The sequence below is a fragment of the Solanum pennellii genome, chromosome 3 (assembly GCF_001406875.1).
Source record: "Solanum pennellii chromosome 3, SPENNV200".
In the NCBI taxonomy this organism is placed as follows: domain Eukaryota; kingdom Viridiplantae; phylum Streptophyta; class Magnoliopsida; order Solanales; family Solanaceae; genus Solanum; species Solanum pennellii.
In genome coordinates, this window is record NC_028639.1 from 32,001,382 (window position 1) to 32,073,470 (window position 72,089).

At 35.4% G+C, this 72,089-nt stretch overlaps 1 protein-coding gene across 2 annotated transcripts; it reads right to left on the reverse strand.

The window, feature by feature from the left end:
- Positions 1–4,864: 4,864 nt before the first annotated feature.
- On the reverse strand, positions 4,865–39,204 carry LOC107014694 (protein PHOTOPERIOD-INDEPENDENT EARLY FLOWERING 1). 2 transcript variants are annotated; one of them, XM_027915325.1, is made up of 22 exons: positions 39,077–39,204; positions 38,183–38,543; positions 30,034–30,129; positions 28,073–28,153; positions 27,871–27,978; positions 27,658–27,738; positions 27,479–27,567; positions 21,209–21,360; positions 21,057–21,118; positions 19,095–19,230; positions 18,445–18,516; positions 18,293–18,360; positions 18,070–18,204; positions 17,517–17,567; positions 17,264–17,332; positions 17,048–17,110; positions 13,906–16,972; positions 13,533–13,597; positions 13,309–13,373; positions 7,889–8,645; positions 6,353–6,873; positions 4,865–5,744 (listed from the first exon to the last, which is right to left on the reverse strand). In XM_027915325.1, the coding sequence occupies exons 2-22, from the start codon at positions 38,186–38,188 to the stop codon at positions 5,324–5,326; spliced, it is 6,165 nt and encodes a 2,054-aa protein (XP_027771126.1). In that variant the 5' UTR covers positions 38,189–38,543; positions 39,077–39,204; the 3' UTR covers positions 4,865–5,323. The 2 variants fall into 2 exon arrangements, with proteins under 2 accessions (XP_027771126.1, XP_027771127.1); XM_027915326.1 differs by lacking the exons at positions 21,209–21,360; positions 27,479–27,567; positions 27,658–27,738; ... (3 more) ...; positions 38,183–38,543; positions 39,077–39,204 and having other exon boundaries at positions 19,095–19,226.
- Positions 39,205–72,089: the final 32,885 nt, after the last annotated feature.

The following is a 72,089-nucleotide window of genomic DNA, read 5'->3' on the forward strand; positions in this document are numbered from 1 at the left end:
TGAAAGTTTTATTTTTTAAATAAATAAGATGTAAATTTTATTTTAAAACTAAATATGATGAAAGTTTTATTTAAAGTTAAATAAGATGGAAGTTTTATTTTTCAGCTAAATATGATGAAAATTTTATTTTAAGTTAAATAATATGAAATTTTAATTTTAAAAACACACGACACAATCATGATAATGCATACACACAAAAAAATTAAGTTAAATAAACTGAAAATTTTATTTTTAAGAATGAATAACTAAAGCTTGCAAAGAAAATTTATTTTTAAATGAATAACTTATCACAGGATTAACAATTAGCCAGCCCTGGAATAAGTTATCCTCCTTGTTGGTGGAATAATCCTCGGATAACTTTTCCTATGAATAAGTATGTAAAATAACAAAAATATTCCCCTTAAAATCTCTCTATACACTACTTTTACATTCATGTATATTAACATAATTCTTAACAACATTTATAAAACATTCACAATAATACTTATTCGTTGTTTTTATGATAATAAAATTTTTCTATTCGAAAATTATATTTATAAACACAATTTTATTTATGAATATATGATAAGTTAAATTTATTTGCTTAAGTCTTATGTTTATTTATACTTTGATTCCTCTTAAAATGTTCATTTCATTACTAAATTACATATTTTTAATTGAATAGTTTATTACTCTTTTAAAAATTATATAATATATATATCAATTAAAATTTAGATAATTTTAATAATAAAATTGTGTTTACTTTAATAAACGTGAAATGAAAGTTTTAGTTTTAACTAAAATAAGATGTAAGTTTTATTTTAAACTAAATATTATGAAACTTTTATTTTTAAGCTAAAAAAGACGGAAGTTTTACTTTTAAGCTAAATAAGATGGAGCTTTTAATTTCAAGTTAAATAATATGAAAGTTTAATTTTAAAAACAAACGGCACAATCATCATAATGTATACACAAAAATATTTATGTTAAATAAAATGAAATTTTTGTTTTTAAAAATGAATAACTAAAGGTTGCAAAGAAAATGATCAAAAAAGGTGGAGGTATTTTTGTAAACAAACAACTTATTCCTTGAAATTATGCAATGAATGTAAGTTTGAATATGACAAACCAAACGAGCAATAAGAACGAATCCCAGCATAACTTATCGCATTATAATTTTTCTCAGCATAACTAATCTCAACATAACTTGTATTCAAACCAAATGACCTTTTAAAGATTGTTATAAGGTACTCTTATGTTCCAATTTGTTTGTTTGATTTTGATTTGACTCGAAATTTAAAAGGCAAAAACAGCTTTTGAATTTTACGATAAAGATATATAAAAGGCCAAATACATAAGCAGATCCCTATAATTGTTGGATTTTTTCCCTCAGGTACCTCAACTACGTCATTTTCATATTAAATCATTGAACCCCCACAATTTGTTCCGTTTAAACAAACACCGTTGTCTGATGTGGAATCAGATTTGTGAGGGGTATTGATAGAGGATACATATGTTGTTCCACAACTCATTAGTCCAATTGATAGTGAAAATGTTCGAGAATAATTGTGTTTTACTTAAGTCATTTGAACACATTAGAAAACAAATGAGACTAACACGGTTTGTCTTCATTCATTTAATCAAAATTATTACAATTCGAACATAATTGAAGACATTTACAATAGAAAAGCCGATCAAAATCAACCAACAGTGTTTTAAAGGAACAAATTATGTGTGGTTCAATGATCGATAGAAAAATGATGTAGTTGAGGTACTTGAGGGAAAAAACCCAACAAGTTTAGGAATCTGTTTATGTATTTGGCCTACATAAAATGTATCAAAATATTCTTTAAGCTTATGGTCTTAATAATGTCATACAAAAAATTGGAACTGAAAAATTATTAAAAAAGAAAAGAGACATCCTTTTTGAACAAAGCAAAGAAAAACAATTCGAAATGGAGAGAGTACCATTCTACAAGTTTCATTCATTTGAACATGGATTTACACAAGGAAAAATAACTTAAATACACAACTTTAATTTTTATATTCTCTAATTTTCCCTACTTTTTTTAAATATTACATAATTCCCTTTTTTTTATTTTAGTGTAAGTTTTTAGATACATTACATTCTCTCTCCTATAATACACATTTACCCATTTTAATGCCTATTTTTTCTCCATTAAAACACTCAACCTCTTAAATCAGTTTTTGAATTTTAAATTTTATCCATTTAAACACTCAACCTTTTAATTAGCTTTTTGATTTTGAATTATTAAATTTAATTAATTTTAAATAAAAGACCAAATTTTGAAATTTTGAATTTCAAAATTCAAAAAAATTGAAATTTAAAAAAGTAAAAATTTCAGTAAGCAGGACAACTTCCATTAACTTCTACCGTTTTGTTCTTACTCCATCAAGTTTCAGTTCTTTTTTTTCCTTAATCATCTTCATTCATCTTAACCCAACATATTTTATTCTTTTCTTCTTTTTATTCTCAATCCATCATCGTCTATTTCTTCCTAATCTGTAATTGTTTGAACCCAGCATCTTTTTATTATTAATCCATCATCAATTCATATATTCTTATCTTTTTTGTTTTTGTTAATTGTTCTATTACATCATAGTAATGGATCCGTTAATTAATAGAAGGATATATGATTCCGACGATGAAAATTGGAAAGAAAATAGGAAAAAGTCTTTGCATGATCCTATGAATCTTCAGAAGGATTCAAACAAAGACTCTGGCGAAACATCAAAATCAAAGGTTGTCAAAATACAACAAAAAAGGAAAAAAGAAGCAGCAAAAATTGTTGTTAGGCCTACATTGTCTCGGGTTAGTATTTTGGTACTTAAAAATGTTGTTTAAATTAGTAAAAATTTTAAGGAATCAAGTGTGCTTGCTGATACATTTGAATAAGTGTGTATAGTGTTTTAGATGGTGAATTGATTCATGAATTTGTTGTGTATCATAATATTTTATATGTATCATGAAGTTTTTGAAAATTATTATAATGTATCATTCAATAACTTTAGTAAATGCGTCTTCAACTGTGCTTGATGATACATATAGAATCTGTGTGTACAGTGTTTAGTCAATGCACTGATACATGTAGTAGATATGTATCACATGTTTATAATGTATCATTCAATAACTTTAGTAAATGCGTCTTCAACTGTGCTTGATGATACATATAAAATCTGTGTGTTTGTTGTTTTAGTCGATGTTTTTGATACATGTATTAGACATGTATCACATGTTATAATGTTTTATTTAATTCACTGATACATGTTGTAGACATGTATCACATGTTTTTCATGTAGTATGAAATTGTGAAAACTGAAACCATGTATCAGTAAGATATTAGTTGTTTTATTTAGTATTTATATTTTTATATCGTTTTAATTTGCTGTTTTATTTTCAAATTGCAGCCAATGAAGTACAAGATTAAAAAGATACCAACACATCCCATAAGGTTTGCTGTAAATTTTAACAACAATTTCAAATTGAATCGTTGTTGCAGATTCAATTTCGTTTTCTAATCTCAAAGCAGCAATTGCAGCCGAGTTGGATATTGATGTATCAAGGAAAGAAATTGAAATTCGATACATTGTAGAAGGTAACTCCTGTCCGATGAAACTTAAACGATATGAGTGTTAAACTATATTTTGAACTGGAAAAAAAAACGAGCCTGGATTTTCAGTGTATCCATTATGTATTGACACAATTGAAAAGAATAGTGGTACTGTACATAACTTTGATGGAACAAGTGGAGAAATAACGTGTGTAGAAGGCACAACAAATGATACACAGGCTTTGGCTATTCATCTTGAAAAATCTACTGTAACAACACTAAAATTTCTGTAGTTCCAAATTTTAACAGACTGTTTAAAAAATTTGTTTTCAAAATAGATGATATAATCTTTGATTTTCAAAATTTGAAATTAATATCCAATTAAGTGCTGATTTAATGCTGATTAATGATCTGTTACCACAAATTAAGCTGTTTTAGTAACAACATTAACTTTACCGTTTTTTCTCCCCTATTTTTTCTTAACAGTTTTAAATTACCATGTATCATTTACCATGTATCACTACAGTCTAAAGTATCACAGCTTAACAAATTTAAGGGATTTTTTGTAATTACTAAACTCGTCGGGACAGAATGTAATTATTGAATTACACTATGAGATTCCTTAAATTTATACTTTACACAAATAAGCAATGTTTAAGCCTTTGATTACATATATTTTGGGATGCATTTATCCCATAACAATATTTCTTCTGTCTTCCTTCTTTCTCACCACTCTATGTCTGATCATGTGTACAAAGTTGTGAACTCCATTGACAATCGTTAAGAAAAGAAAAGGTTTGAATTCAAAAATCAGCCATAGCAAATTGGTCAGTTCTTTGGATTGACTGTTGTTGCATAATTTAGAGTTTATACATCAATTTAATGTATTTGGTGAAAATTAGAGCTGATTTTAGTTGGATTTCCAAATTGAAACTCCAAAGAACCATAAATTGTACTATTGTCCTTGGTATGTTCAATAACCAATGGACATACAGCGCACACACGAGATAAAAGATACGTGCAGACAACATACATACAGAACACATACAACAATATAATTGTGTGATCTATATGCCAATTGTATGTTTTACCAGATAGCATATATTTTGTTAACAAAGTGTTGCTATTTTTGGTTTGTATTTTCTAAAACCCAATTAAAAGGTATAACTCCATTGTAGAGTCTAAATACACTCTATCCTCCCAAGATGTTGTAGTAGTATCCACGTAAAATCCCGCTCAATGGACGGTGTCTAGTTATTCGATACACAGATAGCAGTGTCATCTTTGACTATTTACCTAATCGGCCAGAGAGATAAAACTGCAGAAATAACTTTTCATTTCAATAACTAAACCACTACATATTTTTTTTGAAATCTAAAGAGGGGAAATGTGCCTACACAAATGAATTTGACTAGATTGAATCCTCCAAAATTTCCAAGCACAGATTTCCCACTAATGAAAAAATTAAGCAGCCTACTTACATGAATTGCTAACTTTTTACATCTCATATGTAGAGCATATCTCTACGGCTTTCACGTCCACCAAATACCTCTGACCATCAATGTCCATACATGAAAACAGCTGCCACGGCAAACCAATTGTCTCTTCATCGGCATCTTACAAACGAGATTTTTCCTTTCCTTATGCCCCCCCCCCCCCGAGAGCACCCTCATGATTCCAAGCCTTGGTGCCTGAAACGTTTCTTGCCTCCAATATGAGAGCAAATTGACACCTTAGACTCCAAGGTGATGTTATAGTTCACATTTTGCAAGCTACCCGATATCTGTGAACTCAGGAAACACCGACCAATCATCAAGTCCCAATATAAATTCGGGAACATATTCATGACGGAGTACATCCTCACTCCCTGCATTAAATATCGGATTTAGATCTAACAGGGTCCTATCTTCGAAATCATTTCCACTTTCTGTAAGGAATGAAAACCCCACATCAGCTGTTGGACAGGAATCATCAGACACAGATGGCGTTGGCGGAAACAATAGATCCTTGGTATGACCAACATCACTAGATTCCATTAAAATCTTTCTGGACTTAGATTTCGATACCTTCACCGAATCAGAGGGCTTATGCTTCCCCAAAAATTGTGATTTCAACGGAGTGCGTGACTTGGCATCCCCAATAGGAAAAGCAAGGGAAGCCCAATCCAAACGCACTTCACTACTTGATGCAGCCCTGAAAAAAATAGAAGCAGCATGTAAACACTGATTAATATGGATCGACGTGCACCCATTAAATTTTAAGTACTACCAACTTCGACAGTGCTTCCAAAATTAGATACTGTATACAAAGGATAAAGCATATATAACCGATAAAGCTCCGTTTGAATTTATCTTTTCAGATTCAAGTATTTAAGAGCATATCTATAGAAAGAGCTTGAAACAACATATCTGAATGTTACATTTGCTTTCAGCTTAACTTCCTGCCTTGGTTGGTTCTTAGAAGAAAAATGTGAATGAGAGTCTCGAAATGATGGAGAATTCAGAACAGCGATAAAAATAGAGTATGAGAATGTGAAAGACCTAGAATCTTTTCCAGATCATATATTTCTAACTAATATAATATAGAAGAAAATTAATAGCACAATGTCATTATAATGACTCACAAATTTAGGGATTGCATATACTTTTAGAAATTGAAAGGGATATCTCAGATAATTAAACCTAAGAACGAGGTCTGTTGTAGCTTCATTGACAGACTGAAACCATTTAATTAAGTTGCCATTTGATTCTGTTTCACATAACTGAAAGCATGTAACAAACTAGAGTTGCATCATTACATACCAGAATCGGTTTTCAGCCATAATCTGGGAAGACTTGAAATGATGATGCTCAGCTGTTGTCATTCTTGGAAACAATGAAGATTCAGGACCAAGTATTTTGACAGTTACGGGATGTAGCAAGGGAATTGTCTTATCATCTTTCTCTGCCCCAAATTCCAGTGTAATATCCAAATGCTCAGAAGGAAAAGAAGCTTCTTCTCTCTGGTCACAGATGCGGATTCTCTCATCACTCTGTGCACTCTGCTGATCAGAAAGAGCAATTGCTACTAACTTGGTGCATAAACTTGAATTAGAAAATCTCCTTATCGGTGGACTCATTGAGTGATTCATCGAAACACGGTTCATAATTGGTGAAAGTAAACTTCCAGAATGAAAGAATCCATTCTGGGAAGATGAGAACGTCTTTTTGAGGTTTTTCTGCACTTTCCACACGGAAGAAAGAAGGGCAAAGAAATGTGTTTGAACAAGTGGCTCGTGATCTGGAATCTCTGATGCAATATCCAACACCAGTCGAACATTTTCCTGAAAAGAAGACCAGAAAAGTTAGCCAAATATAAACATTACCCTTTTCTTTCCTGGGAAGGGCAATTTGACTAATAATTACACTGCTATGATAAAACATAATTCTTTCAAACTAAAGCAAGTTCTTTTACATCAGCTGATTGGCTTGGCCAGCTACAGAAGGTTGATGCGGCGAATTTCAGTAGGCTCCCAACCTTTCACTCAACCAATTCATCATTCAATTATCCAAGTATATAGCTCATACTGACCCATGAGAAATCTTGTCAAATAATTATAGAACATACATTTTTGTTTGATGTTGTTATATTTAGCCATACTAAAGAAGAAAAAATAAGTATTCTTAGTTGTGTTTGGTGATTACACAAATTACAAGAAAATAAACAAAAAAAAAAAAACTTGGTAAGATTTTAACCCAAGTAAACTTTGAGTGGGTCTTTAGCCCAACCCACACATTTGACACCCCTAATATCTAAACACGTATATCAATGTCCCCAAATCAGCACACCACATGAAAGGACGGAAAAATATGTGAAGTGATAATTTAAAGTTAAGCAATTGTGTTCAACTTAAACACAGTTAATTAAAACTTGGTAAGATTTTAACCCAAGTAAACTTTGAGTGGGTCTTTAGCCCAACCCACACATTTGACACCCCTAATATCTAAACACATGTATCAATGTCCCCAAATCAGCACACCACATGAAAGGACGGAAAAATATGTGAAGTGATAATTTAAAGTTAAGCAATTGTGTTCACTTAAACACAGTTTCGAGTGGACTTACAAAAGTTAACATCCGAAATAATTTATCAACCCCAGTAACTCTATCTCCAATGGTTTCATTCTTTGAAAGGTCCCTACCCTCGACAACAAGAATAAAGGGAGGAACTGGAAATTCTTCTTAGTTTCCTTAAGCCTATTGTTCTACTCTTTGATGAGTCTTTGTTTATTTCCTTCTTTTTAGAAATTTAATGATCTCCTCCAAAAGCAAGGGTGATGAAATAGATTCTAGCTTACCTCAGTCACTTTGAGAAGACCTTTTACAGAACCAGTATTGTTGGATCTATCATTTACATTGTCTGCGGCAGATAATACATATCTCTGTATGAGTTCCCTAAACCTCTCACAACAATGAAGAGGGTGACGATATCTTCCTCTATAAGCACCGCCAGCAGTCATTCCATACAAGATATCACTCACCAAACTCCAGTGAGGACCATACTCATGAACAGAAGCACAAAGTACTGCATCTTCTTGTTGCAACCATGAATCAGCTGATGGAAAATAATCTTTAGACCATGTTTTACCTTTCCTAATTGGCCTTTCTGATTTAATAGAAAAGACTCGTTTAACAGGCATTGGACTGATTAAGACTTTCCCTCCCATCTTGCTTCTGCTTATTGGTTTGAGTTCAATGTTCATCGTGCCAACATCATACTGTTTCAATTCTTTAGATTCAACCTGCCTCTTTCCATGATATGTTGAATGTATTACCAGAGAAGATACCTCAGAGGACTTCTTCATTTTTTTAGACTTCTTGGCGCCTTTCACATCCTCATCATATCTTGGAAGTTTACGCTTCTTCTCTTGAGCAGAATCCGGCGTCGTAACTGGCTCACTGGATAGATTATCATCATCTATGGGCATCAACTCTATCGAAGACTCTTCCTTCAAAGATTGACGTTCAGAAGCTAGACCTCCTTTTTTCAAAGATTTGAACTTTGTTTTCTTCGCCTTCTTCTTCGACTTGGTTTTTGGAACAGAAGATGTATGCCTGAAAAGCATATTGCAGTTGAAAATCAGTAAATAAAAAACCAAAAATATAAACATAGTCATTGTCAGTTAGCTTACTTTCAAAGGAGTAAAATAACCAAAGCAGAAGGAAAGCTTCTCTAACCTCTATTCCAACACATCAAAGGTGTAACAACAACAACAATAACAACATACCTAGTGTAATCCCAGTATCCCACAAGTGGGGTTTGGGGAGGGTAGAGTATATGAGACCATACTCCTACCTCATAGAGATAGAGAGATTGTTTCTGATAGACCCCTCGGCTTAAAATAACAATAAAAGATTACAAGAACATAAAGAACAACTGAGGTGAATGAGAGACACACAGCATATACAAATATTATTATCATTCACTCATCTTCTATATTTATTGCTTTAAAAGTGTGAACCAATAAACTTAAAAAATTGAATTACTTAAATACCCTTCTTAAAAATATAATATCCTATTTATTAAAAATGCACATAAACAGCCCCTAACCAAATGGATGTGTTCTTTTCGCAAAAAAAAATAATGTAACTTCTTAAAATTAATTTGTAAAGTGGCTATTCATAATAATCACAACCATAACCCTTTTAAAAATGAATCATTATTTCTGCTTCTGCAAGAGGTTTTTTGCAAGTTGTCCTTCTCTTCTCTTATAATATGTTGTTTTTCTTTTTGAAACTGGTAAGTTTGTATTCTTCGGCATTAAGGATATGTTGCTCACCACCAAAAAGTTGAACTACAGACTTCCTATCAGATCTATAATCTGATCAGTATCTTCTATACATAATTGTTTACACCAAAAGAGTAAAGATACAATACAATTCCATTTGACTTTATGAATGGGATTGGACCTATCTTCGAAACATCTGTCATTTCTCGCCCTCCATACTGACCACCATGTACATGAGGGAATCAATCTCCACCAACTCTTTTGGCTCGTACTTCCCCCTCTTCTGTCCAGCAGCTAACAAATGTATGCTCAGGCATGGCCCAGCTATAGCCAGTAATGTTGAGAAACAAATTCCACAACTGAGCAGTGTACTTGCAGTGAAAAAAAAGGTGCTCGTTTGTCTCCTCAGTCACCATACAAAGAAAAAACCTAGAAACCGATTGTCTCTTCTTCTTATGTAGCACTTCTTGGGTTAGGCAGGCCCTTTTGATAACCAACCAAGTGAAGCACATAACTTTGGTAGGAATGTTGCTTTTCCAGAAACAATTCCACTTGCATCGAGTACTTGTATTAGTCACCTGGAGACCTCTTGTGTAGGCACTCTTCACAGAAAATCTCCCGTTACCATTGTGTTTCCAAAGAGGTATATCAACCTCGGTACTGCTAATAGAAACTTGCCCTATTTTTCCCGGTAACAGGGCTACCCTCTCTATCTCCCAATCATATAAACACCTCCTAAAAGAGATATCCCACGCCTGTGTGGACCAGCACTCTTGGATTGTCACCTCAGGGTTTACACAAATAAGAAATAGGTCAGGGAAAGCCTCCTTTAAAGGATTACAATAAGTAGTACACAAGTACTTCATTTCCTTTTCTTTTTTTTGAAATGAAGTACTTCATTTCCTATTAAGTTGATAAGTTCTCAAATACCATGTGATATGTAAAAGTTCGCATATTCTCATAAACCTACTTAACTGAAGGTTGATTTTCATATTCTGAGTGCATATTCTTTGAAAAGTATTAGTACCAGATAATTTGCATCAAGCATTTTTTACACAATAATTGTTGAGAGAATTGATTGTCTATTAATATACATAAAATTAAAGGGAGCAAGAAAAGCATTGATGTAAATCTCTTTTATTTACTACTCCCTCCGTCCCATTTTTAGGTCATCCCTTTCTATAAATAGTTGGTCCATAATATTTGTCATTTCATAAAATCAATGCATATATTACCATATTGTTCCCTTTTTACCCTCATGAATTATTAGCCTTAAAAATATACATTTGACCAGCTCAGAAAAGTTAAGTAAAATGATTCATGTTCATTGGTTAAATTAATTAATCAAAATATTGATTCATATTTATTGATTGAAAACTTGAGTTTCCAAAAAATTAAATAAGGGTAGAAGGGTAAGTTACATCATTTCTTAATGCAAGTGAAAAGTAAAATAGGACGGAGGGAGTACTTTTTTTTCTTCAACGAAGGGATGCCTGAACCCCAACAGTCAGAACATTAATAGTCAAAACTGGCGTCCTTCTGTTGGTTCGTTACTTCAGTTATTCACATATATAAATCCACCATATATGCCAAGAAGAAGATCACCACCGAGGACCCCTCTTCCTCCAATAAATATAGTGTGATGCACGGTGTTCAGGAAAGCAAGATTTTCATCACTTAAAGCGATGAAGTGATGCATTGCGCGAGTCATTTACACTTCTCAAACTAGAAGTGATGAAGGTGAAGAGAAGTGGTCGTTTCAAATGCTGAAGCAGGGCGAAGCACAAGAAGTGGTGCTTAATTTTTTCAAAGTCTTAAAAAATCGATTAAAGGTTTAAAAAAAATAGAGCCACGTCCTTTTATTTCAAGAGACCCAATTTAGTTCGACTAATCTAGGTTTTCACGCATTCTTTCTTCAAGTAATTTCTCTTTCTTTCTCCTTCAAAATAAGTTCCGGAAGAAATCCAATATGTCTTTTTTTATCTCCTTGAGATCTTCCTTGATATTTCCACCAACCCGAAATTTCCAATGTCATTGTATCATTTGTGGGCGTTTGTCATTTTGTTGAAGACTAAACTATTTTTATCCCTCTGTTTCAACAATAGTAGCCATAATCTATCTTTAAGGGGTCGTTTGGTATGCAGAATGGGATAAGGAGGGATATCCCACAGGGACTATTTTACCCCACCTTTAATATGGGATAGTAGTACTTATGGAGAGATAAAATAATCTTATGATTAGCTAATACCTCACACCAAACATGGGTTAAGTTAATCCCAAATTTTCCCAGAATAAATTTACCATTTTCGGAAAAGAAAGAAAAAAATATTATCCCAGAATCATTATCCTTGTCCTACGTACCAAACGGCCCTTAAGTTACTTCTTCATAATTAGCAATATCCTCCAACCCTATTTCTTAACAAACCATATCAATCCATTCCTCTTTTCTTTCTTTTTTTTTTTGGGATAAGGTAAGTGGTATCAATAACAGCATGAAGAAGATGCAAGATTTACAAGATATGGCATTTGAGCTTTAAAAAAAAAATCTCTGGCTAACTATATAAACTATCTAAGCCAGAACTAATGAGTTAGTAAAATCCTGGAGTTGTTCCGCATTAACAGCAGGATACAAGTTGGACCAACTAAACAAATTCGCAATGCACCTACTCTTCAAAATGCCTAAAGCAGTTGACTTTCTATCAAAACATTTATTGTTCCTTTCAAACCAAATACACCAAAAAAATACAAGCAGATATCATAGTCCAGATCTTCTTGATGGCTTTATCAACTTTCCATAGGCTCCAACTCTGATATGCATGAGGGGTGTGGTCCAATTGATGCCAGAGAGACAAAAAAACATGCTCCATAATTCTTAGGCCACCTCACAATGAGGAAGGTGTCTGGGGGTTTCAGCCTCTTTTTTGCACATGTAGTTTCGTTTCGTTATGTTGTCTTGGGTGAGACATGCCTCATATAGAGCGGTCCGGGCAAAAAAAAAAACAACCTTAGGTGGTAGCTTGGTCCTCCAAATGAGTTCCGAGGGCCAGTTATCTATCACGGGATTTATGCAGCACAACTGTTGATACCCTTCCTTGACGGTATAAACTCCTTTCTGGTGTCCCCATCTGAGCTTATTAGTTGCCTGGAGATCAATGTGACAATGTTGTTGTCTAGCAAAGGGTCTACCGGATCATTCACTTCCCAATCGTGCATATTCCTTCTAAATCTAAGATCCCCAATTGATCCCTTCTCTATTAGCAGCAATAACAGAATAGGGATCTTGAGCAATTCTAAACAGATCTGGGAAATCCTCCTGAAGAGTGTTATTTCCAAGCCAATTGTCTGTCAAAAATTTTAGGAGTAAACCATTACCCAATTCAAAGTAAGCGTTCCAATCAAATGTATCATACAACATCCTAATACTCTTCCACCGTCCCACTCCGTAAGGAAGTGAGTAATATTTGTCCACCATTGATTCAACCTTCCATGCTCAGCCATAATAACCTCATTCCAGAGCCCTTCGTCTTCCAAGTTGTATCTCCAAAGCCACTTCACCATCATGCTTTTGTTGTGGACTGCAAGGTTCTCAACGCCAAGACTTCCTTGGCATTTTGGTTGTGTGACCTTCTCCCATTTGATGAGAAGAAATTTGTGTTTCTCCCTATTGCCTTTCCAGAGGAAGTCCCTTCTTATCTTGTCAATCCGTTCTATAACCTCAGTTGGCATTGGGAGCAGGGCCATGTAAAAAGTAGGTAAGCTGTCTAGAACGCTATTGATAAGTGTTAGTGTGCCACCCAGTGTTTAGGGAAGCAAGAAGCAGAAAAAAGCGACAAGGGCTCGCTTCACAGAAGCGAGAAGCGAAGCGTGCACTTTTTTTAAGTAAAGTGATATCTACTATAAAAATAAAAAATATTAAATAATTGAATAGAGGTAATATATTCTTAGATTAAAAGTAAATAGATAGTCAAAAGGAAACAGCAATCACTTACCCCATGGAGTTCTCATATTCCGCAAGCTCTTTCTCTTTGGCTTCAGCTTCCAGCTCCTCCTTCAACTGTCACAATATAAGGTTAGTTATTCTACATAACCTAGATCCAGTTATTTTATCCTTTATCCCTCTTTACCTATATTATCTTCCATCCCTTTAGCTTTTATAAGGGATAAAAGGAAAAGAAGGGTGGACAACGACCCAAAGTATCACAAAATTACCAACCTGATGCTTTGCCAAAGTCTCAACCTGTTGTCTGTATGCCTCAGTTGCATAATCAGTATCCCAACCTGACATTAATGGCAACGGAATTCATTAAAATACTATCTTAAGAGCGTTGATACAGTAAATTTAAAATGTTCGCAGCCTCAAATACCTAAGATCATTATTTGTTGAATTACCACTAAAACACTTCTGTTCCAAAACTCAATATAACCCAACTAAAGAACAGCATCTAAGACAAAATTTGATAAAATTCCACACATGTGATGAAGCTACAAACTATTTGTATAAAATTTTCTTATACAGTTAGCTAGCTCAATTATTTACTTGAAACAAATACACAGACGATCGTTATGAAAGGTTAAGATAAGCTTACTCTCGTAAACTAAAGGCTCTTCATCATCATCAATCTCTGCTTCCATATCTTCCTTCAACTTTTCAATTCTATCCAATTCCCATTCAGTTTCTTCAAAATGACCTTGTGACTCAATAGCTGTCTTGTCTATGATAGGGTCCCATAACTCCAGAAAACGTACAGCATACCGATCAATTGGACGTAGCTGACTCTCGAAAGACAAGATAGCTTGTCCGGCAGCAGCTGCTGCTGCTGCCATCTGTTTGACATCAGCCAGCATGTCAATGTCATCTTCTTTACCAGCAAAAGTAATTGCTTGTTCTTTTAATGGATTACTAACATTTGACGTTGCCACAAGTTCTTTACTCGATGTTGTAACTGGCACTTCATGATCAGCATGCTCATCAGCCTTCGTCTCATCATCATTACCAAGTTCATCATCTTCCAACCTGACAATTGCTTCTTCAGTGAACTCCTGATTGTCTACTGCCTCTTCCTCTTCAACTTTCTTCAGAGCCATGTAATCTGCCTCGTCTTCTACATTTTGCAAAGCAGCCTCAACGTCAGCATTAGAAAGCTGAACCTCAGTGACATTGCTGTTCTTCTCTACTTCAATATTCTTTAAGGAAACTGTTCTGTGGCCGGAGAACAATTCCATTGGATCCAGTTTCTTGAAGAATTCAGTGTTGTAACTTCCACTCTGTATAACCAAATCATCCAGAGCACGCTTCTGGTTTGCCTTTTTCAAAATATTCTCTTCAATGGTGCTCTCACTTATCAATCGATAAATGTGTACTTCACGGGTCTGGCCTATTCTATGACAGCGATCTTGAGCTTGTTGATCCATAGCTGGGTTCCAGTCACTATCATAAAAGATGACTGTGTCTGCACCCACCAAGTTGATGCCAACTCCACCACTACGGGTTGATAAAATAAACAGGAAAATCTTTGGATTCGTGTTGAAACGTTGCATCAAAGTTTGTCTCTCTTCTGGCGGAGTAGAACCATCCAAACGCATGTAAGTGTAACCATACAAATTAATGAAAGCTTCTAAAACATCAAGCATCTTTGTCATCTGGGTGAAAATTAATGCACGGTGACCTTCTGATTTTAAACGCCTCAATAAACCTGCAAGCTCCTGCAGCTTTCCACAGTCAAATTGTATAAGCCGCCTATCTGGAAAGTAGACTTGCCTTCTAACAATGGCTGGGCGAAAAGGAGTGAGAAGAGGAGAAAGAATCTCAGAACATGTCTCCTTAAAGGTTGGACTGAAAAATATGGCAGTTCCTGGTTTACTGCACCAGCAAGCAGGTGCTGGGGAACGTGCAGCAGGAATTGCAAACATGAATGTCTCAACCTGATCAACCATTTGTTGGAATCTCTCAACTGGTGTCAGTATTGATTCCGCAAGCCTAGCGGAGTACAAAAATGACAAGGGATTACTTTTTTGACAGTAAATGCCATGAACTGGATGTTTCACAGTAACAATCTCCCGAAGACTTGTAGAATACATAGGTTTCTGCTTACACTTCATGGAATTCCACCGTGCAATAGCTGCTGCTCTCTCCTTTGCTTCTCTCAGTCTCTCCTCAGCAAGTGCCTTTTGGATCTCCTCAAATATATTTGTTCCATGAAACTTCTTATTCCGTTTAAGTCCTTGAGAAGTTTCTTCATCATGAATCAGAGACACACGACCCTCAATCAAGCTTGATGGGGTAGCGATGGATTGGACATCATTACTCTCCCAAGACGTCATTGAAAAATCAAGATGTGTAAACAACAACCCCAAAGCACCAAGGTTGATAGTTGAAAATATACCAGGTGAAAGCATCGAGCAAATGGAAGAGCTCAAGTGCATATCAATACCACTCATATCAAAGGAGCTCACTATTGGACGTCCTTCAAATAAGTCAGGATGATTGCACACTTTACGAAGTTGCATTATTACACTTATCATCCCAAAAAAATTTGAACTAGCTAGAGTGGCTTGTGTCTCTGAACTAGCAATGAAGTCTTCATACAAATTACGCTGCCTCCTCGAGAGCTTACAATAAATTACGTGCTCATGTTTTGAAGGAAGCTGCTTCTCCACATCCCTTTTCAAACGGCGGAGAATAAAGGGACGAAGGACATTATGCAAGCGATCAACAACTTCCTTATTAACCTTTTCTTGTCCCTCAACCATTCCAGAAATAGGATTACAGAACCAATCTTTGAATTCTTGGTGAGACTGAAAAATATGAGGCATCAAGAAATGCATTAGAGACCACAGCTCCATGAGATCATTCTGCAATGGTGTACCAGTCAAAAGTATACGCCGTTTTGAGTTAAAGTTGAGAAGTGTCTGCCATCTCTGCGATTTCCAATTCTTTATTAGATGAGCTTCATCTAAAATTAGGTATTTCCACTTCTTACGCTTGAAAACTTTGGAGTCTTGTATAACGAGTCTGTAAGTTGTGATACATATATGAAATGAGTTTGGCTTCAACCAGCCTTGCCTTTTAATCTTTCGCTCTTTAGCACTGCCAAAATATGTCAAGATTTTGAAAGCAGGACACCATCTAAGAAACTCAGTCTCCCAGTTTAGCATGACACTAGTTGGGACAACAATAAGATGAGGACCCCATATTCCTTTTTCACATGCTAGGTGAGCAAGAAGAGCAATGGTCATGATAGTCTTCCCCAAACCCATTTCATCTGCTAGGATTCCATTAAGTTTCTTCTCATACATGGTCACAAGCCAATCCAAACCAATATGTTGATACTCACGAAGGGGAAATTTTAGAAGGAAGGGGAACTTAGTCCGCACTTTGGTTGTTGAGAAGGTGCTACCCGTTGGTTGTGCGGATCTGGCAGCAGCTGCTGCATCAGCAATTATATCCTCACTCTGCCTTTCTTCCCCTGTTTTATCCACACTTTCAACTTCCTTTTCTCCATTCTCAGCGACTGTAGTGGGCAGTACATCGCATGGTACATCGTTTACTCGAACGGGTTCAGATTCATTGTGTGCTGGATATTCCAGGAGTTCATCAGAAGCAGACGCATATGATTCAGAATCATCGCCAACATCTTCATCAGTATCAAAATCCTAACAAGAGAAATGTAACAGTGGTAAGAATTAAATGTAACATCAAGTCCCATAGAAGAGCAGAGCACCACATACCTCTTTATACCTAGCAAGGAGCTCATCTAAAGGAAGTTCGCTCTCCTTTTGCAACAGCGCAATCTGAAATTGAAAATGCACGTCATTGAGACAGCAAATGTAATATTCAACCATTTTGAAACTCTATTAGACATGACGGGAAAGCTGTGGACTGGGTCTATGTATAACCGAATGCATCAGAATTTCGGTAAGAAGGTCAAGAGACTGAGCTTTTACCTCATCAGCAGCGTCATTTGCCTCTGCATTTGCCAACTCCTCCTCCTCTAGCAAAGTTGTTTCATCATCCTACCAATACCACGCAAAGTAGTTAATTTAATGAGCCATTTCGAAGACTAGATTAGGTGACAGATGATATTACCTCAAATTCATCTTGAAAATAGAGGTACACTATAAATGAACTGTAAAAATGATGAAATTTTGCCTCAAAACAGGTTGACGTTCTGTAAACAAATGTATAATGTAAACTTACCATATTGTATCCCTTATCTTCACCAACAGCAAGGACATAATCATCATCATCCTAAATAAAATGGAGAAAATTCAGAGGAAGGTACAAAATACTGAAGATACTCATCGTGAAGCATACTAAGGAACCAAGGAGACAATTCTGATAGAAAAAGCACTGCATTCCATGAAAACGCGAGATGAAAATTTTGATTTTCTTCACAAATGATAGACACTTGAATTTTCCACTAAAATCTGGATCTTTGATGATCAAATGTTATCTATTGGGACAGCATTGAAAGAAGATCACATTGGTGCAGCTCCTCTATGACAAAGCAATAAATCATACTCGATGGTATTGGTCATGCATCAATTTAAAATCCCAAAAACAAATATATGCAGACATTTGTTATGCAAGGGATAATTTTTCTAATGATAAGTAATGCAAGCTGCAAAATAAATTGAACCAAGTTTTCTTGGATGTCAGCTAAAGAAATTACATCTATAAAGTCTAAACCACCACTGCAATTTTGATAATAAGCGGTTTCAATCAAAAGTTGTTAGACAAGCATCTTCACCTGTTCATCATTAAAGTCATCCAACAAATTAATTTGGCCGAACTCCTGATACTTCTTTCGAGGACTTCTTAGCTTGTCTTTCCCTAGGTCAGAACAATAATTATTTGGAACTGATAAGACCCCATTACTTTCAACCTGCATATACCAAAAAGCAGATATATCACCTCGACCACTTACCTAATTATAGTAGTCAAAGCAGTAACCATAAACACATACAACTTACAGAACGACGACCAGAAATTGCAGGTGAACTGTCTTTGTCGGTTTCAGTAGCAACATCAACATCTCTACCTGTACAACATGATTACTTCAATTAATGAAAACTTCCTTGACCTTACAAATTAGCAATACACAAAGAGGCTGACTGCTACTCACATTTACCCCTGCCCTTGCCAGAACTGACTATAACATCTGCACCACTCTTCTCGGGGCTACAGTCTCTGCTAGCTGAAAATTCACAATGATTAAGCTTAAATTAAACACATGCTTTAGACGATACTTCAACATAATGATGTGATTGTTGCCTCTTGCTGCCCTCCATTTGGCAGGTTCCTGCATCATCATCACATCATTACGAAAATAAATTATAACAAGACTCTACTTGACGTGGCTTATGAGACATCTTAGGACCTTTCTAAGCCTTGTGCTCTTGAATACCAAGTTTGTCACAACCCAAAGTGTACCCTAGGTGGAACATGGTGTATAGGACCCCAAGAGGCCCTACACAAGCCACTTAGCATACATCATACAAGATAATAGAAATAACGACTGGGAGGTAGATAGGCTGTTTCCAAAAGACCCTCTACTCAAGTAATGATATTGAAGCAGTTTGTAAAATAAACACTGAAGTAAAGAAGGCATAACAAAAGCTCAAGTAACTATATCAATGCAGTTTGTAAGAGAAAATACAGACGTAAGGAAGACATAACAAATAATAGAAAATGCATTACATGACATTCAGGAAAAGGGAAGGAAGAGGCTTGAATGTGAAATACTCTACAATAACTCAATCAACCATATAGTACCTTCCCCAATTGCATAATGCTTAAGGAGCTCTTCAAGAGGTAGATCCATTTCATTTTGTAAAGCAGCCAACTCTTCTTCCCTTTCTTCTTTAGTTATAACAGCCTCATCTTCTTCAATAGTATGCTCGTCATCTTCCTAAAGCAGAATCAACATAAATGACAACATTGTTTATAGGACAACATTAGCAGATGGTTATAACCCAAAATCTGATATGTTGATAAGAGAGAAAAACCAATGAAATTAAGCCATAGGATCAGATAAACAACCATATAATTACATCAGATGACTCAAATGAAATAGCTACGAGGACAAGAGCCCCATCTAAAACCCAATTTGAGAAGGAAGTGAGAGCCAGATTAGCTTCATCACAACGAAGACTGGTATTTTTCCACAGATTCCTAGTCCTAGTCAACAGGCAACTCGCAAGTACAGCTGACAAAGAAAAATGGTTTGACTTGACCCATGCACTAGATAATATACCATAACACAGAAATGCACCCAAGAATTAGACCACGCAGTCAATGTAGTGGAATGAGCATTATGAGGTCATAGGGTCAAATTCTAGCAGAGACAAAAAAAATGAGGTGATTTCTTCCTAGTCATCCAAGCCCTGGCGACAAGAGTTACTTGGTACCTGTGTTGGTGAGAGGTAACACATACCCCAAGGATTTAACCAAGGTGCACGCAAGTTGGCCCGGACATTGATTATAAAAAAATAAAAATATAAGCTCTCTAGGACATCAGTACGGAGCAAAATGATGTCCTACCAATAATGATTTCACAGAGACCATAAGAGTGCAGTCGAATTCTTATCCAAAACAAATTTGAATGTAGTCAAATCCCTGTTCTGTTCTCAACCTAACAAATGCCCTAAATGGAGTAAAGTCACACAGAAGGCAGAACTGAAGGACAAGACACTGTATATTTTAATACATTTTTGAATTCTTTACAGAAGGTACTTGAACTTCCTAACTACTCCCTCTGTCCCAACTTATGCACTTCCCCTATTAGTCAATCTCAAAAAGAATGATAACTTGCTATATGTAGTGTATATATATATATATATATATATATATATATACAAGTTTCAAAAGGCATATTTCCATCCTTAAATTTCGTGCTCAGTCAAACACCGTCACATAAAGGGGGAGTAACAAATGAGTACCAGTTTCTTGCTTTAGATGTTTCAGGTTAAAAGACAGTACTGCATCCGTTTCAATTTATGTGAAAAAATTGACCTCCTTACTTTCTACTGAAGAAAGAAAAAATAGAAACGTTTGAACAGCACCAAGTTTAAGAAGAAATGAGGACTCTTGAAATTGTGCTCTTGTTTTCATAAAGGTGAATAAAACAAAAGCACCAAATAAGTGTTGAAATATGTACAAGAGTGCAAAAACAGAAAAGATGAATCCCTTCCTAATCTTGTAAGGATTCTAAGAGGCTAAGTATTGATTCTACTTCATTTACTAATTCCTCCCTGCAATAAAAAGAAAACAACAGATGCTTGCATCATCATGTATTTATGTTGTTATACTCTGCAAGGTCATCTAAGTACATTTTAATTCGCCATAAAGATCAACCTATTGATTTGAAGGTCTTATTTCAAATAATCACAGCTCATTCCAAGCTATGATATTTTATTGATCAACACAAATCTCATCCCTTCCTTCATGACCTAAAAAGGGGTGGCATGAAAGAAAATTCCAAACTTGTTTCATCAGAAAGTTGCCTCAAAGCTAGATTCCTAAACATTCACTTAATATTGAAGACACGCCAGGCCTTATGATCAGTAGTTTAGCTCAATTATAAATAATTCATGCTGCTTCACGCATTCAAGCATTTCAAGAATATATATCGAACACCTTCTCAATGATAAAACTGAATGATATCAATATGTAAGACTTCAAGAACCTATAAATAAGCATGGTATCAAAATCCACCCCAGCTATTTGAAAGCTTACCATTTCGTCTTCAGATTGCACGCCGAAGTCGTCATCAATATCACTACCAGTTGAAAGAGGTTCTGAAAATTTCAGTCTATGTAAGAAACAGAGGGAAAGTTATGGTCAACAAGTTTCTCAATATTGGTCAGCTGTCTAGTTAATGTACTTACGAAGATTTTCTCCAACACAGTCACGATTTGTTACATCCCCTTCACTCCCTTCTTTACACTGGATTCTAAATGCTTCTGGTGCAGGCAAAGAATTGGTTCGTTTGCAAGTACTTGGTGAACTTACAAGATTCTCTGCAAGCATTGTTGAGTACCTACGATAAACAAGGAAGAATGCCTAATCATGTCATTCATTAGGTCGGTCAATCACTTAGTAAATTAACTGCAATTAGGTCGGTCAATCACTCAGTAAATTAACTGCAGGAGGCCCATGCTAAGCCCGGCCAAAAGTCAAGATATAAAAATAGAAATTTTAATTAAATAAGTATAATTTGTGTCACATTTTTCTACTGCATGACTAATATAATGTAGTTGCATGTTAATCTGAGTTATTTTCTATATTCAAAAGTTTTTACGCTGAAATAAGAAATCAATTTGGTGTTTCCATTCGTATTTTTGGAAGTAATAAGTCTTAAATACTTATCCTCTCAGTTACAAGAGTTTACCAAGGAATAATCCATCAGACATCTTGTCCGTACACCCCTCAGCAGAATAAAGTAGCACAAAGGAAGAGTAGGCATCTCATTGAGACTGCTTGCACTCTTCTCATTGGATTCTACGTTCCATTGCATTTTTGGGCGATGCAGTCCTCACTTCTTGCTACTTTTTATTATTAAGTAAGATGGTTCATTCACAAAAATACATCAAGAAGATACATAGTTACAAGGAAAGGGAAAGCCATTAACAGAAGTCCTCACTTCTGGGCAGTGTGCATACTGATGAGTAGATCTCTATGGGATCCGTATACAGCTTCTTGTAGTAAGTGATTATTTCTACTTCAATTTCAACTGGCTTTTGAGTAACTTCCCCATGTATCAATAAATTAATCAATGTTGTTGTACCTTTTGTGAGAATTTGCCATTTGGTGGAAAAACTTGGTATTCTTGTCTCCTTCCTTAGGCCATAGTATTCTTGATTTTTGTCTATATGCAATTTCCTCCTCCTTAATCAGTTCCTCATATTCTAGTAGAACTGCAACTTTATTTGTTATTGCGTCTCCTGTAAGCACTCTATTTTCCCTCTCATGTCCACTTCCGCCAATTGTTCGAGGCTTCTGCAATTTCTTTTGTTGTAGGCCAAAGTTTTCACTCTCTTCTTTTCTCCATTCCTTGAATTTGTGCTTCAAAGCTTTATGTTTACAAGCCAACACATAGATGATCATTAGTCTTTAACTCTGTCAACAAAGTCTTCTGGTTGTAGCCACCAATTTTCAAACTTAAAATAACTTTTATATCTCTCCCAGCTTCCACCAATCAAGGCAATTGGAATATGATCTGAACTCAGCTTTTGCAAGGGGATCTGTTTCAGATTATTGAATTTGTCATCCCATTTTTCCAAGAATAAGATTCTATCAATCCTAGCGGCTGCTACATGCTGGTCTCCTTTAACCAGCTATATGGAGCATCTTCTAGTTGAAAATCCACCAATTCCATGTCTTCTATGAAATCAGAGAATTCCTTCATACCCCATTTTCTACTGTTGCAGTTTATCTTCTCCGATATTTACCTAGAGACATTGAAATCTCCACAGAGTGGCGCAGGGCCCTTCAAACAATCCCCTTACTGAACCCAATTCTTCCCACACTAGTCTCCTCTCCTTGTAGTCGCTTAGAGCATACACTCCAGTTATGTGGCAATTGTAGTTGTAGGTTTGGGATTCGAACCTACAAGTATGGAGTAGATTTCTATTTCTAAGACCTCCCCCTTCCATGCCCTCTCATCCCATATCAAAATGATTCTGCCTCTTGCTCCACTGGCTTCCAGACAAGCATGTCTGATCCATCTACCTCACCAAACCTGATTCGCTACTTCTGTGAATTCTCCTCAAGCTTTGTTTCTTGGAGACGGATGATATCTGCCCTCCATTTGAAAATTAAGCTTTTGACAGTCTCCCTCTTCTCGATGTTGTTCAATCCCCTGACATTCCATGACACTAGTTTAAACTTCATCTTGCAACTAGAGTTGTGTTTCTCCCATTATTCCTATTCCCCGAGCTTTTGAATTTTATATCAAATGAGACGAGACTTTGGATTTCTATCAAGATCTCTACAAAGAATCAGAAAATTGGAGACCCTTTTTGAATCTTTATGAAGAACAAAGCATTTCAGCATAAGAAAGAAACAATCTTGAGAGAGTTTTTGACAAAGAAGGGTACTGGCAGGGATAAAGATGTGTACTGCAGAAAAAGCACCTGGACCAGATGGCTATATCATGGCCTTCTTTCAAGCTTTTTGGGAAACAATAAAGGAAGAACTGATGCAAACGTTCCACAGATTTCACTCTCACTACAAGTTTGAGAAGAGCTTCAATGCCACCTTTGTAGCTTTGATTCCTAGAAAGGTTGGAGTAAATGATCTAAGAGAATTCAGACCCATTAGTTTGATCTCCGGGGTCTACAAAATCATAGCAAAGGTGTTGGCTGAGAGACTATAGAAGGTAATTAGCAGAGTTGTAAACAACCACCAGATGGCTTTCATTAAAGGGAGACAAATCATGGATGCTGCTCTTATTGCTACTGAATGCATTGACAGCAGGATTAGAGGAGATGTGCCTGGAGTTATGGCAAGTTAGATATTGAAAAGGCCTTTGATCACCTGAACTGGAGTTTCTTGTTGAACATTCTCAGGCAAATGGGATTCGGGAGAAGGTGGATTAAGTGGATAGAATTCTGTATCAAAACTACCAGGTTCTCCATTCTGATAAATGGAGAACCTGTAGGTTTTTTTCCAGCTGAAAGGGGTCTGAGACAAGGGGACCCCTTGTCACCTTTCTTGTTTATCATAGCTATGGAAGGGCTAGGCAGTCTGCAACAAACAACTGGATAAAAGGCTTTAGCATTAAGAACAGGAACAATGAAATCATGGAGGTGACTCACTAATTATGTGCTGATGACACTGATTTTCTGCGAAGCTGAACAAGAACAAATATGCTACCTAAGGGTGATACTTGTGATCTTTGAAGCTTGCTCTGGGTTGAAGATTAACTGGAGGAAAAGCAATATTTTTCCAGTGAAAGAGGTGCAACAAATTCAATCTCTGGCAGGGATTTTGAGGTGCAAGATAGGGGAGTTGCCCACAATTTATTTGGGAATGCCATTGGGTGCTAATCACAAAGCTGTGAATATATGGGATGGAATAATAGAGAAAACAGAAAAAAGACTAGCTCTTTGGAAATCACAATACCTTTCCTTGGGAGGTAGAGTTGTTTTGATCAATGCAGTCCTAGATTCTCTACCAACATATGTAATGTCTTTATTCCCCATCCCCGGTGAGGTGCTGAAAATCTTAGACAAGTTGAGAAGGCATTTCTTATGGCAAGGAAGCAAGATTGAGAAAAGTTTCAACCTGGTAAAATGGAGCGCAGTTCAGCAAAGCAAGAGTTTTGGAGGTCTGGGAGTGAGGAACTTAAAGCTTCATAATAAGAGTCTACTTACCAAATGGCTATGGAGATTTACTCAAGAAAATCAGTCCTTGTGGAGGGAGATTATCCTTCATAAGTATGGTCCGGAGGGGCAATGGTGCACTAATAAAGTGACTAATACATATGGGTTGGGGTTTGGAAATCTATCAGGAATCTATGGACGACTCTCAAGCTAAACACCAAAGATGGGAGACAAGATACTTTTTTGGAAAGAGGACTGGAGTGGTCATGGCACACTTCAATCCCTTTTTCCTAGACTATTATCAATAAGCTTGAATACTGGATGCAGTATACAAGAAATGTGGTCCCCTCAAGGGTGGAACCTCACTTTCAGAAGACCCCTAAATGATTGGGAAATACCATGGGTAGTAGATTTTCTAAAACTAATGGGAAACTTCCCGGGCATTAATACAGATTCAGACAAACTCATTTGGAGGCACCACAATGATGGAATTCTCACTGTTAACAGAGTATACAAAAGGGAACTGAGTGTTGCTGGAGGCAGGTCAACTGGACCTTGGAATACTATATGGAAAAGTGTGGCTCCTAATAAAATGAAATGCTTCACTTGGCTAGTAGCTAGGAAAGCATGCTTGACACATGAGGCACTGCAAAAAGGGGGTTCATCATAGCATCTAGATGCCTCCTCTGCAAGGAGGCACTAGAAACCAACAAACACCTTTTCATGCATTGCAAAGTAACGACACAAATTTGGGCTATGCTCACTGCCATTGCTGGAATCAATTGGATCATGCCTGAACATACTGCAGACTTGCTTAGCTGTTGGATCAGAAGAGGAGGAAGCAAAAGCCAAAAAATATGGTGGACAGTCCCAGCCTGCATCTGGTGGACCATTTGGAAGAGAGGAACCAGAGGAGCTTTGAAGGAATATTTTAAAGATTAAGTGGAAAGTAATTACTTCACTAGGTTTTTGGTGTAAAGAACAAGAGTATAGAAGAGAAAATCCAATTAGTGGATTTTATAGGCTTTTTGTAAGTATCTCTCTTTTCTTTTTTTGTAAACTATTTGGAGGTGGCCAGCATAGCCTTAACGCTGAAGGAATATAATTTACCAATTTCAAAAAAAAAAAAAAAAGAAATACCACTATTCATTTTTTTTAAAAAAATGTAAAAAGGGGACCTAATAAGGGGCAAGTAGAAATACTTAAAAAGCTACACTACGCACCAATTATGAAGGCTTGGTTTTAAGAAAACAAATGGAGCAAAAATGGGAATATGCAGGGAAAAGACAATTGCAGCTGCTTGTAAGTATCAAAGAATTGAGATTCCTATATTATCCATGAGGACGACAAAACACCTGCGCTTTGCGCAGAAGTTTAATATCACAAAATTTATAAAATAATACTTAAAACCTATGAGTCATTAAAACTAACAGAATATTATCTCACATACAAGATCTGTAGTAACAAACATTAATAATATAAAGGTAGATAATAATTATAATATCTTATCATTTATCCTTCAATCATCTTTAATTTAATTTTATAATTTATCTTTTTGCTTCGGGGAAGTGTTACTATTTGATATTCTTGGGATTCAAATAAACATCAATCGGAGATTTCTAACAAATAAATTGTTGGTTAATGGATAAATAAATTTTAAAAGGATGAAAAATGCGAACAAATATTCTAATTCTAATGTATAGAAAATTCAGCCCTACCTTTTGTTTTACATATATCATTTTAAAGTTCCTATTTAAATGTATTATTACTTTATTAGTAATTATTAAAATAAAAAATTACAGGGAAAATGTATCATATTGGATAACAATTCAACTTATTATATATACCTGAAAGGGAAAAATATTACACAAAGTATTCAGTTTGTTTAGGTGTTGTTTAAAAATCAACACTACAGTGATAAAGTTCAATGTGAAACTAAACTTCTATTCCAATCACAGTGTCGAAAAACACATCAATTACTTCAAGAAAAATATTTACAACTTGCAGTAATTAATATTGAGTATGAGTAGTTAGTTTATTGTGTAGCTATCTACATCTTTGGGGTTAAAAGAAGCTCCAGTCTAGTCATATTCCTCTATATGTCATCCGGCACATCCCTAAACCCATGTCAAAAGTTTATTAATTTGTCTTTTCTTTTCCTGGTTCACTTCGCACATCAAGGTGCGATAAAGTTTTTACGGTCTTTATGTCCTTACAATGGCATACCAAATCTGAATTTTGCCTTCAAAGAGATGGAAGTATAGATCTTTAAGATATTTTTTTAAAGTACCTTCAACAAGTTCAGTAAAGAAAACTAGCATGAATACTCAATTAACATGTGTTCTGTTATTTAATCTGTACTAACAAATAGTTATAACAATAACTTTTCAGAAACATAAACAACAAAGTTCAAAATATCTACTCAAAAACAACAATTAATAACACAAGCATGAATTAATGGCCGTAATAAAAATACCAAGATCTATAACAATAGAATCATACACGAATATTTAATTATGCAGAAGAAGAAGTTCAGAATTTTTGTTGTTTTAAAATGAGAGGAAATCCCACGGCACGTAAAGGTAGTGCGAACAAATGTTTATTGTGTCTTATCGGAAAGGTCACAACACTTCGTAACCTTTCACAGAAGTCGCAACTCTTAATAAAAGTTGCAATTTTTATGTTTCTCATAGAAGTCGCAACTCATGATTTGTGGTAGCACCACGTAGGCGGGCCTAGGGTTCTCCTTTATATTATATGATAAGAGGGTCTTATAGCAATAAAAACAACATCAGCGAAACAGGAAGGCGAAAAAGGGGGGAAGAACTAAACCTTTCTGTTTGTCCAAGAAGAAACTCTAGCTGCTTATCAAGTGTTTTCTTCTTCTTCTCATCTATCTCCAACTGATGCTTGTAAAGAACCTGATATATGAAACACATGTGAATAATCTGTCAAGCTGAAGACTGGGAAAAACAACTGGGTTTGAAAGTTTTCCAGATAAGCAATTTTACCAGCTTCTCTATTTTCAACCAAAATTTTTTGATGTCCTTTGAGATATTGAGTGCAACTTTACGCAGACGTTGCTCTTCTTCCTGATGAAATATTATAGAAGAGAAATAAGAATAATTTAGCAATGTAATTAGTAAGAAAAGCAATACCTCCTGAAGTGTCGGTCACTAATATGAAAATATTCACGCACAGGAAGAAGCAAATAAAATAACAACCTTAACACGCTTTTCTCCCCGTGTCGCCTGATCAAGCATTCCCTTGCTAGCTCGAATAGCAACCTTCTTTGCTTGAGTCAACTTCCACTTCCTCTCTGATTCAAAGTCCTGATAAACAAGAAATCTTCCTTAGCATAACTTCATTTACATTCATCTAGCAGCTTACACAATTGCTCCTGAAATAGGAAAGGACTTTATATACCTTCGACAACCAGACCATCTCCTCAAGAACATGATCCCAGTGTGTTTTAGGTCGTTGAGGTTCTTTAGGTGCTTCAAGACCCTAAATACAAATCAAGAAAATAAGCAAACAGAAAATGTAGTACACAAGAAAGGACAAGGTACCAACTGATTATTCATTTCATGTAGCTACTGTCGATTATTTTTTATTTTATTTTTTTGAAATAGGTAACTTTGTATATTTCTATATATGTAAGAGCAATCAGTACATTGGTTGTACTTGCACCATATTTACATCAAAAGACTCTTAAGGAACTGAACCTATTCTAGTCTTCTAGAAGGAGTGGCTACACCTATAAGACTATGAAAGGGACGATTGTTACCAACCTCTGATTGAACAAATTCCATCGGTATATCCTTCATCTATCAACTATTAGGTAGATAATCGTAACCTACCCGTGATTGAACAAACTCCATCAGTATATCCTTCATCTATCTGCTAATTAGGCAGAATTTTTTATGTGATCATCTGTATATCTGATCTACTAATTAGGAAGCACCGAAGCAGAAAATTAATTGATCTATATGATACAATTGCTAGGACAAAAAAAGGGTCCAAATAGATTTTAAAACTAGTGACACTGATTTGTATTATGCTCCACATTTTATCTTTCCATATTGCCCCATCCTTATAGCTGGATCAAGAAAGAACCTCTTATCCTAAAGAATATCCTTAAGCATCCTTTCTTTGGGTGTAGGACCTTTTCCTAGGAGCTCACAAAAAGATGGCAAACTTAGATGGGTTCGTTCATGCTTCCTATCTTTTTTTGAACCGGGCTCTCATGCTTCCATTCTTTCTATTTCAAACATGTGCTTTTTGTCTAATTCTTTATCAAGTATCACAAACTTATATCGCATAGCATTAACCACAATTGGTTAGCTATGTGACAAAAGCATGTGCAGATTACAACACTACTAGGCTAGATGGCCGTTTTGTAATCATTAATATGCTGCCATAGTTCAATCGTGTAACCTTCTGATACTCAGCATGTTCCAGTCAAGAATATCAAAGAACAAAAAAAGAGAATACAAGAGGGTGAAATAAGTATAACGAACTAATCACCAAAAGATCACCTTGCAACTTTGGACCAATCAATGGAGAAGTCCAAAATAAAACATTAAACAACTGCATGGACTTGAATGGTAATATTATATAATTCCATATTTACAGGTATCTTTGTCATTCTCCAAGAATTATAGCACTGGCAGCATCTAGGAGGGTATCCAAATTGCTTTCAAACAAAAAAAAAAAAAAGCATCCAGGCATTGACAGTTATCAAAGCAACAGCTAAATGTTCTACCTATTAACCCTTTCATGTAATCTGATGATACATACAAGGGTTCAGCCGGAACAAAATTATGAACAGACTCCATTCCATTATAGATAAGAGCCTGCTGGCCTAAATTAGATGTACATATGATTCCCTTGTGTGGGCCTTCAATTGAGATATCACTCAGGAATAAAGGCTTGAGAACATCTTCAGCATATGACCAATTCTAAATTATTATCGCTGAATCACACTTCCAAGGGTTGGTATATCACCCATGCTTAGATTAATCTCAGGCTAAACACCAATCCATTAAAACTGTTTTCTTTTCTTTGACAAGTTCATTCACACTCTTGGTATACTGCTATGCTATTATCATGTATACTTGCTCAGACTAAAAAGGAATAATGCATAGATCAAAACAGTCCTACTTGCCAACAGATGAAAGAAGAAGAAGTCATGTGGAATTAGTCAAGGTGTGCGAAAGCTAGCCTGGACACCACAGTCATCAAAAAAGAAAAAAAACATCCACCTTGCAACAGCCGGTATAAAAGAAGAACATGGATCGAACATAAAAAAATCAATACAGAAAACTCCAGAGCTCAAATGATAGCTTCAAGTGCAACGATGATTGCAACTAAGATGTAATTCATACCTTTTGGCGTCGTACGCGTGTTTCATGGTCCGGCTTACACTTGTACACTTTAGAAGCCATGATAATCTCAAGATATATACACCATGATTCCGGCTTCTACAGGAAAAAAGATAAATTAGCACAGCAACACACTTGTCTCCATAACATGGAAGAAAATAGCAAACGAAAGGTGAATTCAAGAATGTAGATACATCTAGCTTAACTAGATCAAACAAAGTATGTAGGTATCCTCTAGGATATCATTGGGTATGTAGTCGTTGACTGTCAATAGTCTGGAACACGTTTGGATCCTATTTAATAGATCAAGCCCTGATGAGTAAAATGGTACATGACATTGAAAGGCATATGAAACAATCCTCAATTGCAGCCTTCAAGCAGAATAATCTAGTGATTATGATCTTATTAACGAGAAGGGAGGCTAGTTGTTTTTGCCAGATGAGCAAAGCTAGGGAAGATGACATGGATGCTTTCTCATTGTTCATTATGATTCATGACCGAAGTGAAATCAGGTTTTGGCATGATCCAAGGCTCGGGATCTCTCCCAGACACTTCTCTATTCTCTACCATTGTTCCATTTCTCAGAATGCATTGATTGCCAATTTCAAAAAAGACCAGATATGGTCCATAACACCCACAAGAAATCTCAATGATTGGGAAGTCGAGGACTACATGCAGTTGATCCTTCTACTGAGTAATTTCTTTCTTAAAACATCTTTACCCGGTTGCATTTTCGGAAACCACACTCTGAAGGGCTGAAGGGCACTTCTCTGTAAATAGCTGCTACAACACCCTCACTGTTTCAAAGCCTGGTTTAGTTCCTTGGCCTTGAAAGCAATTTGGAAGAGCAACTTCCCTTGAAGGGTCAAATATTCCCCTTGGATTTGTTATCATTAAGCCATATTTTAATGATGACAATATTGATTAATGTATATTATTCCTATCCAGGGCCTATTTGTAGAACAATGGTCAAGTAAATTAGATAAGGACGAAGTCAGCTCAAGATAAAGGTACTCAAAACAAATAAGGGAACTTTGATGAAATCCAGAAGCCAGAGGACCGAGTGAAGACCACTAAAGGCCCAAACTAAGCAAAAGAAGGAAAAATTACCTAAATACACAACTTATTTTACTATTTCTCTAAAATTCTACCATTTCAAAAAATTACAAAAATCCCTACTCTTAGATACATCACTCTTACGTGATGTATTAGGACGGGTGTGTCTTGTATCAACAAAGGAAAAGTATCGGGACGTTGAGCGATTAAAAGCAATGGAGCTTAATGATTTTAGGCCCATAAGCCTTGTGGGAGGAGTATATAAACTGGGACTTCCTAATGAACATGCTACAGCGGACCGGTTTTGGTTCAAGGTGGCTCAATGGATCAAACAATGTATCAGCACCAATAAAGTTTTCAATTTTTATAAACATAATTTGATGTGGCTTTTTCTCCTCCTACAGGGGTGGCAAGAGGATCCACTATCCCCTTTCCTTTTCATCCTTGACATGGAGGGACTAAGCAACCTCATTCAACCAGCAAAAATTAGAGGACGGGTCAGAGGTTCTCAAGTGGGAGACCTGGAAGTAAAACATCGGCAATATGCAAATGACACTCTAGTGTTTTGTGGTGGCACAGAGGAACAAATGTTAATTCTCGGAGTTTGCACATAAACTGGGGTAGTTTCAAATACACAGTTAATATAGTGCCAAACATTGAAGATCTGAAAGAAAAGTTGGGGGAAAGTAGGTGAACTCCCAACCACATACATGGGAATGCCCTTAAAGCTAAGAGCAAGTCCAAGAACATATGGAGTGGTGTGATAGAGAGAAGTGAAAAAAGATTGGCAAATTGGAAAAGCCAATGCCTATCCTTGGTGGCAGACTCACTTTGGTAAACAGTGTAATGGACTTTATTCCTTCATATACAATGTCACTCTTTTCTACCCAGCAGTGTTACAGACAGACGGGATGTTGTTAGGCAAAACTTCATATGGAAAGGAAGTGAAGACAAGAAGAAATATAGTCTAGTAATATCAGAGGAGCTACTACTGGAAAGTAAGAAATGAGGAGGCATAATCCCCAGGGAGCTAACCAAACATAACAAAAGTCTGATATGAAGTGGTTAGGGAAGTTCGCATCCCAAAAGAAGCTTTATGGAAAGAAGTGATCAAATCAAAATATGGCATGCAGGATAGATACAGAGGAGGTGACAACTCCTTGTAAGTGTAGTGTCTATGGCAACTAGTTTCAACAAGAACAAGCTGCAAGGTTGGAAATGGAAAGAATGTGTGGAAGGATATAAGGTGTGGACAGTGGCCTCTGAAGCAAAATTTCCCTTTCCATGAGCTTTACAACTTATGCTAGGCCAGGATGCTACTGTGGCTGAATTATGGACAGGACAAGGTTGGAATCTTCATCTAAGAAGGAATTTAAATGACTGGGAGGTGACCTTTATAGCAAATCTTCATAATACAGTCCCTCAAGATCTCAACCTCACAGAAGAAAAGGACAGTCTAGTGTGAAAGGTGGATAGCAAAGGTATTTTCACTGTCAAGGATTGCTTACAAAGATCTGACACGAACAAATACTCGAGATAGGATGGCCATGAAGAATGATCTGGAAGACCAAAGTGCCTTATAAGGTACTGCTTTACATGATTATTGGCAAAATAAGAAGTCCTCACTCATGAAAACCTCAACAAGAGGAAACACAGCCTATGCTCTATATGTTATCTATGTGAAGAACAAATAGAGCCAATCAACCATTTCTTTTTGCATTGTAAATGAACAAACCAGTCATGTCAGATGTTCATCCAGAAAGGAAGATCAAGTGGGTGAAACCTGGGAGAATCGAAGTGCTTAGAAGTTGGAACACTGATGGTAATGCAAGAAAAGAGGAGAGAAGGAAGATGGCTCCCTCGTATATTTGGTGGACCATATTGAAAGAGAGAATCAGAGATTTTTTTAAGGCAAAAAAAGAAACATACAGAAGATCAAGACAGATCGATTAGGCCTTCACTATTATGGTAAAAACAAGTAGTTATAGACCGTACAGATAACTAAACATTTTAGGATCTTGTAAAGAGACAACTTTTGTAATGGGGGACTACACTTTATTGTATCACACCTGTGTATATATAGAAGTAACGTTTACCATTAGAAAAAAAATAAAAATCAAAAAAAAATGTGAAGCAATCTTTCCTTATTTAGAAAAAAATATGAAGCAATCTTTCTTAAGTTGGAAAAAAAATGTGAAGCAATCTTCACTATCCTACATCACCTAACTAGGAAGAAAATAACCTCAACATTGTGAACTCATGTTCACGTAGTACAAATAATACTCTCTGTTCAGAGTTACACGACACTTCCCATTTTGGGATCTTACAAAAAAAATTGACACTATTCACTAATAATAATATAATAGTATTCTGTATGGCTCTCACAATTTTCAAGATTCAAATTTAGTTGATAACTAAATTTTTGTCTTTCATGTCTTAATATCTTGGGCATTACTTTAATACTTTCTTTTACTTAAACTTAAGCAATATGTAGGTTAATTAAAATCTTAAAACTCCATTTCTAGTAAATCACCATAACCTGAAATAGAATAGAGGAGGTACAAGGTTTGCTATAGACCTAAGCACATTCACACATAGAGCTTATGAAGAACCTGTATTTTTTGTCTTATAAAATATTAAAAATAGGAAGGTATTGTTTAAATATTACATTCCTCTCCTATGTGGTTTGCGAGCTATTGCATACTAAGTTGCACGGACTCTTCATTTTTGCAGGCGAACCCGTCTCGACACGACTCTGGTGCAGGTGCGGGTGTGGGGTGCGCGTCAATTCGGTCAATCCAATTCGAACACTTTGACCGAAGCCGAGAAAAGATTGGGGAAGAAAAAATCAATTTACGAGCACGTAAAGAGTACAAAGCTTGAAAAAGTACAGAGAAGAGAGAAGAGAAGAATAGAAGAAGAGAAAATTAGTTTCCGGCGACAATGCCGGAAAGTTGAGAACTACAGAGAACTGAAAAGAGAAGAAGAAGAGTTTTTTTCTTGAAAGTTGAAACAAGTAAAAGAAATGTATTTTTCTTAAAAGTTGAAACAAGTAAAAAGAAATATACATAGCCTTTTTTTTTAATCTTTCTTGAAAAGTACATGCTCTTTACTTTTTCTTGAAAAGGTACATTGACTTTTCTTAAATAAGTACATGGTCTGCAGGGAGCCAAACAAAGGATTTTTAAAAAAAAAATAAGTGTAGTTTTATTTAGTACTTAGTATATATATTAAAGTGTGTTAGTACTCTTACGTATACTCAATTGTATTACATAAAATGGGATGAATGAAGTAACAAAATTCATAACATTAAATTATACTATAAGTTATATTAAAATTTCCTTTTTAAATAGAGATTCTATTGGAAACAACTTTTTACCTTATATAGATAAAAGATAAGGTATTTACACATTTTACATCTACAAATTTCATTGTAAAATTATATTAAATATAGTATTATTATTATGTTAAAATTTTAAATATATTATTATTATTTTGTCAAAATTTCAAATTTTAACACGTAATGTACAAATTATAAATCCACGCAGACTAGACGTTATAAGCTATAAGATTAAGAAGTAGAATATCTTCATAACTATATTTTTATAATATTGAAATTTTTTAGCCATATCCCCGCACCCATATCCATACTCGGATTCGCACCCACGAATCTTAAAATTTGGATTTCGTCGAATCCAACTCTCGGATTCGCATCCGTCTCGGATACCCAGTGTTGTGGACGGCGAGAGGCGACAAAAGGCGACAAGGGCCTGCCTCGCCACGCGGCGAGGCGCTTGCCTTTTTGAATAAAGGCGCCAATTAATACCAAAAATTAAAAATATTTAATTGCATATTTTATCCAAAGTCTTAATAGCAATAACACATATTAGCAAATATTCAATTGTATCCCTCTTTTTGCTAGCATCCGCCATTGATTATCAAATTCAATTAATTCGCTGTTTAGGAATATTGGAATAAATAATTAGGTCTTAGGAAAAGAATTCTTAAAAAAAAATTAACACTTACTGAAGTCCTTACTGCTGCTTACGCAGCTTACCAAAAAAAAAAATGAAGAAGAAATTTTCGAAGAAGAAGAACAGAAGAACAGAAGAAGAAGAACAGAAGAAGAAGAACAGAAGAAGAAGAAGAACAGAGACGCGACATTACCTGAAAACAGAGAGTCGCGAGGTCGCCGGCGACGGAGAAGACACGCGACAGCGAGGGAGAGCGAGGAAGCAGAGACGCGAGTCGCGACAGCGAGGGAGCAGCGAGGGAGCAGCGAGGGCCGGCGAGGGACAGCAAGGGAGCAGCGAGGGCCGGCGAGGGACAGCGAGGGCCGGCGAGGGAGAAGAGGAGTCGATCGATCGACCGAGAGAGAGAGAGAGTCGCGAGTTTCAGAGGTTTTCGAAAGTAAAAACAAAAACCCTAATTTTGACTAAAACTATTAAGTCAAAATTTTTTTAATCAAAAAGGCGGCGCCTTTATCTCGCCATTATCGCCATTTCAGCGCCTTTATCTCGCCTTTTTCACCTCGCCTCGCCTCGGCAGTGAATGGCGAGACACCCTCGCCTCGCCTCGCCTCTCGCCTTTGGCGATGAGGCGAGCGCCTTTCATAACCCTGCGGATACCCGCACCCGAGCCCGAGCAACTTAGATTGCATAGGAGCAGGGTTTTACCCTGTGCGTACCCAAAAAGGGTAGCGACTGCGGGTTACCCTTGTCATCAAAAATAAATATTACATTCACTTTTTTCTTGGTAAAAATTGCATCAAGTGCAAAGAGGAAACAAGTCTAATTGCCAAAACAACAAATAGCAAATTGGATAACAATTAGTCTGATGATAAAAAAGATCTCATGGCCATCATGCCATATCAGTTTAGAGAAGTCATGCCAAATTACAGCCACCTGCACTTAGAATAAAGACAGAAAGTAGAACCTCTAGACTGCAATAAGAAAGGAGACCTAACATGACAATTTGTGGAAGATGCTTTGACGTCAGAAAATTATAAAATGAGCACTCATCAAAAAACTATGCTTAAAGAATTACAAAATTCATACCTTATCAAAACACAGAAAAATATCAGGGGATTTGTCTCCTAACCGATTAAAACATGTTGTGAGGCACATTTTTCCAACTTGACTTAGAAATATGTGTTCATTGCCCTACTACAAAAAGAAATATAATCATTGTTCCTAGGTTATGTTATTAGGTGCATTCCTGTTAAGGAGAGGAAACTCAAACCGCAATATCTAATGGCAACATGGAAGTCACTATTGGTTTTTAGGTCAATCTTGGTGCCAAAGGAGTCTCAGGTTTGCATATCAATTGGAGAAAAAGTCAGTGGTATGTCTCTTATATGGAGGAACTGTCTTGGGATTGATTATTTATTTGTGGGGTGGGGGGCGGGGGTTTGCCTACCATTAATCTGGGCATGCCCTTAGGTGCCAAATCAAAGGCTATTAACACCTGGAATCTGTGATTGTGAGTGTGAGAAGAAGCTTGCCAGATGGAAATCTCAATATATGTTCCGGAGAGGCAGTCACTCTAATTTATTTTGTTTTAGATGCCTTTCTTACTTAAATGATGTCTATCTTCCCATTCTTGATGGAGTGATACAAAGACGGGATAAAATTAGGAGGGATTTCTTATGGAAAGGGACAAAGGGAAATGATTCCACTGTCCAACATTCAGTCAAGTGGAACAAGGTTCACTGGGGAAGAAACATGGGTGTATCTGAAAAAGCAAAGCAAAGCCCTTAGACTAAAGTGGTTATGGAGGTATTCTCAAGAGCATCAACCATACTGGGAAAAGTAATTCAAGAAGAATATGGAGAAGAGAACAAGTGGATGACAAAGGAGGTTACACCATGGGGTAGCCTATGGAAGTCCATCAAAATCTTGTGGCCCCTCTGGAAGATTAATACAACCATCAAGGTAGGAAATCGCAATAAGATTCCAATTCGGGAGGATAAACGGTTGCGCAATTCTAGTCTAAAAAGTATCTTTTCTAGAGATGCATGACTTGGAAGTGAATAAACAAGTGAGTTTAGCTAAGGTCAGGACACAGCATGGATGGAATTTCCAATGAATGGGAAATCACGGTTGTGACTGACATTTTTGTTAGGTTGAAAGTTTTTACGGGAAAATAGGAGGCACGCGATAACTTATGGTGGTGCAGAAATAACAAAGGCACATTCAAGGTAAACACTGCATATAAGTTGTTAAATCAAGGTGGACAACAACCTTCTCTTTGGCCTTGGAAGCAGATTTGGAAGCCCAAGTTCCCTTTCAAGGTGTCATGTTTCACTTGGTTTCTAGCAAGAGAAGCAGTTTTAACACATAGAAAAGGAAGTTCTCCATGTGTTATGGATGTTATTTATGTGGGGAAGAGGTTGAGACAGTCAACCATCTATTTCTCTCATGCAGAATAACATCCTAGCTATGGAGGATTTTCATTAGTCTCAAGGGTTTTGCCTGGGCTATGCCTAACATAATCACACATATTCTTCACAATTGGGGAGAAGTAGGGGTGGGAGCTGCATATAGAGATAGATGGAGGATTGTCCCAGCCTATATTTGGTGGACTGTTTGAAAAGAAAGAAATGCTAGATGTTTTGAGAGCACGAGTTGTGATCTTCAAAAGATCAAGCTAACTTGTATCAGGCTTCCTTGTTTCTGGCACAAACAGACACTGAATCCATTATAGATATCCTAGGTTCCTGTTAGGATTCAGATTAAGTTTTCTTACTCTTTTGACAAATTCCATATATGACTTTCAGTGCAACCATGCACTCGTTCAATGAATATACACAAATATTACCTGCTCAAAAAGAATTACAGAGAGGACTTTCTAGTCTATATCAACAACAAAGATTGTCACTGACTAATAATATCGCAGATTTTTACTAGTTAAAGGATTTGTTCCATCAAGATGAATGTCCACGATTAATTAGGCGCATATCACAGGTTTGTACCCTGTTGTAGACAAAAAAATTGATATTTGAATAGAGAAGGATAGAGTAGCGGGTCAATTGTCCAATATTTAAGAAGATTAGACCTTTGTCCTACTTTATGCCTCAAGTGTAAAAGAACAACACCTTCATAATGAGGGGATGGCATCCTCATCTCAAACCTCATCCATCGTTCCTTTTCTTGAATAGGATGAATCCTCATCATCTTGAGATCCACGTGGTTTATAAGAGGACCCTATTCCTCTAATTTATACTATAGAAACTCCCTGACAGCTTGGGTGTGGTAGCTTTCTTATGGTACTCCAGGATCATACATGCACAAAAAGAAATCCTAATTCCTAGGCAGCGTCTTTGCAGGGAAACCTATCTTAGGATTGTGATACTATGTAATCCACTGTGTTTAAAGCAGCCTTTTCAAAAAGGAGTGGCACTAACTCTAAGAGGAAGGCGAGCTGGAGAGACAACTTGAAAATCAAGGTTCAAATTCCTGCAGAGATTACACTAGGTTAATTCTTCTAATGTTCCTATCATTGAAGATAAAAGAGTTAATAGAGTACATGTGGTAGCTAGAGACAACAACTGGATTAATTGACGTGTGTTTAAGCTGCCCAGACACTATCATAGTTACCAAAAAAAATGAGGGCCAGAAATTTGTGACAACTCATAGTTTTTACTCGCATGACTTTAGCCACTACCCTTTACACAAGGCAGAACAAAGTTTTCACAAAAACATAGTCTTTTTCTTGATACTGAGAGCAGAAAGATCTTTTACTTTCTTTCTTGACTTCCCATACAAATGTTTCGTATAGGAGTTCCAATTCAAGATAAAAGCTCCAAAAAGAAAGCGAAAAAAAAATAATCACAGAAAAAATAAAAAGAAAAAAGTCCAAGCTTTAGAATCAAACGTACACATGCAAAGTAGAAATTTTTGAAACGAAAAAAATGCGAAAGATAAAGACTTCCCGTCGGACGGGGAGCAAAGGGTTAAGGGAGAAGAGATAATGAAGTTTCCTCGCTAACCTTTTCTGGTAAAGAAGAAGAACTAGCCGTATAAGCTGAGCGAAGAGCACCGATGGAAAAACAATCTCGGCAGCAACGGCGGCGCGGCAGCGGCAGCGGCAGCGACGTAGTGAGAAAATTTCGCGACGGAGGTTCGATTAAAGGGAAAGTTGGGAATGGGACTGAAACCAGATTTACCCCTTTGGTATATTTATATGTGGGACAGAAGTGTCATTTAAATAAGCTTACAGGTGGACTCCCACTCCCTTTCGCTTAGGAGTGTCTTTTCGGATTTTCTACAATTTACTACTTTACCCATTCATAGTAATAATATTATTTTTTTATTTGATCACTTCTAATTCATTTATGAACAAGTTTAATATTTATTACAAAAAATAATTTATTATTCATATATAATATAAATTTTAATGATGAATAATATATTTATCATTATTTTAATACAATTATAATATAATATGACAATTTTTTACCAAACAAACAGATATAATAAATTCTAATTCATATATATTACATACATAATTCACTTTTAATACATATTATAGATTTAACAAAGAATTGGTATAAATGGTAATAAACAGAAAATATCGCTAAAATCAGTAATTATTTTTTAAAATGTATTAATTTATGTAATTTCTCCATTTACTACTCTTCAAAAAACAAAATCAAATACATTACATTTTAAATTAAATTTTAAATAAATAAAATGTGGCTTGATTTAATTTTTAACTTTTTAAAATCTGCAATATTGATTTTGATTTTTTTTAATGAGAAAGTTGAATTGAATCAGTGATCAAGCGTATAATTTTTAAAACTATTTTAATATTAATAAATCTATTTTATCGGTATGTATCACGTTAATTAATAATAACCGTATATAGAAAAATTATTGAATGAATATTGTATTGTCAAGTACTAAACTTAAAAAATAACGTAAATTTTTTCTAATAAAAGTATTTAAATATAGTTCCTCTTTAATTGTATGTATGCTCCTTTTTAAGATAAATAGGTTTTGTCTTATACTTTTAAGTAAAAATTTACTTAGAAAATATTCAAATTCTATTGATAATAATTGGTAATTAAAAATTAAAGTAGAGATTTTGTACTTTAAAAGATATATAGGAGAATTCAACAATAATCAATATATGATTAGAAATAATACTTATATGTAAAATTACAAATTACATACACAATAACGAAAAAAATGAATATACAATAAATGAAGAGAATTTTATTTTATTATTTACATATTGCATAACCTACCTCTAGATTGGCAATAAATCAATAACGTAAAGTAAATTTGGTTCGAGCTACACAATGCTCTCTTGCTCACATTTTCTTCTTTTTCAGTGTACTTGTTCATCTCTTTTGAATCCCCAAAAGAAGCATATCGATGTTGTCACGCATTGAACTTATACCATAAACGTGGCCGGCATTTGATGTCATTGCTCGCTCGAGCATTTTCATAACATGAGTATATATCTAGACATTAGTAAAAACATAGTTTAAAAGTACTTGAAGAGAACATACATGCATGTAAAAGAATAAATACTTATCATAAAAGATTATGATTTTAATGAGAAAGTCTAATCGAATTAGTGATTATGTATATAATTTTTATAACTAGTTTAATGCATGTGTTGTGAATGTATATATCACATTCATATTTTATTTTATACTATTAATATTGTTGTTTAAACTTCTACCCTTCCTTAAAAGACTTCATTTTAGATAAAATTGTCTTTTCACTATTTATTTTATTTATTCATAACAAAACTTACAAGGTTGTAATCTGGGTTGTGCCATAGCCACAGTTGAGGTAGTACTTGCTGATGCACTATTACTATGTACAACCTGTCGACTAGAAGTAATATAACACATATTTGGATGAGGCATAACCTTCAATATTCTACAAGATAAATCTCTCGACTTGTTAGCATGCAAAATATCCAACATGTATGGTGTAGATTCTCAAAATAGCTTAACAATAGTATTATAAGCCAAAGTAATAGTTATGGCGCTAGTAGTTAAAACATCAGCTAGTTTGTTCTGCTCTTGGAGGATCACCCAGTTCGTGGAGAAGTGTAACAATCGGTTTCGTCGTTCTTGAAAAGCCAAGGGGGAAAAATTTTGGGCTGGAAAACATTTTTGTAGTAACTTGAAATTTCTCAACCTAGTCCGCATTCGGATGACATCGAAGTCAATGAAGTCTAGGTAAATCTAGTAACAAATGGGAGATATAATTAAGATATTGATCACATGAGTACATAGCTAAGGCGTTAAGGAACCGTACGACTTTACGATTGAATTCGGGTGAGTAGAACTCCCGAAACTGATCTTAGCGTGAACGGGTATTTTCTGAGTGTCATGAGATGAAGGTGTGCTGCGAAATAGGGTTTGAAACTCTTAAATTTGTTCATTATTTTCATGCAAGCCACTAAGGCAGGATTTTCCCGCCAAGGCGGGGCCGCCGTAGCGGGGTGTGGACAGTAGCGAATTAAGTTGGAAATAAACCCAAAAATTATTTTATTCTGGACTTTTCGACCTTGAGAGCTAACGAACGACCATAGGTATTTTCTTCACAGTTTTCCACCATTCTAGAGGCTAAAGATAAGGCTTTCACTCCCCGAATTAGTTTTTTTATCCGTAGAATGTAAATTTGTGGGTAATTGTTGTTAGGAAGGGTTTTGGAAGTATTTGGATGGAGGGAAAAACCCTAATTTGAATATAGGATCATGGGTTTGATCTAGGGTTAATAGTGTTGACTTTAATCCAGGTAATTAGGTCGTTTATTGTTCCCCTTGTTATAATGATTATTTGTAGACCAAGAACAAGCGAAAAGAATCTAAGAAGTGAAAAATCAAGTTTCTTATGGGATTCAAGTTTTGTTCGAGGTAGGTGATGGTTGTGATTTCATGTTGATGTTATATTGTGGAACGTTACATTATTGATCACACTAGTCGTAAATAAAGATGATTCAATAATTTTATGCCTTGAATCATGACTTGATTGTATGATTATGAGAATATACATTGTGATTGTGATTGTGGCTTGTTAAATGGATCGGTGTTACGTTCCGACACATTAACTGTAACACCCCAAAAAAATTTCAAACTAAGACTCGAACTGTTCATCGTAGTGAGTGAAATTTTACCCAGAAATTTAAAATTTCTTAAATATTAAGTTCAATTCACTAGATTTAGGACCTTGAGTTCCAAAAAGAATTAAATTGGGAATAGCAAAATCTGGAATTTTTTAAGTTAAGCTAAGTATGAGTTTTGGGTCAACTTCAAATGACCATAACTCCTAGTACAAGATGTGTTAGGGGTGCTACATGATAACAAAGGAAATATCTTTCAGTTATATTTCCAACGCCGCCGAGTTTGCTAAGTTTCGAGTTTAAATGAATGAGATATAACCTTTTGAAATTAGGTTGCCCATTTAAAGAAAGTTAGCTGAAAATAGTGAGGGGTATTTTGGTCTTTTCCTTACACAATCAGATTTAATTCATTTTTAGTAATATTTTAAGGGTCTAATACTTTTAGGTTCAACTTCAAAATCCTAATATACACCTAGGGTTTTAGTTGAGAGTTCAAGAAGAGACAAGAAAAGAAAAGAAGAGAAAAGAGGAAAGGATAAAGGCGTTCGTCGACATTCTTGAGTTTAGTTGCAGATTTTCGCCATAAGTTTAATGCCTAAGAGGTATCTGTGCTTCCATAGTGTTGGGTTGGTTCACCCACACCCCAATTATGTTATTTTTCAGCGAAATTTCATTCTTAAAGTTTAAAGATTAGAGTTCTTGATGAGTTCTTGATAGGTGTTCTTGAGGTTCATTCTATATCTTGTTGTTTTCGTATTTTTAATGAATTCTTCAGATGAAATTGACTAATTTAAGTGTTGTTTTCAGTAGATTAGAGTGTAATTAAGTTAAGTAATTGAATCCAAGTGATTGGGGAAGAAACCGTTCGATTTTAGGCGAGTTAGGGTGAGAAAACGACCAAGGATGTTCGGCAGATTTCTGGGTTGGGGCATGGCGCTACGCGCCTGCCAAAGCGCCCTAAATCCTTCTCTGTACTTCAGGGGTTGGCGCCCCGCGCCACTCATAGCCCCAGGGTCGCCTACCCTATCCATTTTACCCCGGTTGCTCTGTTTGAGTTCGTTTAAAGTGCACCTTCACTCCTTTTCGATTCTAACTTCTCTAAGATATATTTAAACACCTAAAATCATTCTTAACATGATCATAACTTGAATTCATAACTCAGATTCAAGGTGGAATTTAGGGTATGTTTGACAATTCTTTCCAACATTCTAAGAAAGCCATTTGAGTCCTTTTGTGGAGTCTTCTACAACTTCTAGTAACTTGTTTCATGACTCGAGCAAGTGAGTATATGATAATGAAGAGAATGTATTCATAATTCTACCTTGTAATCATGAGATCCTTCATGTCATGAATCAAGACTCTTGAAATTACAATTCACATTCAAGAGAGACAGATTTACAGTAGAGTCAAGAAAACTTTTGAGTTCAATAGTGAATCCTTTGAGGTAAACCATTGATTTGAACTAAGTTTTGAGGAAGTAAATATGAAAATGATAAGAGTCGTATACATGAGTTCCTTATTTATATTTTGACCTTTGAGTCGAGTCGTTCATGACCATAACATCCGCATGCACTCCAATTAGTTGAGTACCTTTGAGATGAGTAGCATATTCAAATCCTAAGTCTTGAGTAATAAGTTTCTAAACCATTGAGAGTATGTTCCTAATCATGGGATTATTACATGTTACCCATGAAGTCCTTGAGATGAATAGTGCATACTCATAATTCCGCATGAACCCTCCAAGTTGAACATCATGAAATCATCCATAAATATGATATCATGAACCTTGAATCCATAATCCAATTCAAGGAAAGTTAAGATCAAAGTTAAAGGAGTTAAGAGTGAAGCATAGAAGTTAAGAAACAAGTCAAAGTAATGTTTTAAAAGTTTTCAAGAGTCTAATTTAAACATTTTAACTTCGTATTAAGGATCAAGTTTCAAGTCAAGTAAAGAATAAAGAGTTGAAGCAAGTAATTTAAGGGAACTAAGTATTCCCTAAGAGTTGAGTTCATTTCTCAAAAGTTATAAGGGAACTAAGTATTCCTTAAAAGTTCATAAATGGTTTCACATTTAAGTGAAGAGGAAAGTAAGATTTTCCAAAAGAGTTTTGTAGAACATTGATTACAAGAGTGTTTTTTAAAGCTAAAGTGTTGAGCAAATTATCTCAACCCAAATAAATAAAGTTATTTTTAAAACATGAGCTAAAGTATATTTTGGGAGCAGTATTGAGCATCGATATGGGGATGAGAGTTCATATTAACTCAAGTCTACATATAACCCATGTAGCAATCATAGGTATTAACGAGTTATACTTTTTAGATGATCACGTAAGTTAAGCTAGTGGATTCACTAAGTTAAGGATTTCTATGCGACGATAAAGTATAGGACAATTCTGGCAGCGTGAGCAAGATGTTGTATCACCACTTAGGCTCATAGTGGTGGTTGTCGGTTAGAGAATCTCCCACATAAATTATATTACTTTATTATATAAGTAATGTTGAGTTTGTTATTCCATTTTCTTTAACGAACTAAGTAGTTTTTAATGTTTTATAAAACTTTCTATATATTTCATGCATATTATTGCTTTATATTGAGTTGATTATCTAGAGTTAAGTATCCAGAGTCGAATATCATATCTTAGAGTATAGTACTGTTGATTATCTTGAGTATTCTTTAAGTTGAGTAAGTTTGTAAAGAGGTGAGTATGTTTTCCTTCTTATCAAGTTCAAGCCTATGTTTTATGCTTTAGATTTCCCCTTACATGCTCGTACATTCCACCTGCTGAGTCAATTGGCCTGCATCTTCTTATGATGCAGACATAGGTATTCAGGATCATCAACAGGAGCTTCGTTGATACATCCAAGACTTCGAGTTAGCGATGGTGAGCCTCCTTATTTCTGGAGGATTTCATTTACTTTTCAGTTTAGCTAGGATGTCGTGGGTCTTGTACCGACTTCCATCTTTGTCAGTTAGAGGCTTCATAGATAGTCAATGTAGTTAAGAAGTTTGTATCATTCATTTATTTTATTAAGTATTTTAAAGATTGAAGTTGCATATTTTATGGCGTGTTTAATATATTATTTTCATTCAAAGTTGTTCATTTGAGTTAAAAGCTTTGTAAAGTTTAGCTTAATTAAGTTTATTTCAGTTTTAAGCTTTTGCTTGCTTAAGTTAGTCTTTCGCTTGTAGTCAGCCAGGATGAGGGTTCGCTTGGGGACCAACAATGGTCTTCGAGTGTCGGCCACGTCCAGGGTGTAGACTCGGGTCTTGACAAACTTTGTATCAAAGCATAGAGTTCAAGTGTCCTAGGGTGTCTATGAAGCCGTGTCAAGTAGGATCTTGTCTATGGTTGTGAGGGCCCCACTTCTATAAATGAGGTACTATAGACATTTAAGAAAAGTTTTCCTCCTTTAATACTCTTAATCGTGCAATAGAGCTAAGTCATGGAGATCTATTCCAACTCGTGTGTTCTCATATCCATTCGACTACCCATCATACTAGAGGTGGTTGAAAAACAAATTTAGTTCTTAGAAAAATCTTGTGGAAGTCATGAGACTTCAGAGGGGCTTAAGAGAAGTCCAAAGTAAGTTAATTGTTCAATTTTAGAGTAATGCCTTCTTATGAATTGTACATTTGAGAAAGAATTGAGTTGTACTCTTTTCCTTTAAGTCTTGTTTCAGCTGAGGTCCTTTTTCAAGAAGTATGTTTAAAGCTTGGGTATGATTTTCACCCGAAAGGGGTAACATGAGTTATGAGATCATAAATAGTACTAGTGAAAGAGCCAGAGTTAGCGGAAAATATGCAGAGGTTTAGTGATCTAAGTAAGGGAGATGGTGTTTTGACAAGCTATGCTTCTATATTCATGAACCTAATAAGTTATTAATGAAGAGTTTCCACTTGTGGTAGAATAACAAGTGAAGACTTGTAAAGAGTTCAGGGTAGGAGGTAGAGTAAGTGTTGCAAGTTAATATGAGTTAGTGTATACCTTAAGTAGAAAGGGTTATACTGATGTTTCATTGTGTTAGTAATGCCCAAGTGTAAGTGGTGAATTTATATAGATGATCCAGAGTATTCATAAGTTGAAAGATCAATCTAGGCTTATAAATTTTGAAAGGAGAACCACATGGTACTCAGAGGATGATAGAGTTGTATGAGAGCTAATGCGCAGTAAGTGAGTAAGTAATACTTATGTTCTGAAGCAGAATGTGATGGTAATTCGAGTACGCAAACTGAATAGTAAGGATTTACTAATTGTCATGAGGTTCTAGCGGACAAGTGTTTCTAAATTGCGCATAGTAGTTGTTAGTTTGCATAGCAGGCGAGCAATCATATTGATATTCGAATTTATTAATAAACATTAATCTTGAATTTGAGATGAGTGTCCCGATCAAAAGAATGACAAATGAGGGTGATGTTGTCAGTCTTAGGAGTTGATCTGGTAGACTTGACATATAATGGGTGAGATATTGAGATGGTTATTGCAATGAACTTGAGTAGTAGAGACCCTAACCTTGAGATAAGGGTAGTGAAGTGTGGCTAAGTCACAAGTGTAAAAATATCATTAAGATAATGTACACCAGTTAGAGATATGGAATAGGTCTATAACTTTCAAGTGTTAGCTTTATACCTAAGGGGGAGATGATAAGATGAGAAAGCAAGTCAATTGTTGAGAATGAGATAGCAATGAGTTCCAAGGAGTAGGGGAGATATCCTTGCCGAGGCCCTTTTAGTTATGAACTGATGTTAGAATGAGGAGGTTGATAACCTTATTGTGTTATGATGGTGTGATAATTCTATATAAGGCTATTAATAAGGAGGAATAAGAGGATTCAGTTTAACTGTGAGAAATAGTTAAAATGAGAGCCCTTAGTTTGATTCGAAAGAGCTGGATAGTAGGAGTCCATGAAGTTGTTAGAGTAATAATATTGAATGTGGTGTTGTTAAACATTAGGTGGATTTCTTGAGATGAGCAATGTGGTTGTAAAGAGTAATAGTCTTGGGAGGAGATTTCCTATAGAGAGGTATAGAATCGGAACTTAAATATTTGAGTTAATCTTGAATATAGTAAGATAAGACCATTAGACGAAGACCTTAGTAAGAGCACACCATTCTATACACAGTTCAGTCGTCATTCGACCCAAAGGGGAGATACTGTAACACCAAAAAAAAATTGAACTAAGAGTCGAACCATTGATCGCAGTGACTGAGATATTACAAAGGAATTTAAAATTTCTTAAGTATTAACATCAGTTAACTAGATTTCGCACCTTGAGTTCCAAAAAGAATTAAATTGGGAATAGCAAAATCTGAAATTTTGTAAGTTAAGCTAAGTATGTGTTTTGAGTCAACTTCAAACGACCATAACTCATAGTACATGATGATTTAGGTGTGCTACAAGATACCATAGGAATGATCTTTTGATTATTTTTCCAATGTAGCCGAGTTTGCTAAGTTTCGAGTTTGGTATTTTCCTTACCCAATCAGATTTAATTCCTTTTTAGTAATATTTTAAGGGTCTAACCCTTTTAGGTTCAGTTTTATAATCCTAATATATACCTAGGGTTTAGTTGAGAGTTCAATAAAAGACAAGAAGAGAAAAAAAGAGAAAAGAGGAGAAAAAAGGAAAGGATGAAGGCGTTCGTCGACGTTCTTGAGTTTAGTTCCAGATTTTCGCCATGGGTTTAACCCCTAAGAGGTATGTAAGCTTCCATAGTGTTGGTTTAATTCACCCACATGCCATATATGTTATTTTTCACCGAAAATTTATTCTCAAAGTTTAAAGATTAGAGTTCTTGACGAAATCTTGATAGGTGTTCTTGAGGTTCATTCTGAATCTTGTTGAGTTGGGTTTTTAATAAATTCTTGAGATTAAATTGAGTAATTGGAGTGTTTTCAGTATATTAGAATGTAATTAAGTTAATTAATCGAATCCAAGTGATTGGGGAAGAAACTTTTCAATTTTTAGGCGAGTTATGGTGAGAAAACGACCAAGGATGTTTGGCAGATTTTTTGGGTTGTGGCCTGGCGTGACGCGCCTGCCAAAGCGCCCCAAACCCTTCTTTGTACTTCAGGGGTTGGCTCCCCGTGCCACCCATAGCCCCAGGGTCGCTTGCCCCATCCAGTTTGCCCTCGGTGGCTCCGTTTGAGTTCGTTTAAAGTGCACCTTCACTCCTTTTCAATTCTGACTACTCTAAGATACTTTTAAATCCTAAAATCATTCATAACATGATCATAACCTTGAATTCATAACTCAAATTCAAGGTGGAATTGAGGATTAAGTTTGAGAATTCTTTCCAACATTCTAACAAAGCCCTTTGAGTCCTTTTGTGGAGTCTTCTACAATTTCTAGTAACTTGTTTCAAGACTCAAGCAAGTGAGTATATGAGAATGAAAAGAATGCATAAGTCTACCTTGTAATCATGAGATCCTCCATGTCATGAACTAAGACTCTTAAATTCATAATGCACATTCAAGAGAGAGAGAGTTAAGAGGAGCTAGTGTTCAAGAAAACTTTTGAGTTCAATATTGAATCCTTTGAGGTAAATCATTGATTTGAACTAAGTTTTGAGGAGGTAAATATGAGAATGATAAGAGTCATATACATGAGTTCGTTATTGATATTTTGACCCTTGAGTAGAGTGGTTCATGCCCATAACATTCGCATGCACTCTAATTAGTTGAGTACCTTTGAGATGAGTAGCATATTTAAGTCCTAAGTCTTGAGTAATAAGTTTCTAAACCATTGAGAGTATGTTCCTAATCATGGGACTATTACATGTTACCCATGAAGTCCTTGAGATGAGTAGTGCATACTCATAATTCTGCATGAACCCTCCAAGTTGAACATCATGAAATCATCCATAAATATGTTATCATGAACCTTGATTCATAATCTAATTCAAGGAAAATTAAGATCAAAGTCAAAGGAGTTAAGAGTGCTAGAAGTTAAGAAGCAAGTCAAAGTAATGTTTCTTAAAGTTTTCAAGAGTCTTGTTTCAATGTTTAACTTCGTTTTAAGGCTCAAGTTTCAAGTCAAGTAAAGAATAGAGAGTTGAAGGAAGTAATATAAGGGAACTAAGTATTCCGTAAGAGTTGAGTTTATTTCTCAAAAGTTATAAGGGAACTAAGTATTCCTTAAAACTTTATAAAAAATTTTCACATTTAAGTTAAGAGGAAAGCAAGATTTTTCAAAAGAGTTTTGAACAAAAAAAGGGAACATTGATTACAAGAGAGCTTTTTAAAGCTAAAGTGTTGAGCAAATTTTCTCAACCTAACGGAAGGAAGTTATTTTAAAAGCATGAGTAAAGTATATATTGGGAGTAGTTTTGAGCACCGATATGGGGATGAGAGTTCATATAACTCAAGTCTCCATGTAAACCATGTAGCCATCATGAGTATTAACGGGTTATACTTTTTAGATGATCACGTAAGTTAAGCTAGTGGATCAACTAAGTTAAGGAGTTTTATGCGATGACAAAATATAAACAATTCTGGCAGGGTGGGCAAGACGTTATATCACCACTTAGGCTCATAGTGGTGGTTGTCAGTTAGAGAATCTCCCACAGAAATTATAATACATTATTATATAAGTAAAGTTGTGTTTGTTATTTCATTTTCTTTAACGAACTAAGTTGTTTTTAATGTTTTATAAAGCTTTCTATATATTGCATGCATATTCTTGCTTTATATTGAGTTTAGTATCCAGAGTCGAATATCATATCTTAGAGTTGAGTATTGTTGAGTATTTTGATTATTCTTTGAGTTGAGTAAGTGTGTAAAGAGGTAAGTATGTTTTATGCTTTAGATTTCCCTATCTTGAGTATACTTTGAGTTAGCTATGGTGAGCCTCCTTATTTCCGGAGGATTTCATTTACTTTTCAGTTTAGCTAAGATGTCGTGGGTATTGTCCCAACTCTTATATTTTTCACTTAGAGGCTTCATAGATAGTCAGTTTCGTTAAAAAGTCTGTATCATTGATTTATTTTAATAAATGTTTTAAGAATTTAAGTTGCCTATTTTATGACGTATTTAATATATTCTTTTCATTAAAAGTTGTTCATTTGAGTTAAAAAGCTTTGTAAAGATTAGCTTAATTAATTTTGTTTTAGTTTTAAGCTTTTGCATGTTTAAGTTAGTCTTCCTCTTGTAGTCAGTCAAGATGAGGTTTCGCTTGAGGACCAGCAATGGTCTTCGAGTGTCGTCCACGTCCAGGGTGCACAATCAGGTCGTGACACTAATTTTGATCGGGTGCAACATTCCGGTGCATATATGGGATCGGATGTCATGTGCGGCACACTAATTTGATTGGGTACCACGTATCGGTACACTACTAGTTTGGGTGTGGGTTTCGTTAGAGAACCAATAACTTGGCATAAATATATATCTTGAGATTGTGAAATTGTACTTTGTTTGATAATTGATATTGTATATGTTCAGTGTATGCATATGTATTATTATTGTGGTAATGACTTATATGTGTTTTACCTATGTGGATAGCTGTGTGATCTGCAGTTGCTCTTTCTTTGTTGAGTATATGACATCTTCAGGCGGTTATTGACAATTTTTTGTTTAGAAGACCAGTGAATAGTGATCAACTTGAACTCAAGGGTGAGTCAATTCTTCTAGGATACCATGAATTCTCTTTTTTTTATGTCCATATCTTCAGACTTAGACTAATACTTCAGATTTTCCACATTTGGTTTTTAGACCTTATTGGAGCTTACGGGAACTCCCTATTTTTCCTTCAGCATTTAAACTTGCTTCCGTATCTAAATGTCTAATTTTGATTAAGTTGTGTAGTTCTTTGTTAGATAATGAGTATTAATGTTTCTCCCACCAAAGGAATAATTTGGGTACAAATCACAATGATCTGGGTCGTGATGAAGTCTAGTAGAGTCTTCTAGAACGGTACGAAGACGTTTCTACTTTTTTCGATAGGCTTTAAGACTTAAAAAGAATCTCTTTGTTTTCTTTTGTTCCTTTCGTGCTATAACTTTATTCCAATTAGTATCTAGTGATTCTAATTGGTATCAATATCTTTCACACTTCTGTCTGCTGATGGTTAAAACTAGGTTCAACGGCATTAGGCCGGTAGCTTCCATCAATGCTCCAACTGAGAAATTTGCAGCAAGAAGTCGCGGTGGAGGCAGGGGTAGAGGAAAAGCTAGAGGTAGATGCCAAGGAACGGTGGAGCCTACTAAGGACAGATCACCAATTGAGAATGCTCCAAGAAATGAGGCTCCTCCTATGCATCATGAAGAAGTAGAGGAGAATGTAGAGGTTGACAATGAGGAGAATGTGGGACAAGAGGAAGAGGTCCAGGATGAGACTACAAGTATTCCTTTCTTAGACCCAATGTTCGCTCAACAAATTATATTGTTCTTGAAAGGATTGGTTGGTCGTAGAGTGCTTTCCTCAGTCCAAGCAACTTAAGGTCCCGTTAATCCCTCTATTGCTGTCACTGTCCCTAAGGTGGGTGGAACTGTAGGTAATGAGCTTTCTTCCTTCCTTTGCTGGTCGTGTTATGACTGGTAATAGACATGAGATGTTGACTAAGTTCTTGAAGTTGAAACCGCATGTGTTCCATGGTTCAGATAGTTAGGACGCCTATGAGTTCATCCTAGATTGTTATGTGATTCTTCATAAGTTGGGAATTGTCCATCAACATGGAGTGGAGTTTATGACCTTCCAACTTCAGGGTGAAACTAAGTAGTGGTGGAGAGCTTATGTGTAATGCGAATCTTCGGTTTTACCCCACTTACCCGGACCCGGTTTCATGCTCTGTTCTTGGAGAAGTATATGCCCCGTACTTTGAGAGACCATAAGAAGGATAAGTTCATGACTTTGGAGCAAGGTTGTATGTTTATGGCTGCTTATGAGGCCAAGTTTCATGCTTTGTCTAGATATGCTAAGTAATTGGTGACTAATGAGGAAGAGAGGATCTACTTCTTTGTGAATGGACTAAATTTTGAGTTGCAGGTATTATCTGTTCATGACCTCTGCAGGAAAAAGCTTTAATGAGGCAACATATTTTGTGAAGAAAGTGGAGGGGGTGAGGCGAGACTGTCAGGCTAAGACATCGGCTATGAAAGCCAAGAATTCAGGTTACTTTCAGAGTTCTTACTCTAGAGGTTTAGGGAGAATGAAACATGCAAACGACCAATTCAGTCTGCTATCCCCGCTTCTTCTGGTAATTAATTGAGAACTCCACCTCAAATTTGATTCAGGATAACCAGAGAGCCGCACCTTCGATGGGCAGCAGACCATCTTTTGATTGCACTTGTTATAACTGTGGAAAACCTGGGCATATGAGAAGAGATTTTCCCCACCCGCGTATGATGGATTTTGCGCAGCAACAAACTAGAGTAGTGTAACCACAGTAAATGGTAAGGTTGAGGGAGTCCACAAAGTGGGCAAGGAGGAAATTAGTGAGGCTGCATAGATAGGGGAAATGGTAACACAGGCAGAGGTACAGTGTAGTCAGGCAGGAAAGTCACCCGTCACAATCACAGGGTCAATATTATTCCTTTCCGAGCAAGATCGAGGTAGAGCCGTTCGAAGCAGTGATCACATGTACTATTCTTTTTCAATGACTTGATGCCTAATGTGTTATTTAATCCATGTTCTACTTATTTTTATGTGTCTGTGCAAATTTCCTTATAATTTTCTATGGTTTGTGATATACTTGATGTCCTCATCCATGTTTCTACCCTAGTTTGATAGTTTGGCATAGTTACCCATGTCTATCGTGTTTGTCCTATTTTATTTATGAATCCCCAAACTTAGGCTGATTCAGACATTTTGGATATGAGTAACTCTGATATAATCTTAGGAAAGACTTTGTTGTCCCCCTATTATGTTGTGTTGAATTATAACACTAAGTTTGTGACTCTAGAGATTTCGGGTACGAAAAATCTAGAGTAGGAAAGAGTGTACAAGTCTAAGCCAGCTAAGATCATATCCTTCATCTGGGCTAGGAAACTGGTAAGACAGGGTTGTTTCGCTTATTTGGCTCATATTCGGGATGTTGAGGTCGAATCTCCCTCTATTGAGTCTATTCCTGTGGTTCCGAAATTCAGAGAAGTGTTTCCTACTGATTTGCCTAGTATGACTCTGGATAGAGATAAAGATTTGTGCATTGATTTGGAACCTATTACCCGCCCCATTTCTATCCCTCCTATCGCATGACTCTTGTAGAATTGAGAGAGCTTAAGGCTCAAATCCTAGAACTTCTTTATAAAGGTTTTATGCATCCTAGTGCTTCCCCGTGGGGTGCTTTTGCATTGTTTGTTAAGAAAAAGGATGGTAGTGTGAGGATGTGTATAGATTACCGACAATTGAATAAGGTCACTATTCGAAACAAGTATCCATTGCCTCAAATAGATGATCTGTTTGACCAATTGCGTAGTGCATCCTATTTCTCCAAGATTGATATGGTTACCATCTATTAATGATTTAGCATGAGGATGTGCCTAAGACGGCGTATAGGACCCCTATTGGTACTACAATTTTCTAGTTATGTCGTTTGGGTTGACAAATATGCCTACAACTTTTATGAGTTTGATGAATGGTGTGCTCAAACTTTTCTTGATTTGTTTGTGATAGTATTTGTTGATGACATTTTGGTTTATTCGAAAAGTAAGGAAGAGTATGCCTACCACATTCGTATTATTCTGGGTGTCCTTGGGAAACAAAAATTGTATGCAAAATTCTCTAAGTGTGAATTTAGGTTGACTTTGGTTGCCTTTTTTGGGTCATGTAATTACAAAATAAAGGGTAATGATAGACTCGTAAAAGATTGAAGCAGTTAAGAATTGGGTTCGTCTATGACTGAAGTTAGGAGTTTTGTGGGGCTAACTCGCCACTATCATCGATTTGTAAAAATTTTGCTTCTATTGATATACACATTATGAATTGACCAAAATGCAGATACCATTTGAATGGACTGAAAAGTGTGAGGAGAGCTTTCAAAAGCTCAAGACTTTCTTGACCACATCACCTATTCTAGCACTACCGGTGGAAGGTAAAGATTTTATTGTTTATTGTAATGCTTCACATTCTGGCTTGGGTGTGGTGTTGATGCAGGATATGAATTTCATAGCTTATGCATCACGCTAATATAAGGTGCATAAGAGGAATTATCCAACACATGATTATGAATTGGTAGCGATAGTGTTTGCTCTTAAGATCTTGCAACATTACCTCAATATTGTCAAATGTTAAGTGTTTATTGATCATCGTAGCTTGCAATATGTTTTCACTCAAAAGGATCTGAAATTGAGACAACCAAGGTGGATGGATTTACTCAAGGATTATGATGTGACCATACAGTATCATCCTGGCAAGGCTAATGTGGTGGGAGACGCATTAAGTCGCAAGGCGGTGAGCATGGGTAGTCTGGCTTGCTTGAGTACATCTAAGCGACTTTTGGCTAAGGAAATTCAAACCTTGGGATCTAAGTTCATTCAGTTGGGCATCTTAGAGAAAGGTGGGGTCTTAGCTAGCAGTGAAGTGCGGGCCTCATTCATTGAGGAAATCAAGGCCAAAGAGTTTGAGTATGAGCATTTGAAAGTGAACATAAATAAAACATTGTACGGCAAGGCACAAGAGACCAGTCTTGATGCGGTAGGTGTACTCAGTTTTAAAGGAAGGATTTATGTTCCTAGAGTGGGTGACTTGATTCAAAATTTATTTGAAGAATCCCAAGGTTCACAGTATTGCATTCATCTAGGTCTGACTAAGATGTATCGAGACTTGAATAGACTTTATTGGTGGCCTGGTATGAAGAAAAATATAGCAGAGTTTGTGGCTAAGAGTCAAAATTGCAACAAGTAAAATACGAGCATCAAAGGCTGGCATGTTTGCTTCAGAGAACGTCAATTCTAAAATGGGAGTGGGAAAGGATAGCTATGGATTTTGTGGTAGGTCTTCCCAAGACTTTGGGGAAGTTTGATTCTATTTGGGTAATGGTTGACAGATTCACTAAGTCAATCCATTTTATTCCGGTTAGAGTTGATGATAGTGCTCAACAATTGGCTAAGGTGTATGTAAAAGAGAGTGAGGTTGCACGGGGTGCCTCTTTCTATCATCTTAGACTGTGGTATGCAGTTCACACCATGTTTTGAAGGAAGTTACACGACAAATTGGGTACACAACTCACTTTTAGTACAACTTTTCATCCGTAGACGGACGAGCAACTGAAAGGAACTATCCAAGTGTTAGAGCATATGTTGAGGGCATGTGTGATTGACTTTGGAGGACATTGGGATATATTCTTACCTTTATGCGAGTTCTCTTATAATAGTAGTTACTACTCAACATTTATATGGCACCATTAGAAGCACTGTATGGGAGGGGATATAGATCACCCATAGGATGGTTTGAGGCTGGAAATGTGAAACCTTTAAGGGTTTATTTAGTGAAGATTGCTCAAGATAGAGTGAGGAGTATTCAAGCTAAGCTTTTAACAGCCTAAAGTAGATAGTAAAAAGTATGCAGACCATAATGGAAGAGACATGACATTCCAACTAGTAAGGAAGTTCTTCTTAAGGTATCACCCATGAAGGGGCAATGAGATTCGGCAAGAGGTCAATCTTAGTCCTAGATACATTAGTCCATTTGAGATACTGGAATGTGAAGGGCCAGTGGCGTATAGGATGGCTTTACCACCTAACTTATCTAGAGGCCATCCATATTTCACGTATCCATGTTAAAGAGATATCATGGTAACGGGGATTACATCATTAAGTGGGACTCAACGTTATTAGAATGACCTCTTATATGAGGAGGAACCGGTTGCAATTCTTGATCATGATGTACGGAAAATGAGGACTAAGGAGATTAAGTTCGTCAAAGTTCAATGGAAGCATCGTTCGATTGAGGAAGCTACTTGGGAAACCGAAAAGGACATGCGAGACGACTATCCCAGTTGTTCGTGGATTCAGGTACTACTCTACTCTAACTTTAACCATTTTTTTGTAGTTTGTCACTAGGGGACGATGGATGGGTGAATTTCTATCTATTGTAACGATAAGTTCTTGTTGTAATAGAAAAGTCAACGGGGAAATTTTTTGGCCGAAAAACTTTTCTCTTAGAAAATTGAAATTTCCCAACCTAGTTTGGAATCAGAAGAAATTGGAGTTAGTGAGGTTTACGGAAATCTGGTAATAAATGGGAGATCTAATTATGATTTTGATCACATGACTATATAACTAAGGCTTTAGGAAACCCGTACGACTTTACGAAATCAAATTTGGGAGAGTAGAATTCCCGAAACTCACTTAGCATGAATGAGTATTTCTGTGTGTCATGAGATGAATGCGCGTTGTGAAATGGGGGTTTGAAACTCTTGCTCACTTTTTCGTGCTAGCCGCTAAGGTGGGATTTTCCCACCAAGGCGGGGCCGCTCTAGCGGGGTGAGGATTGTTGTGGTGGGAGCTAAGGAATAACCCCATGTGTTTTCATTCGTTTTTCGATCCATTGAACATAAATTCGTGGGTAATTATCGTCGGGCAAGGGTTTTTGAATTGTTTGTATGGTGGAAAGATCCCTAATTTGGATATTGGGATCATGGATAGTTTTGATGTTTATCCGGGTAATCAGACATTGTTTATTGATTCCCGTGTTATGTTGAATATTTGTATACCAAGAACAAGCGAAAAGAATAGATAAGAGAAAAATCAAGTTTCTTAGGGGATTCAAGCTTTGTTTGAGGTAGGTGACGGTTGTTATTTCATAAAGGTGTGATATATATTTGTAATTGTTTTGTTATAATGTATTATATATGTAAATGTTTCTTTATTGATCACACTAGTCGTAAATGAGGATGATTGAATAATTGTATGCCATGAATCATGACTTGATTGTATGATTATGAGAATGTATATTGTGATTGTGATTATGGATTATTGAATGGATTGGGTGTTACATTCCAATACACTAACTTGGATTGGGTTCCACATTCCGGCGCATATATGGGATTAGGTGTCACGTCTGGCACACTAACTTTGATCGGGTACCACGTACCAGTAGAATACAAGTTAGGGTGTGGGTTCTGTGAGAGAAACAATGACTTGGCATAATTCTATATCTTGAGATTGTGAAATTTTATGTTGTTTGATTATTGATATTGTATATTTTCGGTGTATCCATGTGTATTATTATTGTGGTAATGACTTATATGTGTTTCGCCTATTGGGATAGTCGCGTGATCCTACTAGTACAATGTGGTTGTATACTAATACTGCACTTACTCCTTCTTTGTTGAGTACAAGGCATCTTCAGACGAATACTGACAAACCTCATTTAGAGGACCAGTGGTCGACTCGAATTCAAGGGTGAGCCAGTTCTTTCGTGCTGCCATAAGTTCTCTTTTTGTTTATACCACATCTTCGGATTTAGACTAGCACTTTAGAGTTTTCCATGTTTAATTGGGTTGTACCCATTTCCTTAGACTTACGGTCCTTGTTAGAGTTTTGGTACATTGACTTTCAGGTTCTAGGCATTATATTCCGCATTTGGTTGTTAGACTTTATTGGAGTTTAGGGCAACTCCCTATTTTTCCTTTAGCATTTAAACTTGCTTCCGTATCTTTAAATGACTTAGTTTGATTAAGTTGTGTAGTTCTTAGTTAGTTCATTAGTATAATGGTTCTCCCACTGGATGGATAGTGTGGGTGACAATCACGACGGTCTGGTCTTGACAAGAAGGCACCTACAATGTGACAAGAGAGATGTAATACCTCAAATTTGGAATAGAAGGAACTTGTAGTTTTTGTGCTGGTTTTTGTGTCTACTGGTCCTATCTACGGTCCATAGAAGCTCCTACAGGCCGTAGATGTCAATCATAGGAATAGGGGAAAATAAATTGTTGAAATCAAGTCTAGTACTCTTTTTACGATTCAATATGACAGTCTATCATTCCATGTTCGAGTTGTAGATAGGTCTTGAATCCAGACTTAGTGAAATTTTAAGTGTCAAAGTTGGTTCCTCCGAATGACATGTACTAACAGTATGAAGATCTATCAAAAGTATATGGGATCCATCAAACAAGGCTATATTTTAAGGTCCCAGTATCCTTTCTATGGGTGACCAATACGGTCTGCAGGTCCATAGAAGGACCTACGGACCGTTGGTCCAACCTGTAGAATTGAGTTATCCATTATTTTAAAGAGCTTTTAGTCTTTTTCTTAATCGATTAATGCCTAAACTATGTCGTTTTGCCTTCTCCTCTAAGCCCTATATAACATTTTAAAGCCCAAATTAACCACTTTAAACTCATTGTCCGAAAATTCCCTAAAACTAACCAAAGTTTTCCTCCCAAAATCTCCCAAGACTAAGGAAGAATAAGATTATCTAGGGTTCGAGTGCAAGTCTCCATTCCTCCAATCGTTGTGGGTTTTTAACATCAAGGTATGATAGTCTTCACCAATGGAGTCCTTTCTTCTGTAGGGTTCCTAAATTCTCCAATTTTACCATCTCCAATTGAAGTTTGTGTTTGATTCAATCTTCATGGGTTCTTTTCGATTATGATCCAATTGATTTTTTTAAATCTTTTTAGGCATGAATCAAAGTAATTAAATGTTTTAAAGTTAAATTTAACATGAGCACATGCAAGAACCATAATTTCTAGAATATGATCATATGATTTAAGTTTTTGAACTAATAATTTATAAAGATATGCATGTTATTTTTATGAAATTGATATGAATGATTTGAGTTTGCTTTGATAGTAAAAAATTGATGTTGTTATTGTGAAATGTTATTCTCACATGAAAGATTCATATGTTTGAAGGGTTTTCTCAACTAAAATTTGAACTAAAATTTAGGAGTTATTCTCTACTAGAAAAATAGTCCTTAAGGAATGGAAATCTAGTCTCTGAAAGTGCTAATCTGGTCCCAAATGCGCAATTGAGACCAGATTATTTTGGTCGTCACTCGTCCTAGAAATTGCCGTCACCATTGGTCAATAAGGACAACTTCAAAGAACTAGTCGCTGAATGGTTTTTTCAGACAAGACAACTTTCTGGTCATGAAATCCTTTTAGAGAATACATATTAGTCTCAAATAAGCCATTGATATCTTGGTATTCAGGTCGTTAAACCTCTTTTGCGACCATTCACACCCTGGTCCTAATAAATCATTAGATACGAGTATGACTTGGTCCTCGAATACCATCAGAAAGCATTGACAATCAGCTCTAGAATATGTCTAGCGACCATAAAAAACTAGTTTTAGAGAAGTTCTAAAGAAGAACAAAAATCTATTCCTAAAATAGTTTTACAGACGAACATCATTTCTAATCCTAGATTCTTCATTAGCGACAAGCAACAATTTTGGTCATAGATTGACCTTTAAAGACAATCAATAATTCTTGTCTCTAATTGACAACCCTGATCATACAACCATTGATATCACAAGAATCTATACTCATCAACAAATATCAAATTAATTACTACTTAAAATCTGAATTAAAAAAAAGATGATATAGAGAGAGGGGGCAGGACGATAGAACTAAAGAGTGTGATTAATTACAGTAAATTTGTTAACATTCCATGGTGTTAGTTTTAATATTTCATTAACTAACAAAAAATAAAACATAGATAACATTCAAGGTTTTATATAACATTCATAGCAAAGTATTATTAATGAGTTAGTGCATCTTCTAAACGTGTATATTCACTGAAGAATGAACAAAAGTTGGGTAGAAAACTTACTGTTAAGTCTTTGTCAAGTGATATCCAAAAACATCTACAAAAGCTGCAACAAATAAGATAAAACTATTAGAAAAACTTCTAGATGCTTTAATCAAGAATCCAACATTTATTTTGAAGAACAATAACTAAATAAATTTGCAGTAATGGTAAAATAGAAAATGGGCACATTCTGGATGAACAACAACCAGGCAAAAAATGGTAAAACAGAGAAGTTGACAACATTATATGCAGAAAATTTTAAAATAAAATTTGTATCGTGATGCAACTGTGAGGACATTAAAAAACAGAGCGTAACATTATAAGAAAGTTCTACGATTTTATTCTTAATGTTGCACCAATAGGGATATTTCATATTCCAATTTCATTCCATAAAGGATAGGGATCAGATCCTACAAGTCAGGCCGTACACGTTCTAGAATAAACCTATGGTGCTCAAGCTGGGGCAGGTAGATTTTTATTTCAACCAGGATGTGTTGAGTATCACTCCTATATGGGTTAAGTTTTCTTAACTCCCAGTTGAATACTGGTCTGCTGCAGTACTTAGTAAGGTTTCTAGCATAGGTGGTCTACTAATCTTGAGTGCTCGTATAAAAAGGACATAAAGGAGCAGTAAGATTGTGCAGAAAAGGAATTCGAACAACCTTAAAAAAGAAAGAAGAGAAACAAGAATAAAAAGTTAGTCATTTCTCTCAACTTGTGTGTGGAGCTCAAACCGAAAGGATTTTGGTAGTAAGGCCAGTAAGCAAAGTGAATCTTTTGTAGGTTGCTTGGACCTCTTTACTACATGACTTATTTGTGTTTGAGAAACAAATGGTACAAGTATGATGCATGTATAAATGAAATCGATGAAGAAATTGTTAACACCTCACAATGTTATTTGATGTACAGTGTACAAAAGATTCTCTACCACAAGAGTTGCGAGGATGCTAGCTGCCAACCAGATTCATCGCGAGCAAATACAGAAGAAAATATTTCGTGTCTCTCAAAGAAGGCATTGGTTTTATGGAAAAAAGTGTGAAAACCAAAGGTTATAGGAGGATTACATATGTTGCAGTTGGAGCTTTGAAACAAAGAAATTATTTTGAAGCACCTATAGAATATATCTAGGAAAAAAGATTATTTGTGGATACAATGGATTCACAGAGACAAAATCTCTAAATGTTATCACTACACCAAGAACTTTAGAAACTTATCAACTAGGCTCTTGTCAGTATATGCTGGGAAAGCATTCTCTATCAAGAAATGTTGCAGTAGTGCAGAAAACAATAATACAGAGAAGCTAGCAACAATGTTGCAACAGTGCAGACTTTGTTTTTAAAAGTTTGTGTGGTTATGCTTTCATGCAGAAAATAGAAAACAGATAACGACATAAAGTAAGATAGAAAAATACAATTTTCATGAGTCTAAAGAAGGCACATATCGCTAAAACGATTGAAATATACACTATACCTCAAGCTATCTCTATCGAGAAATGTTGCAGCAGTGTAGAAAACAATAAAAAACAGAGAAGCTGACAACAATGTTCTAGCAGTGTAAAATGTTTTTTAAAAAAGTTTGTGTCTTTGTACAGTTGTGCAGAAAATAAAAATAGATTCCGACATAAAGTAAAATAGAAAAATACAAATTTCATGAGTATAAATAAGGCGCATATCACTTAAACGATTGAGCTATAAACTACACCTCAAGCTATTGCTATCAAGAAATATTGCATCAGTGCATAGAGAAGCTGGCTGCAATGTTACCACCGTACATAATTTATTTTCAAAAGGTTTGTATCGTTATGCAGCTATGCATAAAACAAAAAACAGATTCCAGCATAAAGTAAGATAGAGATACAAATTTCATGAGTCTAAAAAAGGCACATATCGCTAAAACGATTGAACTATAGACTAGACCTTATGCAGTGGTATTTCAATATGATGTGACATTTCAACAAACTTAATTAAAAAGTTAGGAATAATGTTACAAACTGATTGTTGTGGTCATTCAGTTAAAACAGGTGATGTTATAGTGGGGCATATGATTTCTGAGCAGCGAAGAACTCTTTCATTTTAATTATTTCTTTCATCTCATCTTATATGACATACAATTGATCATTCAAAGGTTTGTGTTCCTCGTTCAGAGATTTGTTTTATTTATTCAAGGATTTGATATCCTCTTAAGTTGAACGTAGCAGACAACAGTTCAACCTTTGAAGAAGTTTCACCTTTAAAGACCTTTGCATTTACTCCACCCAAATTCAATTACATGGCTACGAGTTTGAGGTCCAAAACATTTTTCAACAATATTTAAGTCTGTAGGGATGGATCTGCTTGAACATTTTTTCAAGTTGAGCCTACAAAATATATCAAATAACATTTTCTATCACAACACATCAATTTCAAGTAATCAATATACCAAATGGACATGTTTTTCAATTATGTCAGGTTCAACAAGCTTATTATCTTTCTTATGAGTCTCAAAGAAATTGTCATCAAATCTGGTGGATTGCCATCTTTCCGCCCTTTACATCAAAGTCAAACATGTCAAATAACACACACCTCATAAATAGTTTCTTTACGAAAATAATTTTATGATATTACCTTTTTATAGATATCTCCAATAGGCTATACCAATATGATGAAGCATCTTCAACCTAGCTCGGTTTGTTGCATTTCTGTTGCTTCTTGCCTGTATTTGTTCTATAATAAGCTGAAGTACTTATAAAAACTAGGATCTTTGCTAGAGACGTTTTCAAGATGACCATTTTTTACTTGAAATATTTGGATTTTGAACTGAAAGAAGAAAAAAATGATTAAGGACTGTCTAGAATCATACAAGGAGTACATAGACTATCTTTTCCCTAAGGAAATGAAGACCATCAACATTATAATCATGGAAGTTGCTTATAAATGAAAGAAGAAGTTAGTTGCATTCTAGGATGATTAATTGAAATAACAGGCCATAGAAAAGCTAATACATTTGCAAATATACTCTCCAAATAGGGCATCCGGAATACAAGGATATTGTGTAGAGAGGCATGTTCTATACTTAGGTTTGTTTTCATAACTTTTTTTTTGAACAATTAGAAGTTGATTATGTTTGATGATATTGCTGAAAAGAAGTTTGAAAAGGATAATAGAACAGTAAGAGATATTTGCTAAATCATATGACTAATCTTTTATTTGGTTTGTTTGTTACCTACAAATCTGCTAAGGAAATATGAGATAGTTTGAAAAACAAATATGGTACTGATGATGTACAAAAGGAAAAGTATGTTGTCCATCAGTGGATTAAATTTCATATGTTTGAAAATAAGCTAATAATGAAAGAAGTTCACGAATATGAGAACTTGAGTGTTGTTCTCAACAAGGACATGAAGATTTGTGAGATTTTTCAGGCTAATGTTTTTCTTGAAAAATTCCCATCATATTGGAGTGATTACAAAAATAAATTAAAACATAAAAAGATAATTCAACTCTCCATGAACTTATTAGTTATATGAGGACTGAAGAGGCGAACAGTCTTAAAAGATAAGGTGGAAGAACTTTATCTTAATTCTTCTAGAGATAATCTTGTTGAATCTTTTGGTAGTGTTGTGAAAGACAAGTTCAAAGACAAACAAAAGAAAGTTTTGAAAAAGAAGCATATGAAAAATCAATATAACAAACCAAGATCCAAATTCAAAAATCTAAGGGTCCTTGTTTTGTTTGTGAAAAACTTGGTCTCAAGACTACCACGTGCTATCAAATAAAAGGCACTACTTAAAGTAGGGAGAACAAAGAAATGTCTAAGCTCATCTTGCTGAGTGTAATGAAGTGATTGTTGATGTCATTGTTCAGGCAAATCTGATGGCTTACTGATTGGGTGCTAGATATAGGAGCTTCAAGGCATTTTTGTGCCAATAAAAGATTTATTACATGAATTTTAGGAGTTCACAGATGGAGAGGAGTTTTACATGGGTAAATCCACTACTACTAGAGTTACGGGTATATGAGAAGGTTTACTTAAATTAACTTCTAGAAAAACTTTATTCTTGAACAATGTTCTGTATGTTCCTTCCTCCATTGAAACTTAGTTTTCTGAGTACTTCTCAACAAAGTAGCCTTAAAATTATTTTTGGAGCTGATAAAATAATAATTTCTAATGGAGGAGACTTTGTAGGGAAGGGATATCTTAGTGGAGGATTATTTGTATTGAACATTGTTCACGAGATTATAAAAATGTAAGTATTTTAAATTCTGCTTATATTGTTGAATCTGTTATTTTCTGGCATGGTGATTGAATAACGCTATCAAAGAAACTTAATTCAGTTCTAAGAGACAACCATCGTTAGTCAATATATAACCTAACCAATTGGGTTGGGATCAATTCCACAGAAAGTGGTACATGTTTAAGATTTAATACCAAAGTACAAATATGTTCAAGTCAATACTAGGAATAGAATTAAAGTATAGTTCAAATTAGTGTGACACGAATGTCAAATAACAAAGGGGGGGGGGTGTTTGGTTGTAATTATCAACTACAACAATAACAAATAACACTACTTAACAAGTAATAAGAAGGGTTCTTGGGATGTGATTAGATTATAGGCTAATGTAGACATGTGGGTGATTGCAACTGTTTATAAATAGTTGTAAATCAGTGAATAAACTAGACTTTAGTGGGTAAACTTACTCTCGAATAATTTACCCCAAATCAAGTTGGTTTCTCTTGAACACCAACAAGCAGCAATTAAGAACAACCTACGCTTAGTCCATTCACTTTGTCGAGCTGAATGTGTGGAAAAAGGTTTCGAATTCACTCTCTCAAGTTGAACCCATGAAAATCCTCCACATATCATCAATTCAATAATCTTGGTTTTAAAACCTCTCTCTCGGGCAAGCCAAAAACACGAAGATAGAGTTGCATTTGCAACTACAACCCTTTCAATTAAATCGAAATTACGAAATGAAATCATTTTTAAACAACATTTTCACTAACAATTAACAATACCCACAAATTAAATCAACCCATAATCACATAATCACACCCCAAGAAATGGGGGTTTAGCTGTGTTTCCATCAACTTGGTAAGATTAATTTTATCTTAAACAGGTCCAATTTGAAAAATCTCAAAGACCCACTTCCAATTTCTTAAAGATGGAAAACTTCAATTCTTCAAAGCTAAGGAAAAGTTATTGCCTAAATACTCAGAGTTCCAACTTAAAAAACAATATGAAAAACTCACTATGTTCTGAAAACTAATACCAAACTAAATTTTCAAAAATATATTTATAGTCGCCAAAAATATGCTGCTAAGGACCATTCGACGTAGTAAGTCGGGATCGTGAATCAACTCGGTGATCTCCCTTTGGTCATTTCTATCACCTTTTTGCTTTGGACTTCAACATCCTGAAGTTTATAAATTTGGGCAATTGAATCACTGCATCGCAGAACCGTTCACCGAAACGTTGATTGCTCCCTTCTTTCGCCAACTTGATTTTATCCTTCAGGGATAGGCACACTTGAACTTTAGGCGAGAAGCTACTCGGTGACTCGCCCAATGCATTAGGTGATCAACATGCCTTCTTTTCTTCGTTCTTTATGTTGCCTTATTCTTTTTTGCTCATAATTTCCATGCTTTGTTCCTTAATCCAAATACTTGGAAATCAAGGGTTTTACATAAGTTATTGGCACAAAATAAGCATTTAAGGACACTAAATATATTCAAATAAAGCCCTAAATGAGTCCAAATTGTGGACTCATCACATGGTAGACTAGGTCATGCTAATATTGTTTCTACTAAAAGATATTAAAAAATGAAATTGCTTCATATATTAAAACTTATGTTTTTCCTAAATGTCCAGTGTGAGTAGAAGCAAATCATGCCAAGAAACCTTTCAAATATGTTATAAGTAGAAAGACCAAATTACTTGAACTAATACATTCAAATTTAACAGATTTCAAGAACACTGTTAACAAAGGTGGAAAAAGTATTACATTAATTTTGTCGATGACTTTTCTAGATACACTAAGGTATATCTTCTTAAAATCTAAAGATCAAGATGAAAGCATGTTCTTGAAATTCAAAGAAGAAATGGAAAATCAATCAAATAGGAAAATCAAGAGATGTAAATCTGATAGGAGTGGTTAATTATCACTAGAACTCTAGAGGATTTTTGTGAGAAAAATTATATTATTCATGAGGTTAGTACTCCCTATTCTCCAACAAAATGGTTTAGCTGAATGAAAAAATAGAACCCCTAAAAAAATGATGAATTATATACTTTAAGCTCTGGTGTATCTGACAACATGTGGAGAGAAGTAGTGTTGTCTGCATGTTATATGCTTAATAGAGTCCATCATAAGAATTTAAACAAGATCTCATATGATTTGTGAAAAGGGTTTGCTCCGAAGTTGAAACATATGAAAGTATGGGGGTGTTTGGCTAAGGTTGGTCTACCTGATTTTAAACGAGTAAATGTTGGTTCTAAGATTCTGATATTGTCTTTATTGGTTATGCTTCCATTAATGAAGCATAAAGATTTATGTCTTTAAATAAGTGGCAGAGCTAGGATTTTTTTCAAGGTTGTTCATACTTTAGGATAAGTAAAAAAATATACCTTGCTGGTCAAATTATGAAGGTTGGCTACAAAATAGTCATACCTCAATTAGCAGTCGTTTCGTAGAGTGTATTAGGAAAAACTGCATGCATTAGCTTTGTGTATTACTAGTTACTTGTTTAGTACTCTTTTCCAACCTATATATAACTAATGCTTGCATTAGTTAAACACTCTATTGTGTATTTAGGTGTGTAATGCTAATACCATTGATTCCTATGTATTAGCAATGCATTGGTTTTAATGCATGCATAAGCATGATTAAAGACCCAATGGCCCCTCAAAACCCCTTATGCATCTTTCCACCAATATAGTGGAGGATATCTTTTTAAATCAATTTTTTATGCAATACATGCTATTTTTTAATGCATCAAATCAAACAATGCATAAAAAATAATCTATGTATAACTAATGCAAGCATAGCTAATACATGCATTGCTAATGCAAGCATTATTAATACACTCTATTTAGCATTATTCTTATACACTCTATTAAACGACACCTTCTTGATTTCTAAATAGTGCTCCAAGTTGTTCATACTCTTTACCTGTACAATATCAAATTAACCAATTTCCCTAAATGAAAATTCTTAAAACGAAAACTTACAAAATATCAATGGATAAACTAACGAATATGAAGTAGGAAAATAATATTAACAAATAGTTTCATATACACTAAAATATGCTAAGTGGTAACTAGAATTGCACTCGACGACACATTATCTCTATAAATTTTCATAATACACTACTTAGAAATATTTTAAAATACTTTTTTTCTATACATAAGGCACTATGCAACCATGTAAGAATTCATCCATTCAATTCCGCAAATCATTCTTGATAATCTTCATTGCTAAAAAACTCTTTCAACGGTAGCAGTGGCAACCAGTAGAAGCAAAGCAAACTTCCCAAAAACAAATTGGAGAACCTTTCATCAATGTAACGAACATCAATAATGTAATTAACAAGTTGATTCTCAAGAGCTCTCATGTTGGACCCATCAAAGCCATCAAGATATAATTCATCCATTCTCATTATCTTCTTTATGTCAAACCATAAAATGAATCAATTGGATTCAAGGAAGATACTCCATTAGGCAAATAACTTGTCACCTCATTGAAACGATCATTAAGTTCTTGTAGCTTCCAATCAATGACTTTATGAAACACATTCACATAATAATGCTGCAAAGTTGTACAAATAACCACTTTACGTCGTGATCTCCAAGAATTAGCATATGGATCATCAAAATTGGGTAATGAAAGGTCATGCTTGATACAAAATGCTTGTACCTCTTCTTTAAGTGAATCTCATTCAATTTTTTTACGATGGGATCTCATTTATTATCGCTAAAACCTTGCAACTTTATATTTCCTATCTTTACAAGAATCTTAGAATTTGCAATATCTTGCTCATTTTTCTGTAATGAAACATTAAAATCATTTGTGATTTCTAAAACATTAGTCATCAAATACAACAATAAAATAGTCTCAAACGTTTGACAACTTCTGATAAATCCTGATGTGCTTGATCTTTCTTCCAAAGTACTTGCATTTACAAAAAGAGTATCAAGTACATTAACAATAGAGTCAAAGCTACTAATAAAGTTTCCAAATGACTTTTAGTGAGATACCGAACGAGTATCACCGGTTTTGACAAGACCAAGTTCTTGATTCAACCCTTTGCCCATTTCTCATTCACCCATATCCAATGCCATTCTAAGATACTTCTTTTTTAGATTCTCAAAAATTATCCATACGTTTAAAAAAAGCTCTCAGCACATTCAAAATATTTGAAATTAATAATACAAGTTCACCAACTTGAACATACTCTTAGAAACCGCAACAAGAGTCAATTGAAGTTGATGAGAAAAACAATGAGCACGATGAGCTGATCTACTTTCTTGCTTAATCAACATTTTAAGACCACATAGATCACCTTGCATAATTTTTTCCCTATCCTAACGATGCCCACATGCATTTGGTGAAGCCAAAGAATGGTGAGCAAGTACATCTAAAATTGCTTCCTTTAGAGATAAAGCACTAGTATCTTTAATATGAACAAGTTTAATAAATACCTCCAGCACAAACCCCCTTGTGTCAACATATCTTAGACATATAGTCATTTTCTCTTTGCATCACACGTCTCTAGATTCATCAACCAATAAAGCAAAGTAGTCACTATTTATATCCTCGATTATAACCTTAATTGTTTCACTCTTACACAGTAACAATATCATTTTGGATGTCATGAAAAGTCATTTTTATTATTTTTGGAGATTTTTCTAACACAAAACTTTAATTGCATCACATTTAGCAGCATAGCAAGAGAGAACTTCAAGAAAATTACCCTTGTTCAATGAAGATTCACTCTCGTCATGACCACAAAATGCAAAACCTTGATTCAGGAGAAGTCTTACCACTTCGATTGTAGTGTTTAAGCGAACCCGATATTTATGCTTACTTTTATCAACCAACATGTAAAATGCGGCTTGAATGGATTGTCGTTCTCTGATGAAATCTTCACACTTTCTTAGGGATCGATTATGAACGTTATTTAGTGGAAAAATATGTGTAGTAAAGTTATCCTTTCTATGCCAATTTGTAAATCCCTTAGTAAAAAATACATTACCACCACCTTGATTAAAGTTTTCTCTTTGAAATAAATAATAAGTTAAAACGTAAGAAGAATCCGCACTAATATTATATTCAAACCAATCACAATATTCATCAAACCAAGTATAAACAAAACAATGTGGTGTTCCAAAAAAATCAGTTTGAGGAAACTAATGAGTTCGAGGTTGACAAGGACCTATAATGATGTATGTATTCCTTATCTCATCATGAAGGTTTAGATGATAATTCAAAATTGGATTTGTTTCGGCTGGATTAGCCTTTAAATCATTTACATCAAATGCTTAACTTGGGAAGAATGAGTTGGTGATTGAATAACGCCATCAAAGACACTTAATCTAGTTCTATGCATCAACGATCGTTAGTCAGTATATAAATCAACTAAATGAGTTGGATTCAAATCCCATAGGGAGTGGTACATGTTTAAGGTTCAATATAAAAGTGTGAACATATTCAAATCATCCATAGGAATAGACGTTATAAAATTAAAACATAACTCAAATCTGGGGGTGACACAAATGTCAAATAAAGGGGGGGGGGTTAGTTTTAATTATCAAATACAATAGTAGCAAATACTACGAAATAATAATAATGGCATGGGTTCTTGGGATGTGATTCGATTACATGCTAATCTAGACAAATGGGTAATTGCAACTGTTAGGATATAGCTGAATATTTGTGAATAAGCTAGCTAGAGTTTAGAGGGGATGAACTCTATCTCGAACAATTTATCTCGAATCAAGTTGGTTTCTCTTGAATATCAACAAACATGCAAAATAAGGACAACCTACGATTTAGTCCATTCACTTTCTCGAGCTGAATGTGTGGAAAAGAGTTTAGGATTCTCTCTTTCTTGCGGAATCCATGACTACTCAATACCAGAGTCCATTAATCAATAATCTTGGTTTTAAAACCTCTCTCACAAGCAAGTCAAAAACACAAAGGTAGAACTGCATTTATAACTATAATTCTTTAAATTAAACCACAACTAATGATTGAGATTACTTCTAAAAACTATTTAAACTAACAGTTAGCCATATCCATAAACTCAATTAGCCCATAATCACATAATCACACCCCAAGAATTGGAATCATTACTAAATTGTGTTTCCATCAACTAGGTAAGATTGATTTCGTCTTTACAATGGTCCAATTCAAAGAATCTCAAAGACCCACTTCCGATTTCTCAAAAGTGAAAAACTTCAATTCCTCAAAGCTAAAGAAAAACTATAGAAAAACCCTCCAAAAACTCAGAGAAGAACTCTAATATGCAAATAGGATAAAAAAATTAATCATAAACTAATTGTTCAAACTCCACATCGTGGTACAACTCGACAATCCGCTGACTGCTCATTGCTCTCGCCAGATTGGTTCTTTTCTTCAGGGCTTGGTACACTAGAACTTTAGGCGGTCAAATGTCCACTCGGCGACTCGCCAAACGGACTTGGTGATCACCAGACTTTCTTTTCTTTATTCTTTTATCTCACTTTGTTCCTTTTTGCAACTTAATGTCCTTGCTTTACTCCTCAATCTATAGTACTTAAAATCAAGGATTTAACATCATTAATTGGCACCATTAATTGGCACCAAATAAACATTTAAGGGCACTAAACTTATACAAATAAAGCCTTAAATGACTCCAAATCTCATACTCATCAACACCCCCAACTTAAACTTTTGTTTGTCCTCAAGTAAAACAAAGTTCAACAGTTCAAATAGGATGTCTAAAATAGTGCTACACAAGACTCAATCATGAATCTACACAAGAAGACTCAACTTACTCATGCAATGATCAATTGTGCACTCAAAGATTCAAGTTATGACTCAACATTATCTGTTATACCTCGGAAATCCGATGACCTTGGATAGAGTTTCGCCTAGTGAGTAATGATTAAAAGGTTTTTCCCGACCTAAAATAAGGTAATTAACTTGATTTGGAAGTATTAGAGCCTAAATGTCAAGAAACGACCATGACGTTCGAAAACTAGTGAAATTGAACTAATAGGTGTCCTTAGGTCTTGTGAAGGTTTGAGAGTGTTGTATGGAGGGTAAAACTTGTAAAAATACTTTAACTAGGCAAAATAATATTTTTAGGATCAAAATGTTCAGGTGCGACCCCTCAAGGACAACCCTAGGGGTCGTTGAGGAGGACCCAAACATTTGGCTAACAAGCTGCCAAGACAGCTTGTCTAATGCATGGAGGGAGCATGTCCGCGTCGCGAACTAGATCCACCAAAGGACAAATGGTTAGTCCGCGTCTCGAAATCTTCTGTCCCAAAATTAATTTCCAGAAACTTGAGGGAACACCCACGACATGGACTTGTTTCGCGACGATAATTCTTAAAATAAAAGTCAAGTTTGACTTAATTAAAAGGTCCATCAAAGTGAGGGGTGTTTTGGGTATTTTAGGGGCTTAGTATATATTGAATTTTATTCATTTTAAACCTATTCGAACACCAAAACAAATTCCTAACTTAAAAACCTAATTGCTCTCACTTCTCAATAAATTCTCTCTCTACACAAAATCACTATTGAAGAACCTTGAAGCTACAATAACATTGAACCTTGTGGCTAGGTCTACAGTAAGGTATGTTTTCTTTCACTCTTGGCATTCTTTTCCCCAAGACGTCCCTCCAAAGATGTATGCAGAACTCCCCAAAAAATAGGATTTTTCTCTACATATGGGTCTTCATTGAAAAACGAAATTATGAATCAATTATGATGTATTATGATTACTTATGGTTGTTTAGGTGTATAATTATGGAAAATTGTTGTTTACTTGGAATTCCCTTTGACCCATGTTGTTTCCCAATTTCATAAATCTTGGATATGATATAGTGAATTTATTGAAGATAATGAATGTGTCAATTGTTTATATTGATGTTAGTTAGGTTATTGCTTCATCAATTACCTTTTTTTTTTATGTATTTGTTATGCATTGTTGGGTGATTGAAGTATGAAGTCCCATGAAAGGCAAGAAGTATGAATGTT

Bases quoted from the DNA above. Each gene is read 5' to 3' on its own strand.
- LOC107014694 (XM_027915325.1), bottom strand. The intron at 17,568-18,069 runs GTGAAGATGCTT...CATTTTATTTAG, and splicing joins ATGACTTTAATGATGAACAG to GATGATGATGATTATGTCCT. The intron at 8,646-13,308 runs GTAAGTGATTGC...TATGCTTTTCAG, and splicing joins GAATATGAGAACTCCATGGG to GCATACATCTTCTGTTCCAA.